General features: G+C 26.8%; 5 protein-coding genes across 12 annotated transcripts in view; 4 read left to right on the top strand and 1 right to left on the bottom strand.

The window, feature by feature from the left end:
* Positions 1-4,694, top strand: part of LOC132926479 (sorting nexin-6) — a 6,947-nt gene extending 2,253 nt beyond the window's left edge. For 3 of the 6 annotated variants that reach the window (XM_060990842.1, XM_060990843.1, XM_060990841.1), the window contains 8 exons: positions 31-193; positions 261-426; positions 1,087-1,202; positions 1,338-1,619; positions 2,290-2,353; positions 2,458-2,543; positions 2,858-2,932; positions 4,439-4,694. In XM_060990842.1, coding sequence (XP_060846825.1) covers positions 31-193; positions 261-426; positions 1,087-1,202; positions 1,338-1,619; positions 2,290-2,353; positions 2,458-2,543; positions 2,858-2,932; positions 4,439-4,522 — 1,036 coding nt within the window. In that variant the 3' untranslated portion in view covers positions 4,523-4,694. The remainder of the gene's footprint in view (positions 1-30; positions 194-260; positions 427-1,086; positions 1,203-1,337; positions 1,620-2,289; positions 2,354-2,457; positions 2,544-2,857; positions 2,933-4,438) is intronic. The other 3 variants (XM_060990845.1, XM_060990844.1, XM_060990846.1) reach the window with 3 other exon arrangements.
* A 9,625-nt stretch (positions 4,695-14,319) lies between these two features.
* Positions 14,320-31,033, top strand: LOC132926463 (splicing factor 3B subunit 3-like). The gene is made up of 17 exons (XM_060990822.1): positions 14,320-14,558; positions 15,035-15,205; positions 15,269-15,441; positions 16,297-16,551; positions 17,531-17,772; positions 17,836-18,014; positions 18,664-18,819; positions 19,707-20,014; positions 20,672-20,827; positions 20,895-21,164; positions 21,243-21,778; positions 21,870-21,986; positions 22,125-22,290; positions 22,358-22,570; positions 29,937-30,086; positions 30,505-30,702; positions 30,770-31,033. The coding sequence occupies exons 1-17, from the start codon at positions 14,333-14,335 to the stop codon at positions 30,908-30,910; spliced, it is 3,657 nt and encodes a 1,218-aa protein (XP_060846805.1). The 5' UTR covers positions 14,320-14,332; the 3' UTR covers positions 30,911-31,033.
* Positions 31,034-33,987: 2,954 nt separating this feature from the next.
* Positions 33,988-40,021, bottom strand: LOC132926461 (uncharacterized). 3 transcript variants are annotated; one of them, XM_060990821.1, is made up of 7 exons: positions 39,558-40,021; positions 38,758-38,948; positions 38,301-38,475; positions 37,717-37,800; positions 36,666-36,828; positions 35,686-35,925; positions 33,988-35,595 (listed from the first exon to the last, which is right to left on the bottom strand). In XM_060990821.1, exons 1-7 carry the CDS (start codon positions 39,582-39,584, stop codon positions 35,348-35,350), a joined length of 1,128 nt encoding a protein of 375 aa, XP_060846804.1. In that variant the 5' UTR covers positions 39,585-40,021; the 3' UTR covers positions 33,988-35,347. The 3 variants fall into 3 exon arrangements, with proteins under 3 accessions (XP_060846804.1, XP_060846803.1, XP_060846802.1); XM_060990820.1 differs by having other exon boundaries at positions 33,988-34,273; positions 35,332-35,925; positions 39,558-40,020; XM_060990819.1 differs by having other exon boundaries at positions 33,988-35,925; positions 39,558-40,020.
* A 12,698-nt stretch (positions 40,022-52,719) lies between these two features.
* On the top strand, positions 52,720-63,809 carry LOC132926953 (hemoglobinase-like). The gene is made up of 10 exons (XM_060991379.1): positions 52,720-52,940; positions 56,993-57,090; positions 58,292-58,373; positions 58,596-58,681; positions 60,529-60,682; positions 60,772-60,844; positions 61,305-61,423; positions 61,499-61,783; positions 62,335-62,502; positions 62,595-63,809. The coding sequence occupies exons 1-10, from the start codon at positions 52,788-52,790 to the stop codon at positions 62,709-62,711; spliced, it is 1,335 nt and encodes a 444-aa protein (XP_060847362.1). The 5' UTR covers positions 52,720-52,787; the 3' UTR covers positions 62,712-63,809.
* A 1,186-nt stretch (positions 63,810-64,995) lies between these two features.
* On the top strand, positions 64,996-70,371 carry LOC132924965 (uncharacterized). The gene is given in 6 exon segments (XM_060989400.1): positions 64,996-65,033; positions 65,665-65,708; positions 65,711-65,886; positions 68,172-68,384; positions 69,377-69,518; positions 69,747-70,371. Coding segments are annotated over 6 exon segments (867 nt in total). The 3' UTR covers positions 70,001-70,371.
* Positions 70,372-72,089: the final 1,718 nt, after the last annotated feature.

Genomic DNA, 72,089 nt, shown 5'->3' with positions numbered 1-72,089 from the left:
TTTAAGCCTTCAATCTTTTTTTTTTTTCAGTGAGTACTTAGCCACATTTAAAAAGACTGTTGCAATGCACGAAATGTTCCTTTCAAGATTAGCTCAGCACCCTGTGTTTCGTTATGATACAAATTTCCGAGTATTTTTAGAATACGATCAAGACCTTGCTGTTCGTACGAAAAATAAAAAAGAACTTTTTGAGGTGAGTATTTTAGTTTTTAAATTATTTTTGTTAGATTTTATATCACTTGTATTCTATTTGTTTTAAGGAAATTATGAAATCTCTGTCAAAGACCACAGACGAATACCTTCTTTCTGCAACTGTAAGAGATGTCAATGATTTTTTTGAACAAGAAAAAAACTTCCTCATAGATTATTATGGCCATTTAAAAGATGCTACTATGAAGTCAGATAAAATGGTAAACAAGCATAAAGGTTAGTTTTTTGTTGATTAATGTACTAATAATTTAATTTTAATACTATATTTGTATTAATAAATTATATTAAGAGTTGTGGCAAGTTTAATACATTTATAATTTATACTAAAGTAACCTAATCCATACCAAGGAAATATTGTATTTGTTATTTTTGTTAATGTGAAATCAATATTTCTTAAGAAAATGTCATATCTGTATGTGTTATCTCCGTCTTATTGACGCAAAGCATAACAATGTTTATAACAGTTATAATTTTGTGTAATGGGCATTTTTAAATGTTAATTACTCGTAACGCGCTTGAAAATTAAAATAATATTTTATCATATTATGATAAAAAATAAGATGGCACAGATAATTATTTTTCTTCTAGTTTAATAATAGGTTTATGTTCCTACTAAATGATTTATCTAACAACCCTAGATTGCAACTACATGTCAGTATGACATCTTTCTAAATGATTTTCTCTTGATACACATATATTGTATAATATATAGTATTCATTGTAAAATTTTACTTTTAAATGCTGTTTGTTGAATACTGTATTAGTCATTCATAAAATAGAGTATTAATAGCATTGTGATAAAAAACAATTTCATACACAAAAATATATTATGTATTTTAAGAAAATATATAAAAATTTTAATTGAATTTTGAACAGATGTTGCTGACTGTTATATCAAGATTTCATCATGTTTAGTTCAGTTATCAACTTTTGATCATAGAGAACTTGATTGGTTCTTGAACCGATTTTCTGAAACATTGGAAAAACTACGAGTAAGTTATGTTATTTATTTATAATATATTTTACTATATTTATATATGGATTTAGTTTATTATTTTGTTCAAATATATGAACAAAAAACAATAAGTACTTGTTAATAATTACTCTTTTATTGTATTTATATGTAGAAAGTTGAAGGGAGAGTAGCATCTGATGAAGACCTCAAACTTTCAGATACATTACGTTACTATGTAGGAGATTCATTTGCTGCAAAACGATTATTATATAGGCGATTACGTTGTTTAGCCAACTACGAAACAGCTAATCGAAATCTAGAAAAAGCTAGGGCAAAAAATAAAGATGTCCATGCAGTAAGTAATATTTTACTTTGTACAAATATGAATAAACTTGATATATTATATAATTTTTATTTCGTTAACTTGTTTAACGAGGCTCAAGAAGTTTATGATGTAAGTACCCATTAGTATGATGTATAATGGCATAACATACTCATAGCAGTATGCTAAGATTTGCCAATTGTTGTGATAATTATCTTTTTAGAAATGTATAGTTAATACCTATGCAAATATACTTCGAATTTTTTTAAATATCGATTGCATTTAAAATAATATATTACTTTTGTAAATGTTAAAATTATTAATAAAAGAGTAGTTTGCATGTTAATAAGTAAAATAGTTAATGTTTAAATTTTATTTATATATCTTAATCTGTCGTTTATGTTAAACGATAACTAATATTGTTAGGAGTAATAGTGTTTCTGACCAAACCAAACATTTAGTTTTTTGTAAATGGGTATTTATATATTTTTTTAACTTGTAACTAGCTTTGTTATAAGTGAATTTCATTGTATTGAGATTATTGGATGCTGAATTACAAAGTTGTTTTTATATTATAATCTATTCTAGCTTCATTTTTTTTTTTATAATTTTTGACAGTTTCATAGTTGAAACATTAAAGATTTGTATTTTGTATTTATTTTTCTTTAGTAGACATAATGTCAATTAGAAATTGTCAGCAAAATATTATGTATTACTTAGATAAACTATGAATTATTATTTTATGAATAGATTCTCTACAGAAAAATTAATATTTTGTTTACTCATGAATAATATTTTTTAGGCTGAGGCAACACAACAGTTATCATGTGAAAAATTTGAAGTCATGTCTGATAAAGGAAAAGAAGGTTAGTACTTTATTTTATTTAATATAAAATGCAACATAGCTTTGTCCATTATATATTCATATTTTTAGTTATCAACATTTTAATATATAATTTGATTATTTTAGAATTGATTGATTTTAAAGCAAGAAGAGTGTCCACTTTCAATAAAAACTTATTGGAACTTGCTGAGTGGGAAATAAAACACGCGCAGGTACATTTTTTTTTAATTTAATTTTGGTATCAATATGTCTGTGTGATTTTCGAAAATATTTAACTAATTTAATAAATTTAAATAAATCTTTATTTACATTAATCATATATGTTCGGTGCTATAAAGCTAAATTAAAAAAAAAAATAGTTTTAAAATTAAATGGAAACAAAAGAACCCTATACTATCTTTTAGTGTATTTTAGTACAAAATATAAAAGGCCTATAATGTTTTTGTTAATTTTATTTTAGACATTTTACTTATTTTAAACATATTATATGGCAAATTCATAATATATTTGTTATTCATTTTTTTAGCATCAAATAGACATTCTAAAAACTAGCCTTGAAATGATAAATAGCGAAGAAAAGAAGTCAACACTTAACGTCGAGGTAATTTCATAATCAATTTTATGAGTTCTCACAGCAAATGTGTACTGTTATTTTATGGCTGATTTAAATATACCTATATACAGTGGAACGTCGATTATTCGGTTTGTCAATTATTTGTATCAAGATATATGCATCAGAGTATACTTAATTTATATTATGTTATTTTTTCAGTCAATTTACAAAAATAATTTATTTGAAATACATTACCTACATAACTTAATGTATTTTCAAAAATAACACTATATATTATATTTAATTATTAGAGATAAAAATTTGATGACTTTTCATTATATTTTTCTATAATTACTTTTATCATGATTCCATTGAATGATTCCAAATATTAAATTCTTATTATTTTTATTTTATCCATTCATTTTTACATATATGATGAAAATGTTGAACATTAAAGTGTAAAAACATATTATGTTTATTTTGTACATTTAAACATAGGTGGTTTGATACTTGCTTTGTACATTTATACAATTTTATTTAAGCTTATCTCATAAAGTATTTTTAATTTTTTTTAAGTCATCAATATCATATCTCTATTAATCATTTATATATATAGTTGTATTTACAACAATATATATTATAAATGTATGACAAATGTATAAATAAAATTTATAAATTTAATATACATATGTACATCTGTAGTCATGTAATATTCTTGTAAATTGATTATCCATTTCCCACTTGGTCCTAATTATTCCAAATAATCAACGCTCTACTGTATATGATAGTTCTGTCAGAACTTAGTACAATTTATATAACTATCAATTGTTAAAATTAAAACAGCCTTAATCATTATAATCTCTATGTATCCATCATTTTTTGTATTACTAAAATATTTATTGATTATTAAAATTTTGAAAATTATATAAAAAATATTATTTATAGCTTATAATTTATTTAAATATATACATTTATACTTTTTATTTTATACTAGGAAATTAATCATTCCTTAAAGTGATTATATTATTTTGTATTATTATTTATTAGTATCCACATTTATTATCTTTATATTTTTGAAAACAGTTTTTACCAACATTAGCTCAGTTAATATGGATATCATATAATTAATGTTATATATATATTATATATATATATATCATTAATATTTATCCTAACACATTTTGTTACTGCTATTTATAACATTTGTGAAACTTTAAAATTCTGTCATTGTATGACAAATTTTAATTTTTCTTATTTTAAGTTAAAGGCAAAATTAATTAGTTTTCAATTGATTTAATGTATTTATGATAATACATGTCACTTATAATTATTTTATCAAAACATGGTAATATGTACAATGTTTAATATCAATTTTACAGTACAATAATATTGTGTTACTATGACAAATGAAAATGAAAATGTTTTTATTCAGTCAAACTGCCTTTCTCTTATACTAAATCAATCAATCGACTGTTGTATAATTTACATTTGTGCATTTAGCGTACCATTATCTTTCACTTGTTATGTTTTGTGTTGTTGTTTGCATACATGTAGTTGGCACGACGTTATCACGGGAGCAATTGTTTTAATTTATTTATGTCTATGAATTTAAATAACTTATTTGTGAGTTTCAATTGAATGAAACATATTGGCATTGTGTAATTAAATTAACTAAGTCATTACAATTTTATATACATTATTTACTCAAAAGTATCAGCTAATGACGTACAAATGTTTTGGATAATCTATTATGTAACAAAATAAAACTGGGTTATAAAACAAATAGATGGATATAACATTAAGTTAATAACGTTTATGGGTTTTATTTATCCTTTTTTTATTTCTTATCTTGCTTTGAATACTTTTAAAATGTGTGGAATTACAAATTTGAAAATCGACAGTTTTATAAATTTATATTTTAAAATAATATGCATTTTAATTATTGAAATATATTTGTTTTGTATTTCAAGATATTTACCTTTGTCAAAGTCTTGTTGATGTTGGTAATAACAATTATTATAAAGTCAATCTATAGTTGTGGATATAGATGTTTTTACAAGAACTAACATGCAAAATGTATTAGCTTTTATGGCAAATATCAATTTATTTTTATCAATGAAGGTATATTTTGGTGATTCATTGCCCGACCATAATATATTCTGAGTGGCCCATAGGTTTCTAAGTTGGATAAATTAAACCTACTCTTTCAAATGCTTAAATCAAAAAACATACAGTGATCTAAGATTCAGTAACAATTATTTCACCTGAATCCCATCAGATCCTTTACCAAATAAGAATATTGAAAACTGCAATATATTAAAAAAAAATACAATTTATTTAGGAATAATTAATAAGAAGGTGCCTTCCATCTCTCTGTTAAATATTGCAAAATCATTAATAAAAAAAAAACATATCAATAAAATATGTAGATACAAAGTATATATTATGTAAAAAAAAAAAAATATTTAAATAATTATTACGACACTAAAAAACAACTACAATATTATTCACATTCTAGTTTTAAGTTTTTTTTGAAAAATTCTAATTTGATCATAATGATTTCCTGATACACAAAGTAGTTGATCGGAAGTTTGGAAGAGGTATAACATACAGTCATACAGGTGTTAGGTGTACTCAAATACTTTGCATGTTAATTATATTATTATCTAATTAAAAAAATAAAAGGGATTTTCTAAAAAAAACTATAAAACTTGACAAACATTTTTCTCTTATTTCAAGACTCAATTGGAATTCATATAAACCATAAGTTATGAATAGGTACGTATTTAGTTCACTATAATGTAATGATAACATATTTACATATATTGTGCAAAATAAATGTTTTATATAATTACTAGTAATAGCATTTAACATTTATAGTGAAGAGCTTGCTTAAAGGAAGTGGAAAATTTACCCACTTGATCAACTTCTTTAAATACGTCTCTGATTATAAAACTGTTATAATATTCAAATAAATGAATCATTAAAATAATTACTTGTATCAAAATATCAATGCACCGTAATGAGAACTAATATTAATAATATTTGGGAGTAAATTTTAGTCTATACTACAGAATTAATACAGTAAGTTCCGATTAATGTGATCACACTGGCTCAGACCATTTTGATTCTATTAACTAGTTGATTCCATAAAATATTATTTTTTTTATGAGATCATATTTATATGTATGTTTAAAATTAAATACATATTTTAAAATAAAGTAAAGAAACTATCTATTTTTATTGTACTTGAGAATCTACTAATTTTATTTTCATATTAGCCTGAAATTAAAATCCATATTCAATTAACATAATATTATACATGCTTTTTAATTATTTAAAATTAAATAAATAATAATATATGTACAATTGTACATTGTATCTATAACTTGGAACAACTGAAAAGTATCGTTTTTGACATATTTTTGACTTTAACTTTTTTTAAATAATTCTTGTTTCTTTTTAGTGAAAGTTTGAAATACAATTAAAACAGTAAGAATGTCCTTAAAAACTATTCAATTATTCAGTACTTGGTGATTCTAATAAAAGGTTAATTTAACATTAGTAACATAAGATCTAGTTTGGGATTTTCAATTTTGATTCTAATAAACAGTAGATTCTATAAATCAGTGATCACATTAAGTTTATCTCGCTGTAGTATAATTACTAAAACTTTCTTTATCTACATTCAACAATGATATACGAGTAAATTGTATATAGATATTATTAATATTAATCATTAATATAAATTTAAAATGGCTAAATTAAATTATTTACCATGACAAGGTCAGTATAACTAGGCAATAAATACTGTGTCTTTGTATATACTTGTCTATGCTTTGTACTCAAATCTATAGTGACTGTGTCATTGTACATGGACTCAAAGATTGGCATCGTATACGTTATCGCCCATCACAGGGGCGCATACAAGGGGTGGCGGTCGCCTCCTTGATATTTATTTATGTGTGTACCTATATCTACTGACAACTAAAATTAATTGAACTAAAACTAAAAATATGTAATAAAACATTTATTTTTTATTTAAAATTTGAAAATCTGTCAACATCTATAATAATATCTCCTAATATTATTCCTATACTGTATAGTATATACATAGAATTATTATTAATTAATTAATCTGTGGTATATGATACCTCGATTACGAACATATAATAGCACGGTCTTAGAATAGTAATAGACCTTAATAATATAAAATCATCTAATTTAATCAATTGTTTTGTGATATTATGCCTATGTGTGACAAACCTCGGTAATGACGGTTATGTTATAGACATGATAATAATATAGTTTATGTGACAATGAAGCAAGGCCGTCCCGAATGTGGTGGTGTACGATGGAGGCGGGGTGTTCCCTCACTATTGAACAAGTCAGCAAATAATTTGGTATGGAAGAACTTCTTTTTTTTTGCTCACTAATATTTATTTGGAACAGTCCTGTAATGACAAAACTTTTTTCTATTCGCCCCCCACCCATACGTGATGAAGTAAATACGCTCCTGCATTATCAACATGAACTAAGAAGATTGTTAATTATTAGTGTTATTATTTATTATAGTTCTTAGTTCATGCATTTTCTGCTGTAGGGCAGTTGTCACATAATATATACTACGTGTTCACCAATTTAGAGAACAGTGAAATTCTCTAGTGAATAACTCAAATTTTTTTTTATTAGAACGATAAATAAATACACATTTTTAGATGAATTTCAAATTTTAAACACTCGGTACGACGTACGTGCATGAGCAATACAACTTGAATTTTTTTAAATGGCAGCCGTTTTTTTCAATACCAAATTCGGATGGTCGGATGCATTTTTTAGTCATTTTAATCTAATAATTATGGCTCTAAAACCAAGATTGGTCGAATAATAGTTATTTAAATTTTAATAAATATTTTTACTATTTATTAAAATGCATTAAACCAATAGAAACAATTTATTTATTTTTTATTGGTCAGAAAATTATCAATAATATTTGATTCGATAACCAAGGCCATTGGAATTACATTTTATAGCATACAAAAAAAAAAAAACAAAAAATATATACATCTATAAAATATAAATAATTGATTATAATTGTTTATTATTGGTTACTTTTATCGCGTATTTCGAGTTATCGTCGCTGGGGTAGATTGGCCAGGAAAGCAAAGGGGCAATCGTCTCTCGGGCCCTCAATATTGTCATATTAATAAAAATGAATTATATTCGTGTAGAAAATGTAATATTAAAATATAATAATATAACATCGTTAATTTACTATTAGAGTATTAGACATTATAGAATATCTGAATATACATTAATGTTATCTGCACTATTAACTAAAATTATTTATTAGTTGAAATGTGTGATAATAGATCCAGTTGACCCCTAATAGACTCTTCCCCTCCATGCCGCACGATAACTTGTCCCCGTCCCTGCACCGACGGCTCACCGCCCACATATTGATAATATTACGTATTCTCGGACTATGATCTATATTACACAGGGTGATTCTTTTATCATAAAACCCACATTATTTCAAAAAGTATTCTTATTTTTGAAAATATTTTTTTACCTAGCTTCAAGTTGTTAAAAAACAACGTTTTTATTAAAAAATAATATTTTTAAATATTTTTATCCTTATATTTTTAAGTTTTTTACTTTTTTTGGATGACAACATGGTTTTAATTTCATATTCCAAAGCAAAATAATTTTCTAAGTCATTTGATACATAAGAATTGAATTTAATGCGAGTAGTTTATGAGTTATAAGTATTTAAATTGTTGATGCCTGAAGTTGAGTGGTACGGGTTTACCCTGCAAAATGTTTGTCTACTACTCCGCTTGTTAACAGAGAATAGATTAATTGCATATAATTCCACTTGGTAAATTTATTTAAATTACGTATACATATACATTACATTGCGCATAACATTTAAATAAATATAAAATTATACAAACTATTTACAGATTATTTAAAAAAAAAAATATACTAATACATTTTTACTTAATTAAAAAATATTTATTATTAACAATAAAAATGTATGTAATTGTAAATTGTCAACTATAACATTTTTAATTTATTCAAAGCAGTCAATGTTATAAATACGGTTTAGAAATTGTTGAACGATATGCCCTTAGTGCGTATTCTTGTATTTTTTTTAGTAAGTGCGTAAATGCTGATAATATTTTATCGTCGCAGACGGGACCGTATTAAGGGGGGGGGGGGGCAAGGGTAGGTATATACGGCAAAATATTTTAGCGAAATTAATTTTAAACATGAAATGGAAAAAAAATCGCATTTTATTGAATAATTGGAAAAAATTATATTATAAAAAAAATAAATGTGTATTTATTATTATTTTATAATTTGTTAATTAAAAATGATTTAATTTTTATTTAACTATTAAACGATTTTCATTTATTAATCAATAAGTTAGATTTTAATATAAAAGAATCTTGATCATGGATCAAATAATAAGTATAATATTAATATTATACTAATATTATTAGTTGAGGGGGCATAAATTATATACCCAAGGACTTCAAGTTTTTAAATACAACCCTGGTCGCAGACATAAATATAATATTTATGGACGAAAATTGGTCACGACTCTTATGACAGGTAAGAAGAAGAATATGGTCGAGTTCGGTGAAACTTGAAAGCGCAAATTGACCTTTTTTCGATAACTCAAAAGCCAAAATGAATTTGCGCTTTTGTACCTTGGTAGTGGGATATATTAATTACCAGGTACAATATTTTACTGACCTGATGCGCAATTATATACTAAATTGATTCTATACTGTATATATAATATATTTATTGTAAAGATCTGTTCCTATATACTGGAGAGTGGAGAGTTTAAAGGCGTATTATAATAGGATATACCAATTATTTCAAGAAGTTTATGGAATTGTTATAAAAAAAGACACAGAACAAATAATATTGTTGAGGGATGGAACAGTAGATTAAATAAAATATTAAATATACCTCAACCAACTTTCATTGATTTGTATTACTGTCTAAAAAAAGAAGCTGAAATTCTGTTTTTTTATATGAACGCAGTTATTTAAACATTTAAACATGGAAGGTAAAAGGAGAAAAACAAATTATGTACAATTATATTAAAGAATTAAAAAAACATTAGTTGCGTATGAAATATGAACATTTGGAAAAATGCTTGCACATCATAGCAAACATACAAAAGCTAGAATAAGTAATATAATATTAATAACAATAATAATAATAATGATAACATTTTAAATATGCCAGTAAACATTACTTACAGTTCTAAGCCTGGAAAAATGTGAAAGGAAGTTTAATTATATATTCTATAGTTCTATACTGTATAGTATATAGAATCAATTTAGTATATTATATTTAATATTAAATTTGATATTCAGGTAGATAGAAATAAACTGACCATAAACGGTACAAAAAAAAAGAGGTGGCCGCAAGTATCCCGGAACCGTATTCGCCCCACGCATTACTATTCACCCTTGTTCGAGTAGCGCGGCTTCAATATTAATGTTGTGAATAAAGTGAGACATAATATTATGTTTTCCTCCTAAACGCATTATAACACAGTCTTAATGTATCGGTACGCAAATATATTAACCTTGCAAAAACTAAAGAAAAAAATTTAAGTGCCCCACACCAAAAAAAAAAAAATATATATATATATATATTCCGACTACAGTAGGTACTGCTATATTATATGACTTGTACAGTTGTACGAATTACATTTATACAACACATAAATAACTTGCTGTGCTAATAGCACTTGCTGCTGCGCACAATTTATCAATTTGTCAGTAGCTTAGATGCAATAACAACTTCTTAAATAAATTATAGCCTATAGGTGATTTGTGACTATTGAGTTCAACCAAACACAAATTTTTATCACCTTATGACCTAAATTATGCTATAAATGTTCGTAAATAATTTTAGTTTTAATATAATTATTGAATTATATAGGTATACCATGTAAAAAAATATTGTTTAAATATGATTTAAATTAAAAATGTTTTTAACGCATACAATTTTCTAGTGTATACTTTTTTAGTTCTAATAGTTCTATAATTATACCGGAGATACCATGGGTTATCAGAAAAATATCTTTCTTTTAGTAGATAATTTTACAATATTAATATGATCTGTTCTTTTTTTATTTATTGTGGTTAAATAATGTTTTAGCGTACTTATATTCGTCCAGTGGCGTAGTTACCGCAGGGGCAACACAGGCAGTTGTCTAGGGGTGCATAATAACAAATAAAATAATATTGGTTTTGGGCAATAGTACCTACATTTTTTTTTATTTAATTTGAAACAAAATATTTAATGTGATATAAATGTGATAGGGTTAATTTTATAAAAAAAAAACAAAAATTTGGTCACGGCAAAGTTTTAATGATAAAGGTCGAAGAATCGAATTTATATTAGTCAGGGCGAAAAATATATTTTGCCTCGGGACGCTGACGAGGGTAGTTACGCTACTGTACGCATCCCTCTATTATCGCCCATATTGGTTACATGTCTGTGTATTATGTATGTATGAATGCAGCATAGTAGGTTTTAAATATTAAAAAACGCGGGGGGGGGGGGGTGATAGCAGTGCAGAACAGAACGTTAGAGAAATTTCTAACCGTCAGACGTGGTGAAACTGTCACGCACCCCCTCTAAAAAGTGGCGACGCGTCGTCGTAAATGCCGTATAGCAAATAATTGGCAAACAGTGATTCACCGCGTCTCTCGTTTGACAAATACGTCGACTCTAAAGAGTATAATTTCTATAACTGTATCATTATCATAATTCGCTTTTTAAGTTGTAGCGCGCCGCGAGTGCTACTGCTACGATCGCACAAACCCACGGAAGTATTTTTTTTATTACTTATAAAGTATAATACATAACGTGTGTGGTCAAATTGGCAAAGGCAAATAGTACTCGCCGGCATTCTGCCGCTTCGTCTTGTGAACGGGCAAGCAATCGAGTCCAAACATATCCGAAAGTAAGGTTCCGGTTTTTCACTAGACCCGCTCTCGGCTGTGCTACCAAAAACCTGCGCCGATCATTAGCTGCAGTGCGATTTCGGTGTGAACAGAAGAGATCGAGGCATCGTTGTCGTCTACAGGTAACGTTAACTTTTTAATATTTCGCAATTCTATCGGGCAACTATAGATTACTGTATTTGTTTTATTTGTTAGGGTAGTAGCCAGTAAGGGACTACAGGGATATTGGGTACGACTCGGTACGGGACATTTTCCGTCAACAACGACAATCACTTCAGGTCTACAATCTATAGTTTTGTCAGTTATACTCTAGTAGTCTCCTACCCCTGCCCTTCTCATATATTATTATAGGTTAGATGGATAGATAACAAACATATTGAATTGTTTATGTTGCCCCTGTTTCAGTATAGACACTGTGTGTATTGGTCAAATTGGGTGAATTCTGGCCTTGGACACGGTCTCTGGGGTGGAGCAGGGTACTACAAGTATGAGTAAGTGCATCCGCCATTTTGTGTGGAACAAAATGTTTAGTATAATACTCATAATGATAATAGGTTGTCTTACAATATTTTGTACACAAAATGGCGCATGCACATACCCGCTTCTATACGGCGATTCACGATTCCCCACAAAACTAATTTGCGACGTTACCGTTGTATTATAAAAAATTTTTTAAACATATAAATGGATGATATTAATACTACCTATAAGTCATATTATAACATTATTTTAGTTTTACCCCAAATACTAGCTTATCTGAATAGTCTACAGTATATTACATATATGTTTTATCTGGACTCATCAGTACCTGTTCGATTCCCGTTTGTACATATATATTGCATTATTGTGTTTTATATAAGTCAAATCAATTACTTTATAATTTATTTATTGATCGGAAAATATTAAACGCGAAAGAATAATAACGTATGGAATTCACCATAAATGCATACAATAAATATAAAACAAATCAAATTGCGATATAATTCAATTTTTATCACAAGTTGGTCCTCGATATCAAGGAAAAAATTGTAATTACTTTTTTTAATCATTTATTTTAACTAATTTGACTATTTTTGTATTATTTTATTGTTATTTTCAACAATAGAGTATATATATATTTATGCATAAAAACCAAACTACAATATTATTTACGATAGAATTGAAATACATTTTTCTATAAAATGTATTTTTAATATTATTATTATAATTATTTTTCCTCATAACTAGCAACGTCGCAACAATTTTTATACAGAATCGTGTTAAATTTTGGTTAAGTAAAAACAATCTTTTGTACTATGAAAATGTACGGAATCGGGCAGGTAAAAAGGTATATTGTGCGGAATCGTGTGCCGCCCCTTCTATAGTTGTGCGCTAGGGTGGCGTAGCATATGTTATCACTTAAATAAATCATGATATCAATATTATTACAAAACAACATATTCTTACAAATATTATAAATTGTTTACTTTACATTTTTACAACCATAATGAGCATTGAGCACAAAACGACAATAAATCTATAAAATACACTATTGCAATTTTCCCATTTCTATAAGACAAGACGCTACAATGGATATATGTGGTTTATGTATTGTTTTCGTTTTTATAATATCGTAACCATGGATTGAGATTAATCATAGTCCGTGATCTTAACAAATAGAGATACACGTTATCAACTGTAAAGGTGTATAACGTTACCATTTAAAAATCCTTTCACGATGCGATTTTATTCGCTGTGACTTCTGCAAACCAGCATGTCACGGAAGTAATTGCCATTGAATTGATGGCCAATTACGGCAAAAATTAAGTTTGCACTGTAGTGCGGATTAACCTTCGTGGCGCGGCGCCCTGAGGCACGCTCAGTGTTTACAGCCCCCTTTTTTAAATACTATCTAAGGATCGTAATTTAAATGAGCTAACATCGAAGAGTGAGGGTATAATCGGGTATAGCCGGGGCCGGGAGTGAAAAATAGTAATGGTTCAATTTTTTTGGTTCATATTTTGAGAATAAAAATAAAATAATATAACACATTTCCCGCCACCTACAAGTTTGCCGCCCTAGGCTCGAGACTCACGAGTCTAGTGGTTAATCCTCCACTGTTGCACTGTATTTCTAATTTCTTAATAAAATTATTACCGTCTAATATTTCAGGGGGGGAGGCTTGAGCCTAGAAGCCCCTCCCTTTGTTACGGTACTGCTGCTACTAATGTCTAACAATGTCCAGTTTTCCTTCTTTTCGTCTCCATTTTTGTCGTTGAATAGGAAATGTTTTCCATAGGTATATTATTTTTTAAATGTTTTTGAATGCGACAATAAATATATATACTATTGATTTATTACATAATATAATATTTTAAGTACCTATATAGTTTATGTTTTAATACATGTAATATGACGTTTATTTTATTTTTATTTTAGATAAATTTATCAGAAGGACTTAATCATGTATTTGTATAATATGACATTGCAACGTGGTGGCGGCATTACGCATGCTATCCATGGAAATTTCAGTGGTGGAAAAACTCAAGAAATTTTAGTATCTCATGGAAAATCTTTAGAACTCATGAGACCTGATACAAATACTGGCAAAGTCCACACATTGCTAACCGTTGAGGTATTTGGAATTATTCGTGCTTTGATGAGTTTTAAGCAATCTGGCGGTACTAAAGGTAAAATGCTGTTTTTAACCATATTTTAATTACTTTAACATAATATATATATATATATACATTTTCTTTTGTTATTAATTAATTTTTATCTCTACATTTAATTTAATATTTAATTAATTGTTACAAAGCCGGATCCATACAGGGACAATAAAATTAAAATAAAACAGTTAATATTTTTAAAAACAGAATAACCTAGTCTATGATGTGTACGTTGAGTTTTTGTTTACTATTTAACTATGTATAGACCTATTTAACACATGGTGTGTTTATTGCTTAAATTTTTGGGTAACCTTAAAAACAATCATCAAAGATTCAAAGAAGCAGAATAGAATTAGTTTTCAATCCACTTTGTCATGTCCTTACACATTAAATGTATAAATGTATAATCGATTCTAGACTATTCTTCAATTTTATTTTATATTATTTTAAATTAAGAGTTTTTTGAAGTATTTATATTTAATAAAATTATATTTTAGATTACATAGTTGTTGGTTCTGATTCTGGAAGAATTGTTATACTGGAATATTTGCCTTCAAAAAATATCTTAGATAAAGTGCATCAAGAAACTTTTGGAAAGAGTGGGTGCAGGCGAATCGTTCCTGGACAATATTTGGCTATCGATCCAAAAGGAAGAGCAATAATGATTGGTATGTCTTAACTAAATACAAATAATTAAATATCAGTTATTAATTTTTAAACATTTATTCTAGGCGCGGTGGAAAAGCAAAAATTAGTATACATTCCTAACAGAGATGGTGAAGCACGGCTTACAATTTCATCTCCTTTGGAAGCTAATAAAAGCCATACACTTGTGTACCACATGGTTGGAGTTGATGTAGCTTTTGACAATCCAATTTTTGCGTGCCTTGAAATTGACTATGAGGTAATCAAAACATAAAATGTTTATATTCATATTTTATATTAGAACTTTATTATTAATCAAACATTCCTATTTTTAACCAATTTTTGGAGAACTTTTGTATTTTTGTATTCCATATAAAGGATAGCGAAAACAGAATTTGATAGGCTGGTTTAATTTTGAAGTTATTCATTTTTTTAATTTTTGTGATAGTACATGAATTGTTTCTTTCTATTTTATAAATAATAATACATATTATGTTATAACAAACCTATTATTATGAAGATTTAATACTTCAACATTTAATAGTTGTTTTGCACTTGTTTCTTTCAATTTTTGTTCATCTATGCTAGCTTAAACAATTTAAATTGGTACATCTCTTGATTTGTTGTAACTAACTTTTTTGTGAATAGAAGAAAATATGCAAAAAAGGTTTATTCATGTAGTTTGAACTCGTAGTTATAATATTAGTATAGATATGAAAACAAACTTCAAAGTAGTTATTACAAATTCTAACTTCTCATAGTTTTCAGTTCATCAAAATAAATAATTTCAAAAACACAAATTTTTGGTTAAGTGGCATTTAAATATATTATATGAAGTTGATTCAAGTTAATTTCATCTTCTATATTGCTAAGAAAAATAATACTTCATATTCAATTTTGATATCTTCCTCCTACTGACAATGATGTTAATTGTGACTTAGTTATGTATTATTGCTTTGGTTATTTATTTTCGTTTTTTCTTTAATTAGTTATTTGTAATATTGTTTTTTATACAGTCAGTATATATTTTAATTGTAATGTATATTTTGTAATTGAACTTACGCCCTTGGTTTTATTATAAATAAATACCTTTATTTTAATCATGTGTTTGTAGGAAGCTGATGCAGATCCAACTGGAGAAGCTATTCAAGCTACAAAACAGACTCTTTCATATTATGAAGTTGATTTTGGTTTAAATCACGTAGTTCGTAAATGTAGTGAACCTTTGGAAGAACATGCTAATTCTCTTATTACTGTTCCTGGTGATAAAGATGGACCCGGTGGTGTACTTATTTGTTCAGAAAATTATATTACTTATACAAATCTAGGAGAACAACCAGACATACGATGTCCAATACCACGTAGACGTGTAAATAGATATTTTTTTTATATTGTGTTATTCCAATAAATTAGTTTTAATACACTATTTGTGCCTCTTGTATGTGAGTATTTTTTCCACATCGGTAGTTAATGAGTGCTATAATAATAATGTAATTCCTTATTAGTACTGTCTAATAATAATTATGCAATATACATTTTAAGTAAGTTAAGAGGATAGTACATTTATTCTTTTTGTCTTACAAGTGCGTAACAGTAATGTTTAGCTGTTCACATGAATTTTATTTATTTTAATATAAGTATGAATTTACTATTAAACATAAATAATTAAAAACAACTAGGTCTTATTGCAAACAACATTATTACTTTAAAATTTTATGTTGACTGATAATTTCACTATATTATTGAAATTAATGTTACTAAATATCAAAAATTTAATTTAAATTTTATATGTTACGTGATTATAAGATGACAACAAATGTTAGTTTGAAATGATATTAATTTATTAGCTTATTTACAATTCTTTTTATATAATGTTACCATTTAACAATTAAATATTAATATCTTATTTACAGTTTAAATATATTGAATTGTATAGCACTATAGGTATCTCTTATGTGAAAGTACTTTTTTCACATTGGTCATAAATTGACTGCTATAATAATAGATGATACTTTTATGTTTAGATTTTATTTAATATAATTTCTTTCTGTAATGTCTTACAATATTTAAGAGTAAAATTTGAATTACTTTACATAATGTATAAGTTGAAAATAAATATGTAAACTTGTCTCACGTTAGGAGCATGTCTGGGCTGATTTTGCAACTGTTAAGTGCAGTCGGCTTCTATTGGTTTTTTAAACTCCTGTCCACTGCCTACTATGGTGAGTGGCGCAATGGAGGAATTTGTTTTGAATATGCGACTAATCATTCTCTTATTGTGCAGCGAGTATAGGTACTATATCTATAAATGTAATTATTGGTTTGATAAAGTTATTTTACATTTTCAGAACGATTTGGATGATCCCGAAAGAGGAATGATCTTAGTATGTAGTGCTACACACAAGACTAAGTCTATGTTTTTCTTTTTGGTTCAAACAGAACAAGGCGATGTTTTCAAAGTGACATTAGATACCAATGAAGAGTTTGTTACAGAAATTAAAATGAAATATTTTGATACTGTTCCAGTGGCTACTGCTATGTGTGTTCTAAAAACTGGGTTTTTATTTATAGCATCAGAGTTTGGTAACAAGTAAGTATAATAGTTAAGGCTTGGTTGATAACATACAGGTATTAATATTTTTTAATTATATAGTTACTTATATCAAATCGCAAATTTGGGTGATGATGATGACGAACCAGAATTTAGTTCAGCAATGCCTCTTGAGGAGGGAGATACATTTTTTTTTGCTCCAAGACAATTGAGGAATTTAGTATTAGTTGATGAAATGGATTCATTGTCACCTATAATGGCTTGTCAAGTTGCTGATTTAGGTAATGATATTAATTTTTATACTTTTACTTATAATCTTAAGAAGGTGCTATACTCACATGTGTTGTCTCCGTCTAATACTTGTAAAACAGCATACATTTTCGCGTGGGCTATAACTACTCCGGCTGTAGTGATAATTAAGATTCGAAATTGATATACAATATAGTTGCGAATATTATTTGTAAAATATTGTTTTTGTTTGTCAATATTACTTAAATGAAAAAAATCCTCATTGTTTGATTTTAGAACTTGAATAACTTTTTTTTGTAGTTCCAATATAAAAAACAAAACAATATTTAACAGCCAAACTTACTTTACTTTTTATGTGGTGAAAATTTTGTTTCTTAGTTATGACTAGATTTCTCGATTCTTTCTTGTGCAAAATATTTTTTGTCATGTTTTATATTTGTAAGATAGAGACGGTATATGCAAGTGTAACGTCCTCTTATATTAAGGTTGGTGTTGCTAATAGACTAATATCAACTTTCTTACTATAAACAATTTAGCGGATCTGATTTAAGATTTTCAATTAAATTAAAATAGAAATTAAATAAGTTACCAACAATTTATCATTTTTGATAATTTTGGTTAAAAACTTAAAGTTATATTTGTTTAAAGTACTTATTACATTTATTATTTTTTTTATTTTAGCTTCTGAAGATACCCCACAATTATATTTGGCTTGTGGTCGAGGTTCAAGATCTACCTTAAGAGTTTTAAGGCATGGTCTTGAAGTTTCTGAATTGGCAATTTCTGAACTACCCGGGAGTCCAAATGCAGTATGGACAGTGAAAAGAAGTGCAAAGGGTAATATTTTTTTACATAAAATAGTAAATAGAACTTAGGATATTAGTATTTATTTTAAACCGTATATTTTATAATACTTGAGAAACTTGCAAAGTTTTTATATTTAAGTTCTAGGATGTACCAATATCTACTTTAATAACTTAATCTATCTTATTTATATTTAGGAAGGTATACTTAGGTTAATAATAAGTTATCTTAAAACTGTCCACTCTTAAATTGTTTGAATATTCTTACGAAACCTTAAAATCCAATTGTATATTAATGCGTTAGTGAATAGATTATAAAATCTATCAAACATCAGTTCGTTTATTTTTCAGTTATTGAATCACTGTAATGGCTCTGAATCAAATAGGTGAGTTTTAGAGTTGGACGGGAATGATTGGAGAAATCCATTTTTAAAATAAGACCACTTCCTTAGTCAAAATAATTAAAGAAAAACGGGTTTTTTAAATTTATGTTGTAAGATAAATTATTAACTGACAAGAAAATACTGGTGTATAATATTTTCACTATTTCTGAATCTTGAATCTTGATGTAAATGGGATGAGTTCTAATATTGGACATTCCAACACTAAAAAATCAATTAGTTGTCTACTATTGATCACAACATAGTATAACTTATATTGATAAAATACAATATGAAGTATCCAAAAGTTTTTTTGTATTTATCGATTCTGAGTTAATTGATTGATTAACTCTTTCTGTTATATTTCTGATATGTCAACTTTTTTCAATACTACCCAACTTCATTTTGTTTTTTAAAAGATTATAGTTGAACTATTTTAAATTTTGTTTTTCTTTTTGATCCAAGATTTAATTATTTGTTTTATCTTTAAAATTTTGAATCAATATTTTATGATAATTATTTTTTGTTTTCATTCTTTCAGAAAATTTTGATGCCTATATCATTGTGTCCTTCACAAATGCCACTCTAGTATTGTCTATTGGAGAAACTGTGGAAGAAGTTTCCGATTCAGGTTTCTTAGGAACTACGCCAACACTATCTTGTTCTCCATTAGGCGATGATGCTGTTGTACAAATTTATCCTACTGGTGTGCGCCATATTCGTTCTGACAAAAGAATGCATGATTGGAAAGCTCCTGAAAAAAAAAAGATTGTTAAGTGTGCTGCTAATCAACGACAAGTTGTAATTGCTCTTAGTGGTGGTGAACTTGTATATTTTGAAATGGATCCGGTAAATAAAATACTTTATATTGTAAAATGAAAACAGTATACATTACAATAATAATATTTTTTATACCTTAATATAAAAATATCTTATTAATATTATTAATATGCCTAAATTAATTGTAAGAAAAAAACTATTATTTATATAATTTTATATTATTCAAACCAACTCATGCTGTAAAAATTTATAGACATAGTTAAAATAATATGATGAAGTTTATTTAGATCATTCTGGGTATTATATATTTATTAACTTTTGCATAATTAATAAAATAAAATAAAATTTAAATACATTTAATGAAATGTTTCAAGTAAATTATTATAAAATATGTTAAAAAAGCCGATACATACTCATTGAAGTAAATCATATTTGTATATTTATCATACAATTAAAAATTGTATAATTTAATTCAAACAATGTGAGATAATGTACATTTTATATTTGAATTATTTATTTTAAATTGTTTAGTTACGATAATTTATAAAATTGATGCTAGATAAAATACTAAAATAGTAAATGTGTCACCTTATAATAGCCGAATACATGGTCATTGAAGTGAATTATTTTATTCAATCTTCATTTTTCGTATTATGTAATTAAATTTGGATTTTAAATATTTATGTGTGTACAATTTTAGTGATTTTTTATGATTTTTAACTCTAGTCTGGACATTTAAATGAACATAAGGAACGTAAAGAAATGAATTATGATGTCCTTTGTATGGCATTAGCAAATGCCCCTTCAGGGGAACATATGTCACGCTTTTTAGCTGTTGGGTTGACTGATGAAACAGTTCGTATCATTTCTTTAGATACTACAGTAAGTGTTTATTTGTTATTGTATGTTTCTAATATTTTAATATTAAAAATAAATCTTTTATTTAAAGGATTGTTTAATACAATTAAAAATGCAAGCGATACCAGCTATGCCAGAATCGTTATGTATTGTAGAAATGGGTGCTAGTGACGGTGGTTCTTTGGATGAACCAGAAATGACTTCACTATCAACACTTTATTTGAATATTGGTTTACAAAATGGTGTATTACTCCGTACTGTCCTGGATGGTGTTACTGGAGAAATGGCTGATACACGTGCACGTTACTTAGGAGGCAAAGCTGTAAAACTGTTTAAAATCAGAACTCGGGGAAATGAAGCTGTAAGTTGTCTAGTATACCTTTAACAAACTATAATACACATATTGCTTTACTCATGTTTGCATTTTATTTTTTTATAGGTACTGGCCATGTCAAGTAGATCATGGCTTAATTATTACTACCAAAATCGTTTTCATCTAACTCCGTTATCATATGAAAGTTTAGATTATGCGTCTGGTTTCTCTTCTGAACAGTGTCCTGAAGGTGTAGTTGCTATTTCTAATAATACCTTGCGCATTTTGGCACTTGAAAAATTGGGTGCTGTATTCAACCAAGTTTCATTCCCTGTTGAATATACACCCAGAAAATTTGTTATTCACTCTGATTCTGATCATTTAATTGTGATTGAAACTGAACACAATGCATACACCGAGCAAACCAAAAAACAAAGGCGAATACAAATGGCAGCAGAAATGAAAGAAGCCGCTGGGGAGGAAGAACAAGAATTAGCTAAGGAAATGGCTGAAACTTTTTTGAATGAAGATTTACCAGAAAATATTTTTGGTGCTCCCAAAGCTGGTTCTGGAATGTGGGCATCATTAGTCAGATTGTTTGATCCAGTTCAAGGTATAACAGAAGCTGTTTATAGGTTTCCTCAAAATGAAGCTGTTATGAGGTTTGTATTTCATTTTAATGTGTTACATATTCAATATTCATGTTTATTTTTATTGATTGATGTTGTCTTAATTTGACTTATTATATTACAGTGTTGCTCTAGTACGTTTTTCAAATGATCCAGAATCACAGTTTGTTCTTTTTGGTGTTGCAAATGAACTTCATTTGAACCCAAGACATGTCACTTCTGGATTTATCTACACTTATAAGTAAGTTAAGCAAAAAATAATTTAAAACTAGTTTAAATATCAAAATAAATTTATCTCAGTACCCTGAATATTTAAAAACAATACTCATATTCTTAGTTAATATTTAATTTTTATATTGTTTAATATGTATTATTTTAGAATTAACCCTACATGCACTTCTTTGGAATTGGTTCATAAGACTACAGTTGATGAAGTACCAACTGCAATATGTGGATTCCAGGGACGTGTGTTAATTGGTATTGGTCGAATTTTACGACTTTATGACCTTGGTAAAAAAAAACTCTTACTGAAATGTGAAAATAAAGTAAGTAAATATTTTTAAATCGTTATACTATTTATTTAATGATTAATAAATTGTTATTATATTACAGCAAATACCAATAATGATAGTTGGAATTCGTGTTATGGGCTGTAGAATATATGTGAGTGATGTTCAAGAAAGTGTGTATATGGTACGATATAAGCGTGTTGAAAATCAATTACTTATTTTTGCTGATGATACACAACCGAGATATATTACTGCAATGGAAATACTTGATTATAATACAGTTGCTACAGCTGACAAATATGGAAATATTTCAGTGGTATGTAATAATTTGAATATGACTTAAAACTTTCTGTATGAGTCCCATTTATATATAGATTAAATATTGATGCTATTTATACAGATTTTGTTAAGGCTTAGTAATAAAATCAAGCATTAAATCTTAGTTATGAAATTAAAACAGATTGGTATTGATGACTTCTAGTCTAGTTTACCTCTCTTATTTAAGACCGTCATTATAATCATAGCATAATAAGAGTTAAGATTTATTCTAATACATGAAACTTTGTGTGTTCATTATAATCCCATTTACCGGCAATATGATTACTTATTTGTGTTGATCAATATGTTAATTTTGACAAAGCTGATTTACTACTATTTGATTTAAATATTCTTGTCTATAATTTGGTGTGTTAATAACTACACATTTAATATTAATAAATGTTAGAATGATATTTTCCAGTGTTTGTGTTGTTTCAATATTTAATTTAATTTTAATGACAAAATATTATATATAACTAGAGTTTGTTAAGGATCTTGGTTTTTTTTATCCTTAACTTAAATTTAACTTTCATATTAATAACATTGTCTACAAGGCAAACAAAACTATTAGGTTTTATCCAAAAAAATTGTTTTTACTTTTAATAACAAACTTGTTTTAAAATTCATGTACATATTGCTTTTTAATACGTTTTTCTATAAATATCGTTCAACAATATAGTTTCAATATCAATCAGGTATTAAATGTAAACTAGATATAATTCAGCTGAAGTTTTAAAATTTCTCTCCTTTAAATATTCTATAGCCAGGGAATCACTTTCTTCGTGCGCTCCGCTTTTATTAATACTTAACCCTGTAACACTAGAATAATTCTTCTTCTTCATTGGCATTACAACTCTTTAAGAGTTTTTGCCGCCACCGACACTGCTTTCCAGTCCTCTCGATTTTGTATTTTTTCTGCCCAATTTAGTATCCCTAGTTTCTCTAAATCCTGCTTTACTCCATCTTTCCATCGCTTCTTTGGACGTCCTCTTGGTCTTTTTCCTGTGGGTTTCCATTTAGTCACCGCTTTAAGGTACTCTGAGTTAGACCTTCTCATCACGTGCCCAAACCATTGTATTCTTCGGGCCTTTACAAAGTTGGTTATCCTTGGTATTCCTGTCAACTCGGGTTTCTTTGTTCATCCTTCTACGCGAACATCTCAGGTCATTGTCGTATACTGGGCCACAGATGATTCTCAGTATTTTGTTTTTGTATGACATGAGTTTTTGTTCCATTCTGCTTTTAAAGGCCAGACCTTACATCCATATGTCAGCGTCGGTCTAATTATCGCTGTTTAGAGGTGTACTTTGGTTCTTCTAGAAAACAGTTTAGATTTTAAGTATTTGGTCAACGAAAAGGATGCCTTTTCCGACTTGATGATACGGCTATTTAATTCAATGGATCAGTCATTATTACCATTGATAGCTGCCCCCAGATATGAAAATTGATGCACTTTTTCAAATGTATGCCCTTGAATCTCACTACATTTTCGACCGGGTTGTTTTCTGGTAATAGCTCCATCACTTTAGTTTTATTATCATTTACATCCAGTCCTATGGTTTTTGTTTTGTTAATGAGGGCTGCGGTGCACTGTGCCACGCTCTCTCCATCGTCACTAACCATGTTCAAATCATTTGCAAAACCTAAAATACCAATCTTGTTTGTTCCGATGTCGATACTATGGTTATCCTTTTGTATACTCCGTACGACTTTCTCCAGTGCAATATTAAACAGTAGTGGTGAAAGAGCGTCACCTTGTTTTAAGCCTGTTACCACTTGAAATTTTTCGGATAGTATGTTGTCGACTCTTACTTAGTATTTCGTACCACTCATGCATACTTTTGTTAGGGAAATAAGCTTATTTGGAATTCCGAATTTGTACATTATATTGTAAAGACTTTCCCGATGAATGCTGTCATATGCCTTTTTAAAGTCGACAAATACCTGCCACATATTTTGCCTGTATTCATATTTTTTTTCTATAATTTAGCTAATCATCGATAACTGATCCATAGTTGATTTTCCTTTCCGGAACCCACATTGGTATTCCCCCACACACTCATCTGCAAAATGTTGTAATCTTCCTAGTAATATCTTTGAAAACACCTTATATGTCGTGTTCACAAGTTATATTCCTCTATAATTGTTACAATTAAGTTTGTCACCTTTCTGCTGCAGTGGTACCACGATGGCCTTGTTCCACTCTTCTGGTAGTTCCTCATCGTTCCATATTTTTTGACATAACATATATTGCTTGGTGTAGTACTTCCCCACCATAATATTTAATTAATTCAGCCAGTATTCCGTCAGTTCCAGGCGTTTTCCAATTTTTCAGACTGTGATAACTTTTTTGATTTCTTGCATGGAGACATCGTTTACCTCTTGTTCCGTTCTACAATTTAGCCATGCTGGCACTCGTCTCACTGGTACTTCACTATTGAGCAGTTCTTCAAAGTAGTTTTTCCATCTTGTTACTTTTTCAATTGAGTCTATTAAAATGTTGCCATCGATATCCCTGACAGATTTTAGATTAGGTTTAAATTGTTTGTACCTTTTAATCTTTACGAAAAAATTCCGTGCTCTACCTTGTGTGTGGTCTTATTCTGTCTTACGTAATAGTTCATTCATGTAGTTTCTTTTATCCCTCTGTATAATTCGTTTACATGATCTCCGTTCTGCTTCATAATTTTTTTCGCTTAAAGGGGTCTTATGCTGGAGGTATTTTTGATGGGCTTCATTTTATTTTTCTACGGCCTTCCTACAATTACTATTAAATCATTTATTCTTTCGTTTTTTTTGGTTCGCCTAGTGTACTATGAGCCGCCTCAAGTATGGTTTTTTTTATGATACTCCAGTCCAATTCTCTCTGATATGTTTTTTGTTTCTCCTTTAATTTACCTGTAATCTCAGTGATATTTTTTTTGTCTTCTTTCTTCATCTTTTAGCTCTTCGATGTTGAATTTTGGTGTTTTTTGTAAATGCCTACTCGTACTTTTTGTAGTTTGAGACGAAATTTGCATATTACTAGAAGTGGTCAGTATCACAGTCTGCTCCTTTGTAACTTCTCACAACTGATATACTTGATCTATACCTTTTTTCAATCAATATAATATGGTCGATTTGATTCATAGTCCGTCCGTCTGAAGATTTCCAATTATATTTGGGTATGTTCTTGTGAGTTAATGTAGTGCTACTGACTATCAACTTCTAGATGCTGCAAATGAAATAACTCTCTGACCATTGTTATTTCTCTCTTCGTGGGCACTTTCAAGTCCAATAGTGGGCACAAACGTTAGTTCTTTCCCTATTTTCGCGTTTTTCGCCTAGCACAATTTTTATTACGCTTCCAGATAATCTGTTGTAAATCCTGGTTACTTCTTCGTAGAATTCACCTTTATCTACTTCATCATTGTTTTCCGTTGGTGCGTGTTTATTAATTAGGCATATCTCTTTAGGCTTAGTTCTTAATCGTATCGTACAAATTCATTCAGATATTGGGTTAAATTCACGTACACAAAATTCATAGTTCTTATGGACCACAAAACCCGTTCCAAAATTATGTCTATTCTCCGTTCCACTTTATAGTAAATAATGTAGTCGTTAATTTTTATCTGTCCCTCGCCCGTCCATCTAATTTTTTGCAGTGCCACAGTTGACACTGTATACTGACACTACATTTCTGTAAGAGTCTGATTTGCTCCCGCACGATATAATCTTAAGGTGTTCCAAGTCGCAATCTTAATCTCTTTGTTCTTCCGTTTCTGTTCTCCATTTGGGTTATTCGTATCTCTAGTCCGAGGCTTTGTTGGTGATTTCTTAACAGGAAATTTTGTACGATGTAGGGTTGTTAACCCTAACATCAACTCTCCATACCTTGAAGAAGAGAGGAGCCCGTAACCTTCCCCTAGAATAATGTCATTCGCAATTATAGTTTTATTATTTTCGTATAAGTTTTTTGTCAAAAATATTGACTGTCCTGAATTCTTAAATTGTTTTTCCTTCCTTATTCCTACTCGTGATAGAAGGTCTAAAAATAAATTTTTTCTTAGCATTTCAGTAACAAAATAAATTATAAAAATTATAAACTTCTTCTTCTGCAGAATTCAATCTAACGATTGGTTTGCAGCAACTCCCATGTTTCTCAATCATTAGCCTTTCTCTGAAATTTTTGATAAGAATTACATCCTTGATCTTCTATTATCTGACTTATATATTGCAATCGTGGTCTTCCTCTATGATTTTTTCCCTCGATCATTCCTTCTAAGATTAGTAATAAAAACCCATCGTGCCTTAGGATATGCTCTATTAATTCATTTCGCCTTTTCTGTATACTTTTCCATATTGATTTGTTTTCGGATATCCTTTCTAAAACTCATTCGTTAGTGATTCTATCAGTCCAACTTATCTTTTCTATCCTCCTGCAGCACCACATTTCGAATGCTTTGATTCTTCTTATTTCTTCTCTTCAATTCTTCTCCATATTTCGCATCCATATAACATAATGCTCCAGACGTACGTTTTTAGTAGATTCTTTCTGATGTTAAGGTCAATGTTTTTTGACGTAAAGTCTTCTTTTCTTATTAAATGCAATTTAGCTTGGCATATCCGTTTTATAATTTCCTTTTTGCGTTTCCCGTCTGAGCTTATCGTGCTACTCAAGTATATGAAATCTTTTACTTGTTCCATCATCCTTTAATTTAATTTTTGTTTTTATGTTATTGTCTCTACTGCATACTAAGACATTCGTTTTCTTAGTGTTCATTTTTATATGTAAATTCTTTTCTATTACTTGTTCCAATGTCATTAAGATTTTTGTTAGGTCAGTTTCATTCTCCACTATTATTGCAATGTCGTCCATGAATCTCCATATGTTTATTCTGTAACCATTTACCTTTACTCCTAGCTGTGTTTCATCTTTTATAGTATCTATGGCCTCTTGAATGTAGGCATTAAATATTAAAGGAGATAATGTACATCCCTGTCTGACACATTTCTTTATTTTGGACTCTTTTTGAATATATCCCATTTTTATTTTTGCTATTTAATTTTTATACAATTGATAGAGCAGTTTTCTTTCCATGTTTGCCATTCCAGTTCTTTTTAGCATTTTGAGCATTATTTCCCAGTTAACATTATCAAATGCCTTCTCAATGTCAATAAAGGCAATAAACGACGACTTATCTTTCAGTATTATTTTTTCTATTATTAACCTTAAAACCAATATCGCTTCCCTCGTACCCATGTTTTTTCTAAATCCAAATTGTTCCTTTGATAATATGTCTTCTATTTTCTTTGCCATTATCTTAAACATAATTTTTGTTAAAATCTTTGAGGCGTGTGATACACTTTTTAGCTGATGTCTTCTTTGGTATGGGAATGAATATACTCTTAACAAAGTCGGTAGGTATATCCGCCGTTCTGTAACTATGTCTAATGATTTTAAATAATTTGTTCATCATATTTTCTTCTGCTTCCTTCTTAAGTTCAGCTCGGATCCTAGATATTCCCGCCCCTTTCTTTGGTTTTAAGTCTCTTAATGCTTGGTCAAATTCTTTTCTTTATACTGTATGTACATAGTACACTTCGTCTTGTTAAATATCTGCTATTCTTTCTAAATCTATAACATCTAGTTCTTCCTCATTGTATAGTGTTTCTATGTATTCCTTCCATCTATCTGCAACCTGCTCCAGTTCATAAATAATTTCTCCTTCTTTATTTTCTATAGCTCCACATTCGGGAGTATGTACGCCAAAAAAGTTTTTCACTATTTTGTATGCTGCTTCTCTCTTTCCCATTCTCATCAAAATGTTTATTTCTTCACATTTTTCTTCTGGGTATTTTTCTTTTGCTGCTTTTGATTTCCTTAGAATCGAGTTTCTTAAGTCCTGTATCTCCTTTGATATTCAACAGTATTTGAGTTTTTATATTTTCTTCTCTCTTCTATCATTTCAATTATCTTTGACGTTATTCATTCCTTCCTTGGTAGCATGCCTTCTGTTTCTTTCATTGTTTCTTTTGCTGCATTTGTAGTTGCTTTTTTTAGTTTACATCTGGTATTTATGTCCTGTTCTTCTTGTATTTCTATTTTATTTGTGTATTCTTTAAACTTTTAATTTATTGGTTTGCCATCGATTGGTGTTTCTTCTTTTTTTTTTTTTTTAATATTTTTGAATTTAAGATTACATTTCATCATTACTAGATTGTGATCACTGTCTATCTCCGCACCAGGATAACTCCGACTATCTTTGACTTGATTTTTGAATTGATTTTTACCATGATGAAATCTATTTGGTACCTTCCTACATCTTCTGGCATTTTTCAAGTGTACATTCTCCTTGGATGATAGTAAAAGCAAGAACTCGTTATTATCAGAATGTTTTGCACAAAATTCCACCAACCTATCTTCTCGATCATTTCTTTTTCCTAGTCCATATTTTCCCATAATGTTTCCTTTTTATTGTTCTTCTCCTACTATTGCGTTCCAATCTCCCACTATGATTAGGTTTTCTTCTCCTTTAATTGTTTCGATAGCTTTCTCCGTTTGTTCATATAATTCTTTTACATGACTATTATTACTGTTGGTAGTTGGCATATAGACTTATACTATAATTGTGTCTTTTGGTTTGATTTCTATTTTGACAAGAATAATTCCTTCACTAGACTACACGTAACCTTATACTTCCTTTCCAAGCTTTACTCCTACTCCTTCCCTTCCCGAATTTTCAACTGATGTGCCTGAATATATAAATCTATACTCTTCGCTCCATACGTCTCCAGCTTCGGCCTGAATCTAAGATGGCCTATCTTACTTCCGAAACTCCCAGAACATCGATGTTCATCCTTGCCATTTCTATTTTTAGATTTTCAAGTTTACTCCATTGCAGTAGGGTTCGCACATTCCAGGTTGCTATTCTTCTATCTCGTCTACCTCTTTTGATCATTTTTCCCCTCTTGTAGCCCCCACTCTGAGATCCAAATGGGGACTATTTTACCTCCGCAACCTTTTACTTGAGAGAACGTCATGTTCATTGCTGTTACTAAGGAGTATTAATGCGGTGGTTTCGTTTTTGCCTTCCGCATCGCAGAGTAACCACCATTTATATGGCTGCCATACATGTTGGTTATTGTTTGATGCGTAGAAAAAACTACGTAATTAAAAATGGATTATTACCAATAATAACTCATTTAAAATATACTATATTTCTTGCTTGTTAATTCGTAACTTTAAATATTTTATACTGCGCTTTTTTTTTATTTCATTTTTTCATCAAGTAAATTAGCTATTGAAATTAACCCATATTGATTGATTGAACTTACTTTAAATGTAAGTGGAAAAATAATCATTTAAGATTTAATAATTTTAGGTTCGACTAGCATCATCAATATCCGATGATGTTGATGATGATCCAACAGGTAATAAAAGCTTGTGGGACCGTGGTTTACTTAATGGAGCTTCTCAAAAAGCTGATTTTACTGTGAATTTCCATATTGGAGAAATTTGTACTTCATTACAAGTAAGTAATAAATACATTTTGTTTTTAATAAACCACAATAATATTTTTTTTTGTACTATTTCATTATATTTTTATTTAATATTTACTTTTGTAAATGTTAAAAAATTTAAAAAAACTAATTGTCTGAAATGATGAAATATTTCACACATGTTAGCCTTATGAATTTGAAATGATTAATTTGTATTATAACTGATCAGAAAAATTATAAAAATTGATTTGTGTAAGTATATTAATAATTATGTTACTAGAATTGTTAATTGGTTCAAATAATGTAATATATCTGATGATATAATGATTAATATCTTAAATTAATTGCATTCATTTTACTGATAAGTTTTTAAATACATTTAAAAACTACTTACCAAATGTTTTTTTTATTAGTCATTACTAATAATAAGTGTGCTTATTTTTGTTTTAGAAAGCTACATTAATACCTGGTGGTTCTGAATCTCTTATTTATGCTACTGTTAGTGGTACTATTGGTATTCTCGTGCCATTTACTGCACTCGAAGAACAAGACTTTTTCCAGCATCTTGAAATGCATATGAGATCTGAGAACCCACCACTTTGTGGAAGAGATCATTTATCATATCGATCTTATTATTTCCCTGTAAAAGTAAGTGAATTAATTAATAATTTGTTTCATACAATACTTGTTATAATTGTTTTTCTCTTTAATTTAGAATGTTTGTGATGGAGATTTGTGTGAACAATATAATTCTATTGATATTGCTAAACAGAAAAGCATTGCAGTAGATCTCGACAAGACTCCTGCCGAAGTGTCGAAAAGACTTGAAGACATTAGGACAAGATTTGCATTTTAAACTATTAACTACCTTAATTTTTATGCTATTTAATTTAAAAAAAAATGATATGTAATTTATTTATAACCCGAACTATTGGGTGGTCTCCAAATCAAATATAATAATATTACCAATATGTGTAAATATTTGTACTTAATCTTTGGAAAACGTCGGCTAGCAAGATTGGGGGAAAATTTGGGCTCGCCACTGTACACGCGAAAAGTGATTATTCTCTTTTGAGATAATGTATATGCGTGAAATTTTTTAATTCTAAACACAAAATAATATGTAAATTATCATTATAATATTTTTGTTCTTTGTATACTAGTCTTGTGTATTTGCGATTAATACTTAAAATTAACCGTCATTAGTCGTGTTCGATAATGCATGTGAAAAAAGAAAAAACATGGTATAAAAAGACTGTAATAGATGTTGGTCTTAAAAAAGTGGAGGAGGGTTAAGGGTAGGTAGGTTAACCTGCGCGTGCGCTAATAAACGTAAGTTTTTACGTAATTATCTTTCAATAGAGAATCGATTAGAATTTGGTCGATGACGAGTAGAACACAATAGAATAATTATTTTATAAGACGACGACGACAACCAGTGCTATGTCAAAGTTTAATGCCACCAGTGGCACACATATCCTCCTAACACACACATACAATACCAATCATTAAAAAAAACTGGTTTAATATACTGATTAAATTAATACAGTATAGATACTTTGTCACATTATCACTTTTTGGATAAAATATAGGTGTTGGGCGTAGGTATTTAGCTTTTATAAACCAATAAAATTGATTACATACAATATAATTAAATCAATCATATAAAATATAATTTTTATATTATGTTTATTTGCTATGGAAACTAATAAAAATGATTTAAGCTACAAAAAATATGTTGTGAAGGCTATAATGCTGTCAAGATCAACATAAAAATTGATTTTTATGTGTAGACTGTAGAAAACAATTAATCATTTCGAAAAATGTCTAATATATTAAATATTAAATTTAAAGCAATAATATGATAAATTAATAAAATTTAACATAACATCAACAAATTATTAAATCTTATTTTAAAAAATAATTTAAAATATAAAACGTAGAAATAAATGATAGTATGTATACATAATTTTAAGCCTTTTAGGAATTCAAACTATTTTGGTCACCAGCTGGCGGACCGCGAACACTTTACAGACCCTTATCCGCGGAGTAGATTTTACAATTTTTAGTATATAAATAAATAAAAACTAAGTGTATACCTATTATAATTTGGTAAATGCATAAATAAATCAATAAATATAAATACTAATTTAAAAAAAATATGTATTTATTAACGTATATAAAAAAAATCATTAAAACTGTTAAGAGACCGTGGCCAGTTTAGTAACCGAGTTTCCATAAAAATTATTTGGTGACCCCTGTTAGAATAGGTGGCGAACTGGCAATATACTCATGAGTGTATAATATTGTTTACTGAAATAAATGGTTATCAATAATTAAATATATCATAACACGATATCAGTATTATTTGTACAACGCTCAGAAGTAACAATATTAATATAATATGTATCATAATTCATAGCCCATAGGTAACGGCGTAAATTGGGTGGGGAGGGGGGGGAGGAAAGGAGGCCATTGCCCCTCTAGAATAAATTATGAGCAAGTAGGTAATATAACCATCATCAATAATATATTGATATATAACTATATATTAGCCTCCAAATAAATTTCCAAGTTACGCTCATGCCCATAATATATAGTAACAAAGGTACTCATAATATTTAATTCATAATAAAATAAATATTTATAATATTTTATATGAATACTGATGTTACAAATTTACAATACACAAGAATGCTGAAAAGTGAAAATATGAATAAATAAAACTGTATTCTTTCCATTACATAACAAACAGAGATACACGTTGCCAACATTCAATCTATATGGGATTGTGGATATTGGATATGGTCTTAAATTTTAGGGTCTACTACTTAATATCCTTGAGTCAGATGACCGATTTGTTGATTTTCTGAACCATGAATGAATTGATTTTACAATGCTATATTTTTATTATTATAGGTTTCTGAAGAAATTTAACTTTTAACTAGTAGAAATATGTTTCAATTTTAACTTAGTAGATGGTTCTTTATAGAAAATCGTATTTAGTTTGTAGTCAAAAATAAAAAATTCCCATTACTTGTCAAAATGATAGAAAATTACGTAAAAAAAAAAATACATAACATTTGAATTAACAATAAATTAAATTTTTAAATAATTTAAATAATTGTTTGGTTATTGTAATAACCAAAATAAGAGTGTCTTCGTTCATAATTGCTTTTCATGGTATACAATGATTTATCATTAAATTCAAATACAACACTACCATTACAGTGACCTACTCAATAATGACAATAATAAAATACACTTAAAGATATTTAACTGTACAGCAGAGCGGTGACTAAAACCATAGATTAAAAATATAGTAATTTAATATGCTTAAACTTAGTTAATGGTTTTTTTTTTTTTTACTTTTGTACATATTTAGCCATATAGTTGAGTACCTATTCAATTAATCAACCTCATTCTAAGTTTGGAATGGAGTTGCTGCTAATAAAACAGTACTAAGATATCGAAAAATAACAATTTCAAATATACTTTTGAATTTTTGACCTCTCCAAGAAATATTTAAAGAACATATCAAATTTTGTTAGATTAAAAATTAAATACATCACAAATGTGTCAAGTTACTATTAAATTTCTTAAAGTAATAGAGGAAAATAATAAAAACTGTTAATACAATTAATACATTATTATTATTATTTTGTTTTCACTGAAATGGTATTGCTTATTGTTTGAATTCGTTAAAACAATAAAATACCATGAAAAAATCATAAAGGCAAGTCAACGAATGTTCAAAACTTAATTTATGAATATTTATGGATCCGGTTAAATGTTGTAAATATGAATTGTGATATAATATTAGCTGGTAAATATTACACAAACATAATATAACAACAATATAAGTATTAAATGAAAAAAATAAATAAAAATAACGCCCATAACTGTATTGAAAACAATAAAAACAAATGTAAATAAAACAAAAATGAGTAATAATTTTAATAACTAAAATATTTTTTATACATTTTTGTCTTAAGTATTATTCCTTAATCTTTAGATAGAAATAAATATAACACTATTTGTCTTATACTTTGTAAATGAATCACTTTAATGTCATTTATAAAAATTGCATTACATATTATAATATATTATATTCTAAATAAATAAAATATAGAGTAAAATAGTAATTTTTGGTTTTATTATTATCTTTAGTATAATCAAACCAATATTTTAAAATACAATAATGCAGTCTGGTCAGTACCTGTAAATCAATTTTCCAGCGTTATAATAGTTATTTTAAACATTGATAAAAATGTTTATAATTTTAAAATTGTATACATAATTTTATAGTTTTTTTCCAGATGACATAAATTGGCGAAATAGTTGAGATGACATGAGTGAAAATATGTGGTCTAATTTTGATTTAAAAATATTGTACTATCATCATTTAGCGTGAAACATGTTAATAAGGACAACAATTAATCAACTTATGGGTAAAATAACAATCATAATATAGAAACCTGAAACACCCTCATCTTTGATTTTTCCTTTAACAATGAATTTATTTTAATTCCGTATATGAAAATATTTTAGCATACCTAATGAACATATTTCAATTTCTTAGATTTTGATGTATTACTTAAAGAGTTTCCTGTGGAAATATAAACTTTTATTAATTATAATTTATAAATTGCTTAAAAATCATTCTCCTTAGAATACAAAATTGAAAAATTACTCGTTCAAATTTTATTTTAATACAATAACATTTTTAGAATAATGATCCACTAAATAATTTTTGGTAGTAAAAAGGGGTTGTCATTTAAAAACAGATATTCATAATTCCATAGGACACTAGACAAATATTATAAAAAAAAATCTTAAGAATTGAAAATATGTTTTTTAAGTATATTTAAAAATTCTAAAAACAGATGATTTCGAATAAAACTATAATTTAAGGAAAAATCAAGGTTAGCTTACTAAAGAATTTAATTGTTATGTTGTTTATTTATTGATACAAAAAAAATAATTTTAAAACTAGAATTTCATGGTTCAAAAAATATGTATAGTTTAACAAATTAAGCATTTTGTTGATAAATTGGTATATTATAATATAATATAGTATCAGGCAATTTAAAATTTATTATAGCGATAGCGCAAAAAAAATTTCACGCTAAACAACAATACTTTATAATTATTATATAGTAGTCATAATAAATATAACATAATATATAATAAATAATATAATATTAGATATATTTAATTTTATTAATCACCTAATATAATTATTGTCAAACAAATCACATTCACTCATATTCTTACCAAATGTATAACTTTTTTAAATTATTTCCTCATCTGAAATCAATATGCGTGTGTGTTCATTTGCATGGATGTTACGGTCAATCAATTTTTGTGAGTGTACCAAAGGTTCATCGTACTCGCCACTAGACGAACGGCTTTTATAAAGTATAGGACCTGTATACGGTGTCGCAGCGTTATCTAACAATATATTATTACTTCCTTCTTGTAAGCGTACTGAACATAATCTAGACCGAGCTGATAATTTTAGTCCACTATCAGAGGAATCTGTTAAAGATACAGAGTTTTCAAAATATGATGACAATTCGGGTTCTGATACTAGAGACTCTGAACTTTTAGTAGTCATTGGTTGTTTACTATATTTAGTGAAGGTGCGAACTCGCTTATCAGAGGAATCAGTTTGAGGTGAATGGCATTCTTGTTGGTCTGTATTAAGATCGCCACTCTTGTTAGAACATGAACAAGTAGAACAGTGTCGTTGAGTTAACCGCTCTTTGACTCTTTCTTCTAGAACTTTTGCTAAGATTGCTGCTGAAACACTGTTCACAGGTTGCGCTGAACCTTCTTCAGCATCTTTTGATGACTTTATTTCTTTATCTAGAAAAAAAAAAAAAAAATATTATTTTTTGTTATTATAAAAGCATATAATATGCATGTTTCATATTATGTTTACATTTATTACTGTTATTAATTAGTGTTGGTCATTGTGTTTGGAATAGATAGTGCAATTAGGATTCATACATGAAATGAACAAATCTTACTCATATAAATTGTGCTATTCTATTTTTCTATTACGATTAACCCACACATATACAATACATTAAATGATTTAATCAACAGGACATATGTATAAGTTAATAATAGTGACCAGGATGTATATATGAAACATTTTAGGTAACATACCGAGAAATTTTGTAACCTCCAATGCACTCGATGGATAGTTTTTTTTATGATTAAAAAAAAATAAAACAGTAAAATGTTTTAAACATATTTATATCATATTTGTATTTTGTATAAATACATTTACTTGAACAATTGACAAAAAAGCTAAATTTATAGCTGTAGAGTATATTACAATAATTAATATTATCAGCTATTCAAGAATGAATTACAAATAACATAGTTTAAGTTTAACTGTTAAACATAAGATATGTATAAATATGTTAATTATCTCAATTTGTAATAAGATAGCTTACATCAAAACATGTTTAACTATTTTTTCTTGTACTAAGCGCCTTGTATTTCAATAATTTATCCCTTTGGAAACTGTATTAATATTAAAAAAATCCAACACTCATTACAATATAATAAAAAATTAAAATTATTTTAAAAATTACCATTACTCAATGAATAAACCATTGCTGTCGGAGGAAATGTAGGAATTGGTACTTTTATAGTTTTTCCTTCTGATTTCTGTGCTATGTTACCATTGCCATCTGACATTCTACGTTGTTTGCTAAAAATATAACTTCGAACTTTGGATTGTATTTCACTTGGTAGCTATAAACATAATAAAAATATTATATTATAACATTTATAACAACAAATATTCAATTTTGCACTTTTGTATCATAAGTTTAAAATGTTATAAGTAGTGTAGTCATACAAAATAATAATTTTCAAAGCTGTAGATTAAGTTTATGATTGTCAAATGGTATGTCACAAGGTATAGTCATGTGTCACATTTTTTTTATATAACTTATAATACACTTTGGTCATAGAATAAGTAACAGAATAAAATAATATATGATATTACTAACGTTGTTATGATACAGTGTAGTAACAGTATTGATATTTTATCAGTATAATATAGATTTAAAACTAATAAATTATCAAACTTAAAATATTTAGATATACAAATAAACATTAAATGAGTAAAAGTTTATCAACCTATGTTCAGTCTACTAATCTCAAGTATTATACAGATATTTTTCTTGATTAAATAATACTTTGATTATTTAATATATGTTAATAAACTGTTTAATTTTTAATGAATTAAACTTGTATTTTTTTGCTATTTCAAAGTGATAGTACATAAAATAAAAATAATAATTAATATGATACATTTGTAATTGATATTATTTGAAAAATTGATTAACTATTCTAAAATAAATATGTTGTCATTTATTTGGATTTAAGCTAGGGTAGTTTTGAAAAAAAGGTTATGAACCACTGGATTACATAGCCAAAATAAGTTCTACGAGAGAAATTTATTTGCAAAATAAATAAATAAAAATATAGTTAAAATAAAATAAATATCTTAAGATCATAAAACTCATTAATTATTTAGATTACATTTTTTTTTGTTACATATATATATCGGGTAAAGACGATTATAAATACATGTGACACAAAATAATAAGTATTACAATATTTACATTTACTTACGTTATCATATTTTTGAGAAACAAAATGGGATGGTTTACACTGAAGTAACTGGATGGCAATATTAAGATCGTTTTTATACCTCTCCTGTAATAAATAAATTCACACAATTAAAAATATATTTGTTATATTATTAATTATAGGCAGATATTATTTAATTTAAAATAATGAAATAATGTAAAATATTGTATTTAAAACTATATTAATAATTCAATAATAGTTATAGGTACATAAAATAATTAATTTAATAATAGTTTGCTCATAATATTAATAATTTAATAAAATTGTTTTTATAATAAATTATTATATACAGGCAGTACAAATGAAAAATAATTATAATTTATCTATTACTTAATAAATGGTAAATCTTAATTAAATTAAATTATTTTAAATAATATGAGTTTAACATAGTTTTCATAGGAAGTTTTAAATTTTTATGTGTTTACCATTTAGTTATCTCTACAATTTTTTATTAGTTACCTAATTAAATTTTCAAATATTATGGATATCAAGTATTTTGTAAAAATATTTCTTTTATGATTTCATTAATAAAAAATATTGACTAATTTTTTAATAATTTAACTTACATTTTCATCATTCAATTGATTCAGTTGAAATTGTTGGTCAACCAGTTTTTGAGATATTATTGTAATTTCTGAGTTTAATACATTCTTTTCTGATTCAGTTTTGTCAACAAGTAACAATAATTTATCTTCAAGACTTTGGTTAACACGTTGAACTCTCTTATGTGATTCTAATAATCTAAATAAAAAATAATTTATTTACAAAACATATTATAACCAATAGGTGTACCTATCAACAATTCATTGTTTACAATAACTATTTACAAAGTCTTATGTTATCAAATAACATGGCTATTTTCAAAACATTCATTAAGTTAGATATAATAGATATCAATAGATACTGTCTAAATTCATTGGTTAAGTATGAAAAATAAAATTTGACATTTAAAAATTATTAATATAATATGATGTTATTGTTTATTTATTCATATTAATATAATAAAAATTTGTAGGTAATTACCTAGAATATTTGTCTTGCCATATTAATATTTCATCTGTTAACGCAGCATATTCGCCATGAGGAAATTTTTCAGCTTCACAAAGAAAATTAGTCTCCATGTTGACGATGTGATTTTCTCTTTCTAATAGTTTTTGTTTTAAATTTTCAATTTCAGCATGTAAATGTAAGCTAGTCTGCTCGCAGCTACAGTCCTAAACATAAATATATTAAGTTTGGTTAAGATAAAATGATTGATTTATTAACTAAAAAAAAAAAAATAAGTTACAAGCAATTAGAACAAATTATTATGATTATGTAATAAACTTATTTATTAAGATTTTTTTTTATAGTAATTTTGTTGAATGAATTTCAAATGAAAACATTGTTGCTGTGTAATAACTAACAATCTATAACATAATATATTTTAGTACGTGAGCACCTATGAAACATAATTATAACAGGTAGATATATAATACGGGAATAAAATGTAAATAATGATGTATCGGAGAAAATAAAATTAATAGACAATTGGACATATGGTACGAAAAATAATATATTTCAAGGATTAAGTTTTGGCTAGGTACTATAACTCTAGGTACATCGATAAAATATAATACCGAGGAACTTTAGCTGCTCAGGATATAGGTACACTCGGACAAAGTCAAAAACCGAAAAAAATGTAAGAATGAAAATATGAAACTATCTGTCAACGGAAATGACACACAAACAACCGACCCGCCGAGTGCGATCGTAGAGCCCATCGTAAGACTACGCCGGCCACAGTCGCACGGGATTATTATCATCATTACTGCTGTACTCACATTTTTGGCTGGGGCGCGCACGGCCATCGGTGCTAAGAGTGCGCGAGCGGAGTGACGAGGATTTCTCGCACGCGAGCAGCGACGACGGGAGCGAATAACAGTGACCAACGGCTACCGTCGGAAGTGGGACGACGCCACGGCGGCGAATAACGTGCACGTCCGAACGTCGACGTTCGGTGTCCGTGTGTGACGACGAGCGCCGCGCGTCGCCGGAGCGAGAGGAGCACGTCGAGTCGGCGGCGGCGGCGGCGGCGGCGACAAGCACAAGCGCGCACGCACACGTGCGCGCGCAAAGGGCTGCCCAGTAGGACGGACGACCCTGCGGATTGACGACGGCGGCGGCGGCGATCGTGTCAACGCCGAAACGACAAACGGAGACGATAGTAATGTTTTTAATAATAACAGTATTGTGGTCGTCGATGTTGTTGTTGTTGTTGTTGTTGATGTCGTATCAGTCGCGAAAGGTTGTATTATAAAACTGTGATAACGCGCGATACCGATGTGTAGTACACGGTATTATCACACAGTATTATAGCTCGCGGTATCTGCGGTATATTACTCAATTATTGCCCACTACGCGCCGCGTATAAAATTGCAACGTCGTTGTCGTTGTCACTGCGTTTGCGGTGTTTACGTGGTGACTATAAAACGGTGTCAATTCCACCGCGGTCACGATTGTATTTTTGTTGGTAATAATATTAGTACCTTGGCGAATATCCGTGGATTTGCGACTGTTTTATGACGTTACCGCGACGTGATCGCGGTAAGTATAGGTGATTGTAATAGACTTGCAAAGACGTCTGGTCCGGCCGCGCATTATTAATTACACGTCATAATAATAATATATTCATATTTATTATTTCACTTAATAATCACAGACCCGCGGCCAAGTCAATCGGTAGGTAAGTTATTAGGTACCACCTACCTATCGACCTACCTATTTACCGTATTTACACTTTCGTCTGTTGTCTCAGTTGTCCGTCTCCGTATCTCTCGTTTGGAATTGTTTTGCTGTAAATTCGACATATTATACTAATTAATATTTATGATGTTTGGGTGAAACGATTTCACTACAGTTGTAGTCATTAGCGACCGCCTCCTCCAGCTCTAAAACAACCACCGGACGATGAGCAGGTAGCGACTAATATTTTCAACTGTTTGCTATATTATGAAAACGATATTACCATGATTTTATTGTACTTAAGGTTGGGAAAGCTTGAACCTTAAATTCAGACGTGGTGAGATAGTTGGCTAATAGATGCATTGGGCAATAATCGATAAGTTATAATACTTATAGTTAATCTAATATACCACATAAGTACACAATCATAATTAGATCGTGGATTTTTATGAAATTGTACCATCACTACCATCTATATTGTTTTTAGTTTAACATATTGTATATCATCTATTTATAAACCAACTTTTGTCCAAAAATCTTTACGATATAGTTTTAAGCTAACGACAACCATTTTTTTGCATATCATTGTAGACTATGGCTGTATTATTCAATTTTAATTGCGTACAACATTTTGTGTTTATAAATATATTGTTTTTTTTTTTAAACATTATCGTGTTCATAATCTTCTCAAGAAATTTCGCTAAAAAATATTTTCTGATTTACATTTATAAGTTGTAGCCTGTAATCAATAATTATAAAATAAACGAGGTAGATTACTTTTTATAGTGTGCAAAATTCCGTGATCTAATCATATTATACTATATTTTAATGTTTCGATCTCAGCGTTCAGCAGAATACGATAAGATGAGAGTCGACGTGGTCGTTCACACTGATTTTGTCGACGTTAACGAAAAACAACCGTATTTAATCGTAGTTACGCTAATAATTGGCATTCAGCCATTCACATATTTTACACAGTCACGCATATACATATACATATGTAATATACATATATTGGTGTTTTACGACGTGCAGTTGTCGTCGAGTTATTGTCGACGTATCCATGGGCAAAAAAAAAAAATAATAATAATACAGTTATCTGCTACTGTTATCTCGTTTCTATGGTCCTACCTGCCCTACCGAAAACAAGTCGAGAATCGAGTTTCTGTTTCAATAGCCCATTCTCGTTATCACTCGTCTCTGTATCCGTCGTCAACGATTTCTTCTCTATATCTACACGAGGTGACCCATTCACGATTCACCCAACATACCGCGGAACAGTCTGTGGATTCTAAAATGCATAATAATATGTATTATGTGTATATACCGGGTGATCTATTTAACGCAAAACACTTTACACTTATTATTTCAAAAACTATCAAAATTTTTTTTACATAATAATATATTGTAATGTAATATTTTGTTGAAACACTACATTTTTATAAAAATTATAATTTTTTTAATTAAAACATGAACTTTTAATTTTTTTTGTCTTAAGCGGAAAATGTTTGGAATACTTCGATATAATATAATAAAAATTGAAATCTGGACGAGTAAATTTATGATTTGTATTATGGCGCCCCTTAGGTTGTTGGTCCACTACTCCGTTAATACTGTAGTGGGCCAGCAACTAGTCGTCGAAATATTTCTAAGTGTCGTTTATTTAATTAATTGAAAATATTTTAAGTCCAAATAATAGATTTCTGATGTAGACTGACGTGAATGTGCTTGCGCTAACTCTGGTAAATCACGTCTGCAGGAGTCCTCTCCAGGGCCCCCTTATATAGTTAGTGTCTCCCGACCTACTACCCATGTATCCTCTGGCCTAATCCTAAGTGCGTCATTTGTTCTCACACTATTACGCATTTAAGGATGCCATGCGATGATTAATCTCAATATGACATACGATGGCGATCTGCCCACACACAGGTGGTCAACCGCAATCACTGTGTCCGAGTTCCCAGAACTCGAAATGTGATTAAAAATATGTTTATAATATATAATTGTAGGCCTATTGTTGGGTTAGGTTAATGCATCGCTGGATTTGTTCATCTCCCAGTCCCGAGGGTTAGAGTCAAAAGTGGTTTTTGTTATTGTTTTTAGACCTGACACAATACCGTTTTGGTACGATAACTACCCCTCTCGCATTATTTGGTAGTATGTTTATTTCTACGTCGTAGTATTCTTTATTTTGTACTATATTATTGGTATAGGACATCAGAGCACGTAGCAATACTTTTAACGCTTTTAACTAGACCTCGGATTTCATAGCACTAAAAAAATCATTCAATATACGCTGTTATATATATTAAAAATAGTGAAATATATAAACAAATAAAATTATATTATTGGAACAAATGCAGTTTAGTGCGAGGGGGCACTAAACTGCATTTATGTCAAATAATTGAAGATTAGACGTGTAAAACCATTATTTTCTACTATTGATTAAATTATGGTTTACATAAAAATAATTTACAGCTAAATTTTTCCAGTCATTTAAATCATTTAATATAATTTAATTAATTCACTTATTTTCTTTAGGTATTCTTATTCTTATTTATTTTATCTAATTTTGAAATGTCAATTAGTAAAATTGATAATGTACGTAAAAGTTTTAAGTTCTCATGAATAATGCTTGTGAATTATAACAAAATAACGGTATTTATGCAATGTTTTCATAATTTGAACTTAAAATGTCTATAAAGAAAAAATATGCTTAAATATTTTTTTAAATTTTGGTTTTTATTATGAACTACTTATAAGTTATAAGAAATAATTAAAATTATAATATAAATAGATAAAATGTCTACAATAATTCATTTTGAAATTATAATTAAATTAAATAATAATAAAAAAAATAATGTTGTCGATTACTTATAGGTAGTTTAGCAAACAATTCCCGTGTTTCCTTGATTTTCTTGATTATCAAGGAAAGTACTGGAATATTTTTACTTTTAATCCCCTCAAAGTACCAAATCGATCCTATTTTCTATTAGAAATTACCCCTAGAGAAAATAAGTATTTTTACTGACTCAAAAGGTAATGGTAGACAGATAAAAAAAAACACACCATTGTAAATTAATGCATTCATCGAAGCCGCTCAAAATCTAAAAATAATCTATACAGTTTTTGAGGAATGATATTATGATTATATTTTAGTTGTTGTTTATACCTACTGAATTTGATGGATTACGCAATAATGAATAATAATTGAACTTACTAAATACATTGCAATTATTTTAGTTTCTATGATTCTTTTATATTATAATAACATGTTTTTTCTTTCGTATTATTTAATATTTGTATTGTGTAATAACTAATAATACATGGTTAAATGTTTTACCTACCTACTTTTAATTTCTAGAATGATATATAATGCATATTATGTGCATTATTAGATAATATTATAGGTAGATAAATATGTCATCCGATTATTCAAAGCTCGTATATTTGAATACTTTGCTAAACTTTGTCTTTCTATATTAGGTATAATATAATATGGTTTATATATTTATGATTCCGATCTTCAAGTTTACCTATGCTTATTATAATGTTTAAAACTAAAATTTTTAAAATTCTAAACAACTGTATAAAAATAAATAATTTTCAATATATTTAAAAAACATAGTTATATATAATATATAGTTGAAATACGGTACTTACTCGTACATAACGTTTAACTTTTCATCAAAATTTATTGGTTCTTATAGATAATATAAATAATTTGCTATAATTATAATAAGTATAAGTATCTACTATCTACATAATTGTGCCTACAGTTTTCACCACTGATGACAATTACTAAAAATCAACTTTCTAATGTTCCGCAATCCACATATTATGCGTTTACTTTTCAATCAATACACCTCAAACGAAACTTTTAAGATAAATTAACTACCTCCAAAAGTGCTTTCGAGAACAGCACATATACACATAAATTGTACATATAACAATTACTCGTTCCAGTGCTCCCGTTAAATAACTTACGTGAAAAACTTACCCAAATTAGATTTAGTGTGGTAATTTATAAATGGTCAAACTTATATCTCAACCTGTCTAATTAATATTAGGTATATACTATATATATATTTTAATTACAAAAATAAAAATAAATAATAATAAGTTATGGAAAAATAATTAGGATAAATCTACAAATAAAATATTAATACTTAATTGGAAAAGGTACATAACAATTCAAAATATATTTAAATTATTTCTAGATGAATCCAAAATTCAATTTAAAATTAATATTTAAAATTTTTGAATGCAATAGAAAGTTGTGGTATATTTACTATTTAAGTATTAGGGTGAATTTATTATTACACTTTTTCACTTAAGTAAACCTACTTAGTTATTGTAAGTTATTTATTTAGATATTTAGATAATAATATTATAGGTAGGTGCTTAAAACATATTATTTAACCAATTATTATTGAAAAAGTTTATTGTCTCACCAAAATGTTTGATTAAAACAAATTAATAATTTTTTTTAAATAAAAAACAATTTCCGTAAATTTTTTACAAATTATTATAACATTTCATATATCATAATAATTAATGAATATTTCAGTAAAATAATTTAAATTAAATATTATACTGATATATAAAAAAATGATTTATAAAAATAATAAGTAGATACATTAATTATATTATTTGTATAAGTGTTATAACTAATAAAAATGAATGCATTTCATAGTACCTAAGTAAGTATTTAAAACATGCATTAAAAAAAAAAAAAAAAAATGATGTAATTATTTACTATTTGGAATATGTCATTTTATAAAACTCTAATAATAATAATAAGAATCGATGAAAATCCCCTATATTGTTATTGAAAAATAAATTTAAAAAGCTACTCACTTTAGTTGTTTATATTATAATATATAGGTACCTACGTAAATATTCGTACGTTGCAGATTTTTAATAATATTTGTTTCAATTTTTTGAACTTTTGATAAATACCGAAAAACACACTATCAATGTCAAATTTTTAACATAAAAAAACTTATCGAGAATTTTGAATTACTTTTTTCAAAGAAAAATTATGATTGTTTATATCAGTATATATCGTAAACAAAATAATAATCCATTAAAGATTTTAACGTTACACTATGCGTATAAATATATAATTAAAAATTGCAAACTAATAAGTAATAAATGTATTTTCAACATATATTGTAGGTATATTATATATAACGGTATAGTATATTATCTTACTTATATACATAAACGTGTTATTATTAATATGGGTGGAAACAAAACAGAATCAAATAATAAATAATAATTAATCATATTTTTATATAATACCTATATACGATATGATCGTATTTCGCGTGAACCATTTTGATTTTTGATCGGTTTTTATTTAGATAATTTAAATATTATATTAATGTATTATGTATGCGTAAAATAATAATTAATGTACTTTGTAATAGGTACTTATACCATTATTTTATGCAATAACTAACGGTCTTATACATTTTACATAAACTTTAACGATTAAGGACCATTTGGCATTAATCATTAAGTAATAATAATAAATAGTAATTATAATTTATAATACTACCATAAATTATATTGTATACATAATACATATGAATATATGATGCTGACGATTTTCAAAACTGCGGCGACATATGATTTACTGTAGCGTTGTTTCATCTGATATAGAGTATATTTTATCAAAATAATACACATAATAATGCTCGACTTCGTATTTAAGACTATTAAAATTAGTAGGTACAGCTAGTTGTCTTGTAACTTTTATTTAAAGTAAAAACTATTTAATAGCTTGTTGATAACTAAACAAAACATAGAGTTGAGTAATATATTATAAATTATAATGCTATAAACTAATAATTAACATTAGATCAGACGATTTAAAAATTTAAGAACATAATTTATAAGAATATGGTTTAACTATAACTATCATTAAAACTGTTAAGGTTTGAACTTTAGTATGCGACCTGTTAGCTATTGCAGGCTTCGAATGAAATTATCCGTATATGGTTTATGTATTATCTATGTGTAGGTATTGTGCACCGTATGATAAATATTAAATAAAATATACGTTATTGGTTATTGGCTATTGTATAAAATTTAATATTTTTCGTGGGCTATTATAAAAGAAAAGAAAAGAAATGAAAAAATATAAATGTTACAATACGATTACGTTAGAAGAATGCTTAAACCTCAAAAATTCTTTATATAGTTTATTTTGTAGGTATCTGTATCTTATAATACAACTTGACTCAGCGTTATTTCTTATCCAAATGACCATAAGCAAGTAGGTACCAATATAATATAATTTATGATGTAACTGTAGCCACGCGTGTCTTCCTTTAGTTCGCCGTTTGGTCCGATTTGGAATGTTTAAGTAACTACAAGCAAACAGAACATCTACAAAGAATTATTTGCACTGAGGTACCTATATATAACATCAGGTAATATTTTTTTCTTTTTGTATCAAAGATATAATATTTTTTTCCTTTCAATATAATATAACATAAGATCTTGGACGTTTATATATTATTTAATGTTTATATTGACGATTTTGAAATAAGAATACGTTTATCGTTTCATTCGATATAATATATTATACACGTGTTATATTATCTACACGTCATAATGTCTTATTATATTATATCAATATTACTACAATACCATCATATTTAAAATACAAACGTATATTAGAATAAATAAGCTGATTCACAAGTATCTATACAGCACTACCCTTATATTTATTAATATATATATCTGTGCGTTTTATCTATTTTTATTAACTTTTTTCATTGTCCACAATGTATTTAGCGTGTTCATATATATATATATATATAAACAAATACAGCCGCCCGAGGTGTAAATGCAGTGTAGAAAAAAGAGTAAATACTAATATTGTGTGTATATATATATATATATATTGCAGGTATTTGTATTATATTATATTATATATTTCAAATTACAATATCAGTGTTGTGATGAAAACGGGCTTTTTCTTTTCATCGATTTTTTTCTCGAGCTGTGCATAGATACCTACGTGTAGCCACATATACAATATATACATACTATATATATATATGTATATATATACACACAGTAGATATAACGGCAGAATTGAAAAATAATTTGATATTGAAGTAGAAAGCGAATGACGAACGTAGGTAGGTAGGTACACAACGGAATATCAACGTTCTGCGTGTATATATATATACAGTATATAATATGATGTTTATTAAAATACGAACAAAATAAAAATACGGAAGCTAAAGAGGTAACGCTGCAATTTATTTTCCTAGAAATGGGAATGGGACAATTTGGCATAAATGTTTATAAATTATTATTTATGGTTATTGTTTATTTTTCATCTTACAAAAAATTTGGTAAATTGCATATTTTATACTACGTCATATTATATATATAATAACGAAGCAGATTTTTTTTTAATTTTATTAAAATGATAGTTGCAATCAAATTTGTTTGCATTTACAATATTGACGCGCTGGATGCAATATATTTACCAAAAAATTTTAATCCTTGCTTGAATGGTTTGATGATAATTATGTTGGAAGATTATATGCATGAAATCCGCTAGATTTTCAATATCAATTTTGAATGTTAAAAAGCGAGCTCTAAACGGTATATACATTGAAAGAATAAGCATACAAAGTTTGCCAACCAAAGATTAAATGTTGAAATGGGAGTGATTCATCCCACTGTGTGGTCATTCATAATGTGTTTAAAAAAACGCCAGCAGAAAGGATACATATTTGTTTAAATTAGAATCAGGATGATTCCCCTAAAACGTTAAAAAAATATTAAAATTATTAAAAATAATTTAAGAAACATATACATTTAAAATGGTTTTACAGATTTATAAGAGGTGTGAAACATAATATATCGTAACAATAATAATGTTTCTATAGATTTTCAATTGTATTTTTTTATTAATAGTATTTTTTTTTTTTTTAATTAAATAATTTTTAGTCAACTTGAGTCATTGATGTTAAAACAGTTTTACACTGAAACCGACACACCAAAATGTCCTGGATCTCATTTTCCCTGTTCTTTCAATAAATAGAATATTATAATTCATTATAAATATAAATATTAAATATATAAAACATTACTAATTACCAATATAATAATTTACTATGTGATTCAGCTAACATGCCAACCTGTTTTTCCTTTAATAATAAATTTATTTAAATTCTGATTTTTGGAAATTTTAAAAATATTTAAAGATAATATTTTTAAACATTTTAAGATTTAATTTTCTATCTAATCCACCTCCCAAAGTTAAAAGTTGAAACATTTTTGTTTCATCCCAAAGGCGATGACAACACATCAATGTAAAATCAATACATTTAACGCTCTGTATTATAATTTAAAATTAATAAATTATTAATATATTATTATTATTGTTATTTTTGTATTATTACTTTTTATTATAAGTTATAAACAACATTTTTTTCATCGAGAACCAAGTTGAAAAAAAATTGTAAAGTCAATCGCCACTTTTTTGGGGCGGGGAGATTTATATTTTTAGTGGACGTGGTGCACGCGCAGCGTATTGACTTAAATCCGATAAAATAACTATATATATATTGTATTTTTATAGTGAACCGTTCCTTTTATAAGTGAAAAAACCGTAGGTACCTATCTATTATATATATATATAATATAATGTATATATAGCTGCAGGACTGCTGGATTACCGCCGAACACTGCGATTCGAAGTGAAAAACAAAAATACAACGAAAAATGTGCTGCTACCCCCCATCATGTTCTCGCTGTAGGAAATAATGTCATTTGCAGAGCATCGTACAAAATAAGCCGCTGCGAGGGGGTGGGTTAATAATCCAACCCCCGCGAGAGCTGCTGCGATCACGGATTTGACTGCTTTTGGAGTAGTGCTCGCCCATGTAATTGAATAGCATATCGATCTTCGGACCATCACTGATAACGGTCTGGTTCGAGTAATCTGGGATAATATGTTATATATAATGCCGTGGACGTTAGAGTCCGTGGCGAGGGTGTATGGTGAGGGGCACACTCATCCGTGTTTATATTTCTATACTTATTTTTTTTCCAATAAAACGTATTGCGCGTTTTTCCTGACATAATAATATATTATACTGTGTTTGTGTGGGTGTGCATATAAGCGATTTTTATAATTCTGTTTGTAGCCTGTAGGTAGTAGACATTGGAAAAATAAGAGAAACTTACCACCGACTATTCAATCTGTAGTATTTATTAGTTCTACAATGGAATGTGGATGCAATACAACGCTGTAATCTATGTATACGATTCACAATTCAAATGACTTTAAACTTAGCGAGTTAGACGTATTATTTGTTACATATTATTAACTTATAAATTATAGCCATATTGTGTTCACTTAACTTAATTATTTTCATCAACTGACACCACCTTTACCTAACACGTATTTTATCTTTTAAGTGAAAAAATATTTACTTTAATAGTCTTTTTGTAATAAAAACAAAAGTTACATAATTATTTGATTTTGAATACTTTATCAATTATTGACGTTTTAACTTTTTGTTATTATGTATCTATATAAGAATAAAATATAAAGCGTATAAGTATATGATATAACCTAGAAAGACATTAGAGATTAAAATGTTAGATAAGGAGATACCTAAAAAAACATAATGTAATATTGTAATCTGTATACCATACTTTTAATTTAATTAGTTAGAATTTATCTGATACATTTATTGGGTATGAATAAATAGTGTGACAAATTGTACCTATAAAAGTATAAACTAATTAAAATATTCCTGATTTTTACATATTAATTAACTAAAATATTACCCATTTAGTTATATACGTATATACATATACATAGTATTTAGCTTATTTTTTTGAATTAATTATGTACATTTTGATAATTTTTTTGAAATACATTAATTAACGTAAATTTGATTATTGACGAATGATTTAAAATTAAGTATATTTAATATTTATAATTATAAATTGGGTAAAAATTATAGTTTTTTCAATTACAAATTGCGCTGATTACATATAATGCTTTTTTATGTAGTTTTAAGTTACAACTTCTTAGAAAGTGGAGTGAATACATTTTATCTTTGGCGCAAATTACATATACGTTATTATTAATTAAAATACAAAATTTTAATAATTTTAAATGTCATTTATTATCGATATGATACAATGCATTCGATTATAATTTATTTTTTATATTTATACAATAGATAGAAATTAAATAGAATATTCTGAATTCTAATATGTACAAAAATACATAATATAAAAATGCGTACTTACACCAAATACTGTCAATCATATTGTTTAAGTTGTGCAGACAGTGCAGTGTATTATAGTTGATATGGATATGCTCTTATATTAGTTATACCTAACTTATATTACCGACAATATAACAACTATAACAGGATACTTACTATTAAGCAAATATATAAAATGACGGAAGTAATATTGTAGTGTGGCTCCTTTTATTTCAGATTTCAAGTGAACAAAATATCCTTTGCAAATAAAACAACAATAGTATTTTATACAGACGGAAATAATTATATTTTATTTCAAAATAAAAAAAAAATCTACCCTCAAAAAAATGTATGTTTTTAAATCGTTATTATTGTTGTTTTTATTACTTCTATCATTTTTATAGTTATTAATCTTTACTTGATGGTATATTTTGTGAAAATCATATACTTACATAATTCAGTGAATTCATATTTTAATAAATATAATAATAGTACACCAACAAATACATAGGTTTTTATAAAAACCAAAAATAAAATATTATAAATTGTAGATTTTCCTATTTATTTATTCTATTCAAGGTCACTAATTTTACGATCGCGAGTAGTTTTTCTACTCAAACTGATGGTTTATTTTAAAAATGTACTTAAAAAAAAATTATCTTTACTTGATAGATTATAAATTGTTTGGGTATTGTAAGTGCATTGTAAATAATAATGCATATAAATAGGTGTTGTTTAAAAATCGTTATATATCTCAAAAATAATTTTATATCCATATGCAGCTACTCGAGAGACAATGCTGTCGAGTACACAAAATGATTATTAAAAATCAAAATATAAAAACTTGATATTATTTATAAACTTAATTATGTGGACTGTGTTTATTGCTCACATTAAATATACAATTTTAATTTTCCCTTAATATTGAATTGATGGTCTTATGCGATTATGAATGTTATAATACCATCGATGAAAACGAATAACGTAGAAATTTATAAAATCTACTACGATTAATAACCATACACAAAACATCAAACTTACATTTTATGTGTATGTTTTCATATACGAATAGTTTATATACTTTATTAAAGTTGTATTACACGTGTAATAAAAAATATCGAAAAATAAATTATTGAACAAAAATTAAATACATAAAAAATATTCTTAGAAATATTAAATGTCAATCCATCTTCGCTCAGAATCGTTTTTCATCGTATACAATGGTTTATAAATTAATTCAAACTTAATACATCCATTTAGTCATTACTCTATGACGAAATATGTCAGACACTTGGTTTCGCACAACAGAGCTTACCCTATTTTTTTTATAGTAATAATTATTATTATCAATTATGTTAGTCTTCTGTGAGTTCACAGTTGTATACCTCTTTTAGTGGCATCATTACCTGTAGTCTAAAATCTTAAAATAGTGTTTTCTAATTGGGATATAATCAATAAAAATACGTCCAAATATATTTTATTATTAATTTATTATTATACCGTCAAAACTCTAATCCAGAGATCTGCCATAGAGATTTAAGACACAGATGTGACAGTTATAATTATTGATGGAGATTATTTATTATCTAAATTAATCATACTCGACAATCGCCATCGGGGCTATGTGGTTTTTGACAGTTTTCATAATAATATTATCATAAAACAACAAAAATCTTTTTTGACTATATCTGCTATAAGGATAAGTTTATATTTCAGTTTTAATAATATCTTTAAGTATGCATACTTGTATTCATTTGCCCATATAGCAAAAACTGTAGTGGAATGATTATTATATAATTTGATAATAATTAGAATAAAATATATTAATACATACATATATATAAAAAAACCACAATATATTATAATATTTTAACTTATATATCACTTGAAATATCTTATATTATGTATAATTAGATAAAATAATCATTGACAAAAAAAACAATTAGCCTCTTGAACAAAATTGTATATATAACGAGATTTTCGATATTCAACTGTTCAATAGGTAATAAATAAATATCATTACATCAATTTACTTACAAAATATATAATTAGTTTTTCGACTAAATCATGTTTTTAATTTCATGGATTTTATCTGCATTTTGCATTGCAATAGTATTCAGTGCACATATAAATGAAAACGACCCGAATAACTCGTCTAATAATAATATATGGGCTGTTCTCGTTGCTGGCTCTCACAGGTGGATGCGGTATCGACATCAGGTAATATAATAATATTATTATTGTTCCAGTGATCCGATTACTTATTGGTCGAATCACTAAAAAAATATAAAAATAAATATTTATAGTTTATTAGCTTTAACACTTTTCCAACAGGAAATTATTTATTGGGCTACGCGATCTAATGAAAAAATAAAAACGTTTTTACTTATCTACATATTTTAGTACCTAACTATTACATAATTTATTTTTATAATTTTGTCGCGGTCTTCACGTAATATTCTATTTGAAATTAATAATACATGTGTATAATTTAACTTTAATCGATTTAGTTTCAAGTATTAACGAGTTTACGTCAATTTAATAGGTGATATACTCATACTAACATATTATTGTAATAATAATTTGAGAAACTACCTATAAATAATATTATACTACAAAATCATATGAAAAGTAATTACTTAATCATAGCTATGAACTTATAAGCAAAAATGTCAAAAATATGCAAAATTAAATTGTGTATTTAGAATAATTATGTCTTGAAATTAATGTGTATGTGTATCCCATTAATTTTGAATTAAAGTAAATTAGGTATAATAATTAAGCTATATTTAAATGTTTCTATTTAAAAAAAAATTAATTAAAAATAGTTATTTTAATTGTTAATTCAAAATACGTTATTCTTGGATAATATTATTTTTTCTGTTGTAATAGTGAATTTTTTAAACAATAAATGTAACTATATAATATTTTTCACCGTGACAAGATTAGTATAATTATAGTCTAAAAATAATTTTTATAACATATTTAAATTTATAAGCGGCATTTTTATTAATCAAATTTTTCATTACTTCAGTGGTCAGTACGATGTAATTATTATACATGTTATATTATATTATTGTACACTATTTATAGTACCAAAATGGTAAGCTTAATTATATAACTAGCCCGACTTAGGTACTTATAGTACTTTCTATTAAAACTATCACACAATAGTACCAGAAATTGAATAAAACATTTTTGCTTTAAAAGGTATGTGAGGAAAATTATTTAAGCAATAACATTTAAATATTTTAAGTCGTTCTTTTGAAAAAATAAAAAATAAAATGTAATTATTGTATATTAACTATACTATCGATGTGTTCGATAATATATACCACGTATGGATTATTTTTATGAATCTATTAATTTAAATAATAAATGTTATTAAAAAATAAAATAATTACCTAATAGCTATTTTTTTTTACTTATATAGAGTTGCCCATTTGAGTTTACATTTAAATGAATTTTACATTTATGCCTAAAAGTATTATACTTATTAAATGTATTGTTATTGTGTGCGTGTAGTGAATAATGATGTATACAAATTAAATTTACTTAATACAAACAATTTTTAATTAAAAAATTATTTAATCTTAATCTTAATTATGTTTACAAAATAAAAATTCATCGTTTATGTACTTGGCGTGTTTATATTTGCTAAATACATTTGAAAATATTTGTTAACGTTTAACAATTTCGTGCCGTATTTCATTTATTGAGATAATTTTTAAGTCTGTGACATATAATATGTAGTATATGTTTTTTGATATTCATTATAAAAATATGCTAATTTTGAACAACAGATCAATACATTTAGTATCTATGTAAATGTGTTATGATTATTACCTATATATTTTTTGGTATAAACACAATTGGTCGTACATTTTTATTCAACGACATTTTTTTATTATTAGGTATCATATTATATATGAGATGACACATAAATATTAGCTCCCTTTAAAAAGAGGGAACATATTCCTATTTTGATTAATTTAATATTTAAATATACAATTTATTAATTATTATTTATAGTAAGCAGCTGGGAAAGAAAAAAACATTAGGAAACAAATAATTTACGGCTAAAAATAATAATATCAGCTGAAATATTTGTCTAGTAAAATTCTATTAGCTGAAGTAATATATTGACTAAAATACTTTCGGTAGAAATATTTGTCGGCTAGAATACTGATGCTGAAATATTTACTAGTAGATATAATGAAACCTAAAATACTGCCAGACGTCAGTTAAAATGTTTGTTGATTTAATTACGTTTCTGCTAATATACTTTTAAATTAGTTATTGTTTAGCAGAAATATGGATAGGACATAATTTTCGCGTTACCATAACATTTTAAGAGGACGACAGTCGACAGCGCAATACTTCACCACTTTTTTCCCTCACTGACTTGCGTGCAACATACAAAATTTGCGTTTAATGTAGGTAACCAAACTTGTGCTATTAGTATTAGTATGAAAGTGAATTAACCTATTTTCAAACTTGAAGCACGTTATCTGTCTTTGTACATTGGATTTTTTTTTACATAATTTCAATTTTTATGCAATATATTACAATTTTGAATTTAATATTAAACATATTATTTACATATTAAAAACATTCATATTGTAACGAGTTCGAAATTCTCGGAACTTCTTAGATATATATTATAATACAAAGTATAAGCACTTAGCACAGTATATTCAAATGTTTCAGAGTCCTCGTTGAATTCAAGACACCTTCATGCCCCAGTCTCACACTTATCTACAGTCTACACTTAATAAAACTAACTTGTGTTAATTAAATAAACAAATTATTTTCAATCACCATTTATCAAAACAATCATTTCAAATCTGTGACTCGAAAAGACTGGAAGTATTGACGTGCTATCTTGAATATAATTAAAATATCGCCATAAAATCATCGTACAAAAAGACATAATGATAATGTTCTTAACTTAATGCTTATTTTAATATATCAATTCACTCTAATACTAAAGCTAATAACATAAGGTTGATTTTGATTAATGACAATTTTTCATTTTTCCCTGGGTCTGAGAGAGGATATGAATAGTGCAATAATATACTCTTAACGCGTAAATGTGTATAAAGTTATATAATCCTTAGTATAAATGTCCTAAACATTATACTTGGTATACTGTACTCATTTAAAAATATAAACGAAGAGCGAGTTATCAATATCGAGAAAATGTATTCTTATTAATTTTTAGGTATTATTCTTGCATGCGTTGCAGCCTTATAAGTACAGTTTCGTATTTTGAGATTGAGGGAGTATATTCATATCTCGACCCTCCCCCCTACAAAAAAAAAATCCCAACGTATTAGTATTTTACTCGTGCCTATCAAAACATTTATATTCAAACTGCAAAAGTGGAATTAATTTTATTAGATCTGACTACATGTTTCGAGGTATATTTTTAAGTCAGGTTTACAGTTTATCTCGAATATTAAAAAATTATTCGAATTTCATCGGGTCATTAAGCGATATTTTGGATATTCCCCGAAAAATCACCAAAAATAAGACACGTTTAGGTATACTTATATTAAATTTAATAGGTCTGTTTCATATAATGTGATATGGTTGAATATCAATAAAGTGCTTTTAGTAGAATTTTTATGCTATACTAAAAAATGAACATATTACGTAGTAAAAAAATATTTAGTTGAAAATTGAAATTTACATAAAATGTGTAATATAACATATAGATACATAATACAACAGTCGTTGAAAGTTTTAAATTTACCATTCTATAATAATTATGGTTTATGAATTATGTCGTCAATAGCTCTTAAACCATTAGGCATCGGCATAACTAGAGGGGGTCTAGGAGCTTACCCGCTATATTTTTATTTAGCTCTTCTACAAGGTTTTACTTTTTAGCCTCAATAATTAGCCTTCAAATTATTTTTAACTTTGGTTTTCTAGGACTCTAGCCCTTGTAATTATTAATGTGATCTATAACTGTAATCTACTTGTATATTTAATTTAACACTGTTTTTATCATTAATCTTACCTATATTAATGACAACAGTATTCCTGTCTACTTATTTAATTTATTAATGACTATACATATAGAATCACTAACCACTAACCAACAACCAATATACGCGTGGAATGGTGTTTATATACTTAGTTTTGCTAAAAAATTTAATAATTATTGACATCGTTAAAAATTGAATTTGATATGTCGAGATAACTAGCTCGGAATTTTATATATTATAACATAATATGATCGCATTTAATAACATATTTTTCAGTCCAACGTATGTCATGCTTACAAAATACTAAGAGCAAATGGCATTCCAAAGAACCGTATTATTACATTTATGTTCGATGATATTGCATACAATTCAGAGTAAGTTATTATTTTACTAAAAACCTAATATAGTAATAGTAATAAAGTGGGATATTTAAAGAACTGTAGGAATATAAATTATAAATAACCAAAGTAATATCCAAAAACAAAATAAATAGATTTGAGTTTTTAATATGGTTGATCTATATATCTTTATAAGTGTATTGTCTATGGTTTTTGTTCTATGTGTTTTTGCACTCCGACAAAGACGTTTCTCTATTCTATAATACCTATGAGTAATTTTTGAGTACAAAATAAAGAATAATAATATTTAACTATTTAAGTGCCTACCAAAGTCCCTACCTACTAATGTTTCCAAATAAAATAAAATGTATTAAAAAAGATACCATAAAACTTTAATAAATTACATATAAATTAAAAAAACTGTTATTATTATCTGTAACTATATCTATCCATTTCATTAGCATTTATTGTTCCGAAAAAAAAAATAAAACATGATAATAACATAATAATACTTTATTTTTACTCGACACGAACAAATATAATGATTAACACCAATTAATGTGTATTTACTGTATTGTATAATACGTATCTTATAATTGTATTGTTTTTAATATTACCTAATATAACTCTAAAATAGCAATTGGTTATAATAAATTATTAGTAAAACAATATAGGCCCAACACTTGGACTACTATAAACATGTTTTTCTAACAGGGTAATAAAGATTGTTGTATTACACTTTTTTTTAAATACAAAATAAATTGTTTTTAATGTTGTTTGATTCGCTTTTTACAACTTTATTATTACTTAAATGAAAAAACAAAACAAAAAGAAGTTAAATTTTTAATTTGTAACATTAGAAGCCGTAAAGTTTTCGGTACTCAGTTTATTTTACTGGGCGTTACTTGATCTTACTAAGTACTTTTTACTTTCAGTTTTTGAATTGAAAAAATTATACAAATGTTTTTAATTATAAAATATTGTATTCGTATACTATATTTATTTAAAAAAATTAATTTGAAATTATTTCACTCAAAAATTGTAATCATTTGATGCGTGAATCTATATATAATAAAAATACTAATCAAAACTTGTCAAGTTATATTCTTAAAATCGTGTTGCTATTATAAACAATTATTTTAAATCATTCAATTCAGGCATCTAACTTATCTCAAGACGAATGATTGATTTTCAAACATCCAATTATTTTTGAAATACCGAACTTTTTTTTTTTTAGAAATCCCGAACCCGGTGTGATTAGAAATGAACCAAATGGTACAAATGTTTATGAAGGTGTACCAATTGATTACACTGGTGAAGTAAGTACGGTTTTGCAATTGCTTACAACAATTGCTCGTTGATTCATAAATAATAAGTTATTTAAATACAATATTATAAGTTGTATTAAAATTAATTATATTGTATAGTTATATTAATAGACAGAACTAATTTTACTAAAGTAAAATATTATTTTTTATTATATTGATTCAGTGTGTATTTTTACAAGTAAAAAAGTAATAAGTAATGGTTTTAATCTGTAGGATGTTAGAAAAGATGTATTCTTAGATGTAATTCAAGGACACGCGGCGAATGTAAAACACATTGGAAGTAAACGAGTGGTATTGAGGTAAGTTTGGTATTATATTAGAAATTTAATATGTATACTTTATATGTCATTGTAACTAATCTCTTATTTGAAAAAAAAAATAAACCATAAATACCTATCGGAGTTTCACACGTTTAGAACTCTTTATTCTTCCCCATAAAGTTGCCTATTTCGTTAATGTATTGCGTTTAGATAATAAAAAAGATGAATTTATTTACAAACGTTTACAAGGTGTGTGATAAAGATGTTAAATTAACGATTGTGTACTATTAACTCGAATTTTATTAGAAATTCAAATTGAACACGATAAATAATTATAAAACTCTTGATCGTATTTTATAATAGTTGACCCACCCACACGAAAACCATTATAAATGCGCGTGAAGAAAATTCAATTTAAGGTTCCGAGCGGAGCTATGGGGTATATTCACTGTACAACGATTGTGTGCCGTGTGTCTTTTTTCTAGGTTTATTTAGAAATTGCAAAGGTCAAAAAGTTTAATGTGTACCGAATTTAAAGTTTATATAGATTAAATGTAGATAACACTACGGATAGTACAGTATATAAGTAACGTGATGTATTGTCCGGTATCTAAACTTACAACAATTGCTTTATGAAAATAAATATTTTATGACGCGTATACAAATTTAAAAATAGTTCTGTTTGGAATCAATAAATTTTTGTTTAATTTCTTAAAGATTCTCTGACCATATTTTAGGTTCTAAGCTGAGCAATAAATGTATTGGTTTACTCTTGATACAATGTATATTTTATTTTTTTGTCAGTTGATCGTATTTTAGAGCTATGAAAATTCTTTGATCATCAATTTTAAGGATAGATTTTTGTAGAAAATTGGATCTAATTGGTAATTCGTAAAAAGTAAAAAATGTTGAGTGCTTTAAAAATAACCGGGATAAACAAATTAAATATTACACACACAGGAAAATGATCGCACACTAGTTTCACAGAATAGATTTTTTTTTTTTTTATAATTTAAAAATTAATAATTGTAGAAATTTGAAATATTTGCCAAATACTTACAATAGTATTTTCTACACTTCATTTACTGATTTAATTTTTGAAATATTTATAGACATTTTACATTTTGTACATTTTAAGTTTTTTTCGATTTATGTTGATAAAATTATTCTTTTTAGACCAAATACCTTGTGTTTAAATTGACGATTCACCATTAAAATTTATTACAGTACCTAGTTAAAAAAAATTCAATTACAATTTTTTTTAAAGCGTTTGATACGTTTACAATGCATTCAAAGTTTGACAAAATTCACTAAAATCACAAATATATGAAAATTATTTTGTAGTTAAAATTCATACAATTTAATTTTTTTTATTAAGGTTAGACATTTTAATATACCTATAAGGTTCCTATAATACTATTAATTTGTCTTTAACGGAGTAAAAATAAAAGTTTAGTATAAAGTCGCATTAACTTTTAATGTTTGTATGAAAATCAAATGTTTATGTAATTGGATATTTGTAAGAAAAATAACGGTTTTAGTTTTTTTTTGTAATTAAAAATATATTACCGAATCAAAGAAATTTAAAACATTTAACTATTAGTTAAATTATAATTTATATTTTTAAATAATTTTTTAGTAAATAATTAAAAGTGTTATATCTACTTGTATTTTTAAAAGATATATTGTATTTTTTCATATTTATTATTCATAAGATTACAAGAATACTTAATCATAGAAAATGTAAGAATCAAAGTTAGGTTATTAAATTATATTATATTATTTAATACACATAGAATATACATATTTTATAAAACTAAAAATTTAAAAATTAAATAGTTATACTTAATAGTATAATAGTTTATTGAAATAAATTATATTTTTAGTACGAATAAAGACAATATTTTCATTTTCCATACCGGTCTTGGTGGCCATGATGGATATGTTGAATTCCCGGATTCTGGCGAAGACACCGATTTACACGGAGAAGAACTTGTATCAACTTTTAAAAAATTACACAACCGTAATAGATATAAAAATGTAATAATATTATAAATAAATAAATTTTTTTAAGTTAATTTTAATATTAAAATGCAAGGGGTTTAATTATATTTCGTGTTTTAATATAGATATTGATGTACTTAGAATCGAGTCATTCTGCTGCTATGTTTGATAATCATACACTTCCTCATAATATAAACGGTATGTTTATTCTGGTTGGATAAATTTTTAATGAAATAATATTTTAATAAGAATACTATTTATAGATATAATAAATAAAAATCTATATTTTATCGTTAAGGGTCTACTAGTATTTAATTTATACGAACAGTATTGGTTCTGGCAATATTCAAATCAATAACCATAACTAATAGGTGATGTGCTGTTTTTTCTTAGTTTAAGAATATCAAGATGTTAGATGAATTGATTTTATAAGAATATTAATCTTTTGTTCACAATGGTTTTTATTTATAGTTAATATTGTTATTCTATGTACAAATTTTAAATAAATAATTGAATTTAAATAAGTTTACCTAATTTTAATTTTTATAGGCTATATATTTTTGAGATTGAGATAGTACTATAAGACAGCGTTAAGAAGTTAACTCTATTATTATTCTATAAATATAACTACCATTATTGATATCTATTTTGATAACAGTTTTGGCGATTACCGCTGGTGGACCAGACGAAGATACATGGGGCACATGGTGCGAAACAAACATACAACCATGTCTTGCCGGTTTGTTCTCATATGCTTGGATGAATTATGCCGAAAACGTAACATCAATAATATATTCATTCGCTGTATTCGAATAAATTGATAATTTTTTGTTTTATTTTGAATTTGCATAGAATCCTGACGGATTAAGGAAAAGTCAAAGCGTGTTCGATCATTTCGACAATGTCCGAGATATCGTAGCACACACGGCTAAAGAACACCCTCAACTCTACGGTGATTGGAATATCGGAAAGTTACCGATTAGTCAATTCATCGGTTACGAGAATCGCAATTCGTCGAGTTCAGAAACGGAAATAAAACCCATCAGTGGCGTTTCCAAGCACTATACGTTCGACAAAGATACGATAATTAAAGGTGATATGACTGCGGCAGATGAACATGTCCCTATTGAGCAAAAGGTAAATTATTAGCGTTCGACGTAATAGTTTTATGTAAATCAAGTAGTCCGCGAGGAACCAATTTGCGAGAACAGTTCGTCAGCGGTTCATCATGATTAAAATCCGGTTGTCAAAAGTATTCACTGTTATTTATTAATTATTTAGGCATATAAAATCTGAGTTTCGAATTGACCTATTAGTTTTCGAAGAGCAAACATTATTTTAATCAACGAAATATGATTAGCGTAATATGCCTTTTATAATATCGTCACTCTCGGAGTTATAAAAATTTAAAATGTATGCAAACTAATACAAACTATAATATTTGCAATTATTATATTATATTCTATAATTATATAATATTATATTTAATTATTGGAGTGCGATATCAAAATATAGATTATTTTTTCCCAATCAATTATTAATACACCTAATAGTTATACAAAGTACTCTTGGCAATTGGGTTAATTTGCAATGATAACATAATAATATTTATTTCACGTCTAACATCTTTAACATATATAATAAATAACAATAATAAATCGTAAAATTAAAATACTGTTTCGTTACAGAAAAATATCATGCAAGCAATATTAAATAATATTGTCCAGTTAGTCATTCCAAACGAACATATTAGGAACATGATTTTGAAACGAGAGCCAATTGACATGCGCCAAAATCAATGTTTCGATGGCTTGTTATCATTGTTCGACGCCAAATGTATTAATCCGCAGAAGGATGTAAGTATATAGTACATTTTGTAATTATCAGTTATTTATTAGCAGATGGTATAGAATATGAGTGAAGCAAACTGCTGTTTTTTTTTGTTTAGGACAATGTGAGAAATCATCAAGAGAAATTTAACATGTTAGCAAAGTTATGTGATGTCGATGTTATGAGTATTCAACAGATGACGGCTGCCGAAGCCATAGAAAAAATATGTACTTGATTAGGTTTTATTATTTCTCATAATAATAAACATTATTTCACTTAATTTGATTATTACAAATGTTTACTATAGCAGTGACGCAATAAAGTTAAATTTTAAAGCGGTAAATCGACGGACGTCATATTATTGTTTTAAATGCATCAATAATACAACGTGCGAATAGTAGCTTTTTATATTATTCTATGTTATTTACTGTGCTCATCATTCTAATAGTTTCAACCAAAATTATTGTTATTATGTTTCACCTTTTATTATCGCGATTCTGTGTATTAAAAATAAAATTATATACTTTGTTATATTAATGAAAATGTGTATATCGTTGTTATTGAGCGATACAATTATATTATGTAGCTAAAATGAATATTTCAAACGTGTAGCTACTAGCTATTATTATTATTATAATTATTATACAGAAAGAATAATTGTTATAAATTATTAATATTTTTAGTCGTCTAATTATATAGATTTATAATATTATGATATCAACGACCAACATGGTGTATTTATTGTACAATAATTTTACAATGGATTAATTGTACGACTAATAAACAACTTATAATATGTTTTGAATGTTTTGATTATAGTTTACAATGTAAATTGTTACATTTATTAATATGACGTACAATAAAATAGTACATAATATTAAAAGATTAGTATTAGATAAAATAATTTACTTAAATTAATTTTGTATTTTGTAGAATAATATTTTTTAGGTAATTTTAATTACTAAATTACGTACCTATAACTTTTAAACTATAAGAGTTAAGTTTTATTAGAATTGCTCAATTCACGTTAAAATATAAATCAAACTTAAGTAGACCTTTATGTCTATATAACAGCCTAGTATTACAGCTTACTCTCAAATTGTAGCTACTTTTTTATTTCCTTAAGCTACAATCAGTTATTATATTATTATTATGGTTGTAAACATCATAAGTAGTAGATACACCGTGGGCTTAGAATCAAAATGGGCTATTTCAAAGTTTCGAATTTCTCTCGGATATTTTGAACTGTTATATTACCTATCTCTATTCGTAATGACTATAAATTATAATGAATGATTTTAATGATTGTAAAATTCAAAAATTGACAAATTTATATTGTGTTTACGCTTTAAGCTTGTTCTAACTTCTAAGCCAAATTTAATATAAAAAAATGATACTATAAAAAATGTAAGTTAAAGATCAAAAAGAGAAAAAAGTTCTACAGCTGTAACCTTTGAGTGTTAACGTACGAGTATTTTTTTTTTACTAAGTCAAAACTTTTTTGTTCTGAATTCAATATATACTTACAGTGAAACAAAATGTGGTTGAAAAAAGGTGGATAAAAAGTAAAATAATATTATTATATTGTCAATTATATAATTTGTATTTTGTTAATAAACATCGTACTATCCCGACAATATAGTTATTGCATATTTCAATATTTTCATGATGGATAAAATAAATTAATATGAGATAACAATTTTTGATTCATTTATTTTATGGGTAGGTTAACATGACCTTTGATGTTAAGAATGGAAAGTTTTATTTAAATAACTATTAAATAATAAATTTAAATAAATTAAATAATAGGTGATGTTTTTGGGCTTTAATTATAGATCATATTTACTAACCAAACCATACATCTAAAAAAATTGATTTTTATAAAAATCCCATTAGAATCATAATTCGATGCTCACATTGCTCACAATTTGTTACCGCATGAAATAATAAAGTATATTATATGTATAAAATAACGAAAATATGAATTCGATTTCATTTCCTTGATAAACTTATGCATATTTTATAGTACAAGTTCATAAAAACAAAAATAAATACTTGAGTATGGCAAAATAACGTGTATGATAATTTGCATACAATTGTGAGTGTTGAAATATTATGATTGTTTATTAGAGTAACCGAGCAGGTGATTGGACAAATCGATTGGTATACCAACAACTTTCAAATTATAGTATATTAGTATAAATAGTATATAATATTAATAATCATTAAGAATCCCAATAAAACGAATAGATAATGTATTGATGTATTGGTTTTAAAATTGTATGTTTTTTGTTTTTATCTATTTTTTAAATAAATTAGGGGTATTCAAAAAGTTTTATGAAACAAATTCAAAGTCATTTCTAAAAATAATAAATATCTCATTAAGTTTGTGTATGAATAAAAAAAGTAATTTTCGTATTCCTTTCTTAAAATTGAAATACATTTATTTCATTCATCAACTCAACTCGTCTTGAATTCTTTTTTTTTTTTAATACAACGTTTTTGTCAATTGCTTTCAAATGTATAATAATAGTTTAGCAACTGCTTGTGCTGCGAAGTAATCTAAGCGAGACGATTGTAATAGTATCCACTCATTGCTTTCTTTGTCCAGGATCCGTACAATTTTTCATTCTATACCATTTTACATTATTGTGAGTATCTTTCAATAAGAACAAAAATCGTTCAGAAGAAATATTTTAAAATATTAATATATGATTATACAATATTATATTATTATATAGCTGTATAGTATGAATGTTTTTTTGACTTTCTCTATGTATAGGTACTAGATAGATACTATTGTAAATATTGTTCAGTGAGTACTGAGTAGTTTATGTATACATACAAGTATATCTCAGCAAGTGGAAAATTTCTATTTCTCTTGTTTGTATCGACCCTCAATTCACGGGGGCGTGCATGTTTGATCGGTAAATATTTATTATTGGATATTTTTTTGTTGCACTGACATCATCAAAAACAAAGTAAAAACCCGAGAACATAATAATGCTTAAAAATATGTATGCTCTGTACGATAATAATATTATGTATTATGTACATAATATTATATTTAATATTAAAGTTTGAATGATAGATAATTTTAAATCGTAACCTTGGTAACCTTTATTAACGATCGATAGAGTTAAACTACGGTTATCGTCTCTAAATAGGCGGTAGTTATACACACTAAGGTATACAATTCACGAACGGAAATTAGTTTTTACTGTACGCAAACGAATTTGATTAATGTTACAATGTCTAAGCTGAAACAAGATTTACTATCAGAAGAAGAAACGGATGAAGACTTTATGACAAGAATAACTCAACCTAGAATATGGACAATCTTCAAATCGGAATTCATTTTTCAAGTATTTATTGACGAGCGATTCGACGAAATATTAGATATGTTTAAAGTAATTTATTATGATATTAATCATATATATTTAAGATGAGCATTGAAATTATATTTTTATTATCAAACCTTAAAATGTTTAAGGCGTAATTTAGTATACATTTAATTATGTGATACGTACTTATAATATATCTGCTAAATACTGATATTAATTTACCATATTAAGTATGTAATTATTTTCTGAACTTTATATTCAAACAATTTCAAGATACATGAAACATCTCAAACGAAAATTACACTTTTCAAAATAATATAATTTATAAATAGGTTTGTTATTTGAAAATATACAAAAAAAACTATACAAATCATTGTAAAAATGATCAAAATTTTGAATTTAAGCTTACATATTGTTTGCTTATATTTCAACTATAATTATGAATTTAAATTTAAAAAATAAATGTTGGATAAGTATATTTTCAGAATTATAAGGAAAGGGAACATATTATTATGGGTACCTATTAAAATAATATTTTTATTAGGTGAATCAATTTTAGAGTTCATATCCGGATTCAATTATTTTCTTATAATAGTTCTATTGCTCAGAAGTAATTTTAGAAGTTGAATATATTTTTATAATATAATATTGATTTATAGTTGGCCAAGCTAAAATATATTCTGTACTATATTATGTCGGTAAAAATACGAAATGTTAAGAGGACGCTACATCTGTATGTGTTGTCTTGCCGTATTACAAACGTACAGTGAAGTACCATATTTATGTACATAATTTCCAATTTTGGCTAGGTAAGCTTTAATAATAAGAGTATATTAATATAGTGGTGTTGATCTAATGTTTTTGTGTATGGTCTTTAAACTTTATTATACATCCTCTTTATGATAAATTCAAGAACTTTGATTTTTTTTTAAGTGCATATTATTTTCATTTTTATATTCTAATTATATGTCTATGGTTTAGTGTAGGGAGGCCAATGTCAAAATATAACTTTGATAAGAAATTTAATTTTAAAATGGGCTAGTTTAAAAAAGATGCATGAAAATGAATTTTAATGACAAAATTTGATTTCTATTCTGGTTCTTAATAATGAGGCATTTATATTTTGTGGATTCAGAAAATGTATTAATTTGATTTTTAAATTGACTTTTATGAATAATAAATATCTGTCATTGCCCAAAAACTAAAATATAAAATAAACAATTTTTTAATAATCAAACAACTTAACTTTTTATTATTAAAACCTAAAAATAATATTCAATTGTAATACTGTTAGAATTTTAATAGGTAACGTACATTTATACATTGTATTGGTTAATTTATAAATGGATAATTTTACGGTTATATAGATAATAATATGTATCCATTGTTGAGATAGATTCGTAATATATCCTACTTACATTAATGACATTGATAAAATAATCTTAAATTCATCTAAATGTTACATTGGCCCAAAGTTATTTAATGCTTTGTAAAAAAAGTTTACGTTTTTCATTTACTAGTTTATACTAAATTTCAACATAGATATTTGATGATTATAATACTATTATTTACGTAAAGTAACGATTATCCAATTATATGTCTACTATAACTATAGGCTTTGTCAGTTAACTTTTCAATAATACCGTGTTTTTATTATGACTTGACAATGTTTTTTTATTTTTGTCTAACTATAGTATTCACCGCGTTTCGTTTATAACATAATGATTTATATACATACTATATAATAAAGTATAAAAAATTAAGTTGGTCTTGAAAATTATATTATGTAACAATATATAGCTGTACAGCGTATAGTTGAGTTTCATTAATCGAGTCATGATATAAGATCAGGCCCCGTTTGGATCGCCGAAAGTCCGGATTAAACGGAATGAGGGAAGCTTTGAAATTTCTATAAAACAAGTTTTAGATGGGACAGATGGGTATAATAAAGTTAATCTATTCATCATAAAAATTATATTTTTAGTCTAAACATTACACGGTTACCCTAATTTTTACTAATTGATTTAGGATCAAACAACAATAAATTATTGACTAAACAATGAATCAATTAATCGGATATACGGTATAGGTATACTACACAGAGTTCCAAATTAGTGCTATTAATTTTATTTATATACAAATATATCTATTAATAAACTTGAAGATTCACATAAAGATAGATTATTATTAGATTATTTTTATGCCAACTAAAATTTAATCGATATTATTAAAAATAAAATAAAAATATTTTTAGAATGATAAGTTTATCTATTTATGTGTTGTATATTACAATAATAAAAACATAATTAAATAAATTAAAAAAAATAATAAACAACCATATTTTATTTCAGAATAATTATATTTACGAAGAATCATTATGTAGTTATAACTCATTGTCTTCTGATCAAGATTCAATTGATCAATTTTTATATTTGGTTAAACACTGGATCTCGGATACTCTATCATCAATTGTGATCGAAAAAAGTTCCGGGAAATGTATTGGAATAATTGTCTGCAGATTTTGTTCGATTGAAGATAATTCGTTGGAGTTTAGTAGATTAAGAGTAATTAGACAAATTTATTTTACTTTTATAATACCAACCAATAGTATACAATGTTATAATAATAATAATAATAATAATAATAACAAGGTAATTATGTCAAAAGTAAGTATCTATTTTCTTCAAAAGTTTCAACGTTCAGAAATATTTGTTCAATATTATTTTAACTTATTTATAAACATTAAAAAATAAAATTATACGAGTGACAAAATGCATTTTTGATTTAAATTTTTAGAGGAGAATATTTTTTGGAGAATTTCAATACATTAACATCGAATTTCGTAATATGGCTAGCTACGAGTATTTTAAGTTAAGATGAGCGCAGTGTGGTTAACAATTTGTTTAAGTTAAAATGTTTTCAAAATTTAAAACGAAAAATAACAATTTTATTTATTATGTTGTAATTTGAAAAATAATAATCGTAGGACTTAAGACTTTTCATCATTTTGTTTATTATTATTTTCCATAGGTATATAACAGGATTTTCAACACATATTTAGACTAATTTTAATGAATTTAAACTAATAACTTATTCAAACCGTTCTAGTGCGTATGTACGATATATGCCGGTAATATTGACTTATAAGTTAATAATAATAATTTATGTCGTAAATAATACATATTATATTATAATAATAATTGATAATAACATATTCCATGTTTTCAGAAAAAATAATAGTTCAATCTATTGTACAACTAATAGAAAAAATAATTTATGTATTGTAAATTGAAATATAAATAATTTATAAAATATTCTTAGAAACAAATGCTGTCACACACCGCCGTTACTGCTCAGAATTTTTTTCTCAGTGATTTATAATTGAATTTATAATTAACACATACAATACAGTGACCTACTCGATGACGACGTACACTTTAATACATATACAACTCGTACAACGGAGCTATTTCCCAGCATTTTACTCTATCTTTGTTTTAATGTATTATGTTAACATATATATATATATATATAAATAAATAAATAAATGTTTTAGTTGTACGAAGGAGAAAAATGGAATATAATACAGAATTTCAAAAACTACTTGAGCCAAAAAGTTGACATTTACAAATATTACAAAAGTGTAGCATTCTTCAGAGTTTATGCTTGGTTTATTCTTCCTCCATATAGGGGTCAAGGTAAGTATGTTTTTTTTTTAAATAAAAGGTAGACCGTGTTTATTGGTCATTTGTAAATGGCATATCCCTTGTAAGTATAATATATTGGTCGAACACTTGAACGAAATATGAATTTGTATACTTGAAGAAACCTTCGTGTAAAACGATGGCGTTTCATTTATTCATGTACCTCTTACAAATTATACGTGCTTAGTTTAAATCGATTGAACTAATATTTGTTTTACACAGGACTGGGTAAAAAATTATTGGAGTGTGTAATCAATCAGCAGTTACCTGAGATGGTGCATTTAGGTTGCAACGTAATTTCTGGAATATTCACTGACAAGAAGAGTCAAGGAATAGCGAGTTCTTTGGGGCTGAAAACACTGTACGAGGTTAATTACACTGACTGGGCTAATCAAAACAATGTCGTTTTGACTGAAAACATGAAAGCTGAAAACGCGACAGTGAGTGTGATGGCTTGTCAAATAAACAAGAAATGAGTACCTACCTATCTATGTCATAGTAGAAGTAGAATCGTTTTTATTTGGATACAAGTAGTTTTTAATTTTAATAAGTACCTATTTAATTGATTTTCTTTAATTTAATTTAATTAATTGTGAGTAGAGATAAATAAATAGTTTAAAATGGATTTGATTTCTTCGTCTTAATTTACACATTTAACAAATTCTGATGTGTGAATACACTGAAGATAATGATTATATTTTGTTTTAGTTAATCTGATTAGAAAATACCTAACATGCGTTGTTACAACTTAAAATGTCATGAAAGTTTTTTAATTTGTTAGATTTTGAACAATCATCTCCTTGAATGAGAAAATGTTGGTGTCAAAGTTAATATAGAAAATATTAATCTATTATCCAATCGTAGGGTGGGTTTTTTTTAATGTATAAATTACAAAGTACATTTAATACCACGTATTAAACATATTATAGTTCAATAAAATCAACTACTATTGATTGATACGATAAAATGTGAATACAAGATATCGTAAAAATTAATAGTGACTTAACAAAAAAAAAATTAAATAATTGTACTCACTTGATCATCTAAAAAACTGTATTTATTGCTTATACATTTATTGTACATTTTACTGGGCAATATAGTATACCTGATTTGTTTGACTCATGAAGTTTTTATTGCACATAAACCGAAATAAGTACATTGAAAGCGCTGTAACTAATACGATTGAGAACTATTACACGTCTCAATAATAATTGGATTTGCATTTTATCCTTAAGCACACTTGTCCTTATACACTCGAGGACTGGTACTAATTGAGGTGCACTGGAACTGAAGTAAACCGAGAATAGTATTCTATATTTGCTTATTCTTTCCCGGGTTAAGTCGGGTAATACTGCCATTGTAAAATAGGCCCTTTTTTGGTATATATGGAAAATGTATAGAAAGCTATACATGGAAATTGCATAAATGCCTCACACACAAAACCACTCTCGCCCTCGCAAACCATAAATATGACGCGACAAATTCATTGTACAAAATATGTACCTATTTTAAATTGCAGAATAATATGTTATATTGTAGTATTTATATATCAATAATAGTAACTAAAATAACTTTATCCAAAATGTATAAAAAAATAAATTGAATAATCAATCCATTTATTGGGATATTCTATGATCTACATTTTACGAAGTAATTATAGATGTATTTTTCTAATAAATACAAAAAAAACGTAATTATACTTTTTTCGTCATTGTATATTAGAATAATCAAATTGCATAAAATTATATAAAAACATAGCATAAACATAATATTTCCAAGGTCTTCAAATTTAGATGTTTAAATTATATTCGTCAATACAACAGATGTCATTATAAACGATGTATACTGTATTATGTTATCATTATATTGTACTTCTACAATTACTACAATATACTATAATATTATACTAAATCATATTTTTATTGATGTTTTATAGCTAAGTTTAAAAAAAAAACAATTAAAACTATTGTTAGGAATTACACTTACTATAATAATATGTATTTCATATAATATTATTACATCATTTAAATAATTGAAAACAATAAGTTGTATGTTTTTGTTTTAAGTAGATTCGTACATTTACTCAATTTCAATTTTACATACACTTTTCGGAATTTATAATAATTTTGCAATTATACTAAATTGTACAGAATTATCTGAGACAATTTTTCGAATGTAAGACTATATGACATATTGTATGACAGTACCTATTCATTTTATTTCTGTGAATGCAACCGGAAAAGATTTATAACATTAAAATGCAAACTACTGTGTGAAGTATACATATTTCTTGCTAAGAAAAAAAAACTAATTTAATAAACTAAAAATATTGTTCCAAGAAATTAAATCATGTTGTTTGTCGGTCTATGTTGATAAAGTATTTTTCAAGAAAATGTTTTCAAGAAAGTGTCTAAACAAATTGATGAAAACAATTTTCTTACCGATCAATACAAAATGTAATATTTACTTTAAACTATTTTATATTTCAAATATTTTTATTTGTATACTGCACTCTATCATTCTGTAAATAGGTGATTTTTATTATTTTTATTATTGTGAATAGGA

The sequence above is a fragment of the Rhopalosiphum padi genome, chromosome 3 (assembly GCF_020882245.1).
Source record: "Rhopalosiphum padi isolate XX-2018 chromosome 3, ASM2088224v1, whole genome shotgun sequence".
Classification (NCBI taxonomy): Eukaryota; Metazoa; Arthropoda; class Insecta; order Hemiptera; family Aphididae; genus Rhopalosiphum; species Rhopalosiphum padi.
Note: the sequence above shows the minus strand (reverse complement) of the source record. Positions and strands in the feature narration are given on the sequence as shown.

Coding starts and splice junctions, on each gene's coding strand:
- LOC132926953 (XM_060991379.1), top strand. CDS start 52,788: ATGTTTTTAATTTCATGGATTTTATCTGCATTTTGCATTGCAATAGTA. Junction 58,374..58,595: donor CAATTGATTACACTGGTGAA/GTAAGTACGGTT, acceptor TTTAATCTGTAG/GATGTTAGAAAAGATGTATT. Junction 61,784..62,334: donor ATGTCCCTATTGAGCAAAAG/GTAAATTATTAG, acceptor GTTTCGTTACAG/AAAAATATCATGCAAGCAAT.
- LOC132926461 (XM_060990819.1), bottom strand. CDS start 39,584: ATGGCCGTGCGCGCCCCAGCCAAAAAT. Junction 38,949..39,557: donor TGCGCGCCCCAGCCAAAAAT/GTGAGTACAGCA, acceptor ATTTATGTTTAG/GACTGTAGCTGCGAGCAGAC. Junction 38,476..38,757: donor TGGCAAGACAAATATTCTAG/GTAATTACCTAC, acceptor TTTTTTATTTAG/ATTATTAGAATCACATAAGA.
- LOC132926463 (XM_060990822.1), top strand. CDS start 14,333: ATGTATTTGTATAATATGACATTGCAACGTGGTGGCGGCATTACGCAT. Junction 15,206..15,268: donor AGGAAGAGCAATAATGATTG/GTATGTCTTAAC, acceptor CATTTATTCTAG/GCGCGGTGGAAAAGCAAAAA. Junction 15,442..16,296: donor GCCTTGAAATTGACTATGAG/GTAATCAAAACA, acceptor ATGTGTTTGTAG/GAAGCTGATGCAGATCCAAC.